This window comes from Melospiza georgiana, chromosome 2, assembly GCF_028018845.1.
Source record: "Melospiza georgiana isolate bMelGeo1 chromosome 2, bMelGeo1.pri, whole genome shotgun sequence".
NCBI classification, from domain to species: Eukaryota; Metazoa; Chordata; class Aves; order Passeriformes; family Passerellidae; genus Melospiza; species Melospiza georgiana.
In genome coordinates, this window is record NC_080431.1 from 95,719,190 (window position 1) to 95,791,278 (window position 72,089).

The window sequence follows — 72,089 nt, forward strand, 5'->3', positions numbered from 1 at the left end:
GGAACCATCCTGCGTATCGTGGATTTTCAGGGGCCAGCCGGCCACTCCCAGCCACAGGCCCCCAAACACAAACAACGGCTCTTTTCCCTGGAAAACAAAACTCGCCTGCCAACTTTTTGATGGCAGATTGCAGGAGCCACTTGGTGCTATCAAACCAGCCCAACTTGGCACTGGTGCCACCATGGGTCTTGTCACAATCCTGCCTATCGTAGCTTTTCAGGAGCCAGCCGGTCACTTCCAGCCATAGGCGCCCAGACACAAAGCTCGGCCCATTTCCATGTTAAATAAAAGTAAGCTGCCCCGCTTCTGCATGGCAGATTGCAGGAACCACTTAGTACTATCAAACCAGCCCAACTTGGAACTGGTGCCTCCATGGGTCTGGTAACCATCCTGCCTATCGTAGCTTTTCAGGAGCCAGCCGGTGAGTCCCAGCCATAGGCCCCAGACACAAAGCTCTGCCCGATTCCCTGGCAAACAAAAGTTATCTACCCCGCTTCTGGATGGCAGATTGCAGGAGCCACTTTGAACTATCAAACTATCCCGACTTGGCACTGGTGCCACCTCTGGTCTGGGAACCATCCTGCGTATCGTGGATTCTAAGGAGCCAGCTGGCCAGTCCCAGCCACAGGCCCACAAACACAAACAACGGCGCTTTTCCCTGGAAAACAAAACTGGCCTGCCAAATATTTGATGGCAGATTGCAGGAGCCACTTGGTACTATCAAACCAGCCCAACTTGGCACTGGTGCCACCATGGGTCTGGTCACCATCCTGCCTATCGGAGCTTTTCAGGAGCCAGCCGGTCACTCCCAGCCATAGGCCCCCAGAAACAAACCTCGGCCCGTTTCCCTGGCAAACAAAAGTAAGCTGCCCCGCTTCTGGATGGCAGATTGCAGGAGCCACTTTGAACCATCAAACCAGCCCGACTTGGCACTGGTGCCTCCATGGGTCTGGTAACCATGCTGCCTAACGTAGATTCTAAGGCGCCAGGCGGCCACTCCCAGCCACAGGCCGCCAAACACAAACAACGGCGCTTTTCCCTGGAAAACAAAACTCGCCTGCCAACTTTTGGATGGCAGATTGCAGGAGCCACTTGGTACTACGAAACCAGCCCAACTTGGCACTGCTGCCACCATGGGTCTGGTCAGCATCCTGCCTATCGGAGCTTTTCAGGAGTCAGCCGGTCACTCCCAGCCATAGGCCGCCAGACACAAACCTCGGCCCGTTTCCCTGGCAAACAAAAGTAAGCTGCCCCGCTTCTGGATGGCAGATTGCAGGAACCACTTGGTACTATCAAACCAGCCCGACTTGGCACTGGTGCCACCTTGGCTCTGGGAACCATGCTGCGTAACGTAGATTCTAAGGCGCCAGGCGGCCACTCCCAACCACAGGCCCCCAAACACAAACAACGGCGCTTTTCCCTGGAAAACAAAACTCGCCTGCCAACTTTTTGATGGCAGATTGCAGGAGCCACTTGGTACTATCAAACCAGCCCAAATTGGCACTGGTGCCACCATGGGTCTGGTCGCCATCCTGCCTATCGTAGCTTTTCAGGAGCCAGCCGGTCACTCCCAGCCTTTTGCCCCCAGACAAAACCTCGGCCCGTTTCCCTGGCAAACAAAAGTAAGCTGCCCCGCTTCTGGATGGCAGATTGCGGGAGCCACTTGGTACTATCAAACCAGCCCGACTTGGCGCTGGTGCCTCCATGGGTCTGGTAATCATCCTGCCTATCGTAGCTTTTCAGGAGCCAGCCGATCAGTCCCAGCCGTAGGCCCCAAACACAAATCTCTGCCCGTTTCCCCGGCAAACAAAAGTAAGCTAACCCGCTTCTGGATGGCAGATTGCAGGAGCCACTTTGAACCATCAAACCAGCCCGACTTGGCACTGGTGCCACCTCGGGTCTGGGAACCATCCTGCGTATCGTGGATTCTAAGGAGCCAGCCGGCCACTCCCAGCCACAGGCCCCCAAACACAAACAACGGCGCTTGTCCCTGGAAAACAAAACTGGCCTGCCAAATTTTTGATGGCAGATTGCAGGAGCCGCTTAGTACTATCAAACCAGCCCAACTTGGCGCTGGTGCCACCATGGGTCTTGTCACAATCCTGCCTATCGGAGCTTTTCAGGAGCCAGCCGGTCACTCCCAGCCATAGGCCCCCAGTCACAAACCTCGGCCCGTTTCCCTGGCAAACAAAAGTAAGCTGCCCCGCTTCTGGATGGCAGATTGCAGGAGCCACTTGGTACTATCAAACCAGCCCGACTTGGCACTGGTGCCACCTTGGGTCTGGGAACCATGCTGCGTAACGTAGATTCTAAGGCGAATGCGGCCACTTACAGCCACAGGCCCCCAAACACAAACAACGGTGCTTTTCCCTGGAAAACAAAATTCGCCTGCCAACATTTTGATGGCAGATTGCAGGAGCCACTTGGTACTATCAAACCAGCCCAACTTGGCACTGGTGCCACCATGGGTCTGGTCACCATCCTGCCTATCGTAGCTTTTCAGGAGCCAGCCGGTCACTCCCAGCCATAGGCCCCCAGACACAAACCTCGGCCCGTTTCCCTGGCAAACAAAAGTAAGCTGCCCCGCTTCTGGATGGCAGATTGCAGGAGCTATTTATTACTATCAAACCAGCCCGACTTGGCACTGGTGCCACCTTGGCTCTGGGAACCATCCTGCCTATCGTGGATTTTCAGGGGCCAGCCGGCCACTCTCAGCCATATGCGCCCAAACACAAACCACGGCCCTTTTCTCTGGCAAACAAAACTCAACTGCCCCTCTTCTGGAGGGCAAATTGCAGGACGCAATTGGTACTACAAAAACAGCCCAACTGGGCACTGGTGCCACCATGGGTCTGGTAACCATCCTGCCTATCGTAGCTTTTCAGGAGCCAGCCGGTCACTCCCAGCCATAGGCCCCCAGACAAAAACCTCGGCCCGTTTCCCTGGCAAACAAAAGTAAGCTACCCCGCTTCTGGATGGCAAATTGCAGGAGCCACTTTGCACCATCAAACTGGCCCGACTTGGCACTGGTGCCACCTCTGGTCTGGGAACCATCCTGCGTATCGTGGATTCAAAGGAGCCAGCTGGCCACTCCCAGCCACAGGCACCCAAACACAAACAACGGCGCTTTTCCCTGGAAAACAAAACTCGCCTGCCAACTTTTTGATGGCAGATTGCAGGAGCCACTTTGCAACATAAAACCAGCCCGACTCGGCACTGGTTCCACCTTGGATCTCCGAACCATCCTGGCAATCGTGGATTTTCAGGGGCCAGCCGGCCACTCTCAGCCATGTACCCCCAAACAAAAACCATGGCCCTTTCCTCTGGCAAACAAAACTCAACTGCCCCTCTTCTGGATGGCAGATTGCAGGAGCCACTTGCTACTACAAAACCAGCCCAACTTGGCACTGGTGCCACCTTGGCTCTGGGAACCATGCAGCGTATCGTGGATTCTAATGAGCCAGCCGGCCACTCCCAGCCACAGGCGCCAAAAAAAACCAAAGACTTTTCTCTTGCAAACAAATATCGGCTACCCCGCTTCTGGATGGCAGATTGCAGGAGACACTTTGCACCATCAAACCAGCCCGACTTGGCACTGGTGCCACCTTGGATCTGGGAACCATCCTGCCTATCGTGGATTTTCAGGGGCCAGCCGGCCACTCTCAGCCATAGGCCCCCAAAAACAAACCACGGCACTTTACTCTGGTAACCAAAACTCAACTGCCCCTCTTCTGGATGGCAAATTGCAGGACGCACTTGGTACTACAAAAGCAGCCCGACTTGGCACTGGTGCCACCTTGGGTCTGGTCACCATCCTGCGTATGGTGCATTTTAAGGAGCCAGCTGGCCACTCCCAGCCATAGGCCACCAGACACAAAATTCTGCCCGTTTCCCTGGCAAACAAAAGTAATCTACCGCGCTTCTGGATGGCAGATTGCAGGAGCCACTTTGCACCATCAAACCAGCCCAACTTGGCACTGGTGCCACCTTGGGTCTGGGAACCATCCTGCGTATCGTGGATTCTAAGGAGCCAGCCGGACACTCCCAGGCACAGGCCCCCAAACAAAAACAACGGCGCTTTTCCCTGGAAAACAAAACTCGCCTGCCAACTTTTTGATGGCAGATTGCAGGAGCTATTTAGTACTATCAAACCAGTCCGACTTGGCACTGGTGCCACCTTGGATCTGGGAACCATCCTGCCTATCGTGGATTTTCAGGTGTCAGCCGGCCCCTCTCAGCCATATGCCCTCAAACACAAACCAGGGCCCTTTTCTCTGGCAAACAAAACTCAACTGCCCCTCTTCTGGAAGGCAAATTGCAGGACGCACTTGGTACTACAAAAACAGCCCAACTTGGCACTGATGCCACCTCTGGCCTGGGAACCATCCTGCGTATCGAGCTTTTTAAGGAGCCAGCCGGCCACTCCCAGCCATATGCCCCCAAAAATGAACCACGGACTTGTTCACTGGCAAACAAAAATCAGCTGCCCCGCGTCAGGATGGCAGATTGCAGGAGCCACTTTGCACCATCAAACCAGCCCGACTTGGCTCTGGTGCCACCTTGGGTCTGGGAACCATTCTGCCTATCGTGGATTTTCAGGGGCCAGCCGGCCACTCTGAGCCATAGGCCCCCAAACACAAACCACGGCCCTTTTCTCTGGCAAACAAAACTCAGCTGCCCCGCTTCTGGATGGCAGATTGCAGGACGCACTTGGTACAATCAAACCAGCCCAACTTGGCACTGGTGCCACCTTGGGTCTGGGAACCATCCTGCATATTGTGGATTGTCAGGAGCGAGCCGACCACTCTCGGCCACAGACCCCAATCAAAAACAACGGCCCGATTCACAGGCAAAAAAATCTCAGCTGCCCCACTTGTGGATGGGAGATTGCAGGAGGCGCTTGACACTGTCAAACCAGCCCAACATGGCACTGGTGCCACCTTGGGTCTGGGAACGATGCTGCGTATCATGGAATTCAAGGAGCCAGTCGGCCACTCCCAGCCACAGGACCCAAACACATACCACAGCCCTTTTCTTTGGCAAACAAAACGCAGCTGCCCTGCTTTTGAATGGCAGATTGCAGGAGGCACTTGGTACTATCAAACCAGCCCAACTTGGCACTGGTGCCTCCATGGGTCTGGTCACCATCCTGCGTATCGTAGCTTTTCAGGAGCCAGCCGGTCATTCCCAGCCATAGGCCCCAGACACAAAGCTCTGCCCGTTTCCCTGGCAAACAAAAGTAAGCTGCCCCGCTTCTGGATGGCAGATTGCGGGAGCCACTTGGTACTATCAAACCAGCCCGACTTGGCACTGGTGCCACCTCTGGTCTGGAAACCATCCTGCGTATCGTGGATTCTTAGGAGCCAGCTGGCCACTCCCAGCCACAGGCCCCCAAACACAAACAACGGTGCTTTTCCCTGGAAAACAAAACTGGCCTGCCAACTTTTTGATGGCAGATTGCAGGAGCCACTTGGTACTATCAAACCAGCCCGACTTGGCACTGGTGCCACCTTGGCTCTGGGAACCATCCTGCGTATCGTGGATTCAAAGGAGCCAGCTGGCCACTCCCAGCCACAGGCACCCAAACACAAACAACGGCGCTTTTCCCTGGAAAACAAAACTCGCCTGCCAACTTTTTGATGGCAGATTGCAGGAGCCACTTTGCAACATAAAACCAGCCCGACTCGGCACTGGTTCCACCTTGGATCTCCGAACCATCCTGGCAATCGTGGATTTTCAGGGGCCAGCCGGCCACTCTCAGCCATGTACCCCCAAACAAAAACCATGGCCCTTTCCTCTGGCAAACAAAACTCAACTGCCCCTCTTCTGGATGGCAGATTGCAGGAGCCACTTGCTACTACAAAACCAGCCCAACTTGGCACTGGTGCCACCTTGGCTCTGGGAACCATGCTGCGTATCGTGGATTCTAATGAGCCAGCCGGCCACTCCCAGCCACAGGCGCCAAAAAAAACCAAAGACTTTTCTCTTGCAAACAAAAATCGACTACCCCGCTGCTGGATGGCAGATTGCAGGAGACACTTTGCACCATCAAACCAGCCCGACTTGGCACTGGTGCCACCTTTGGTCTGGGAACCATGCTGCCTAGCGTGGATTTTCAGGAGCCAGCCGGCCACTCTCAGCCATATGCACTCAAGCACAAACCACGGCCCTTTACTCTGGCAAACAAAACTCAACTGCCCCTCTTGTGGAGGGCAAATTGCAGTACGCACTTGGTACTACAAAACCAGCCCAACTTGGCACTGGTGCCACCTTGGCTCTGGGAACCATTCTGCCTATCGTGGATTTTCAGGGGCCAGCCAGCCACTCTGAGCCATAGGCCCCCAAACAAAAACCACGGCCCTTTTCTCTGGCAAACAAAACTCAACTGCCCCTCTTCTGGATGGCAGATTGCAGGAGTCACTTGGTACTATCAAACCAGCCCAACTTGGCACTGGTGCCTCCATGGGTCTGGTAACCATCCTGCCTATCCTAGCTTTTCAGGAGCCAGCCGGTCACTCCCAGCCATGGGGCCCAGACACAAAGCTCGGCCCGTTTCCCTGGCATACAAAAGTAAGCTACCCCGCTTCTGGATGGCAGATTGCAGGAGACACTTTGTACCATCAAACCAGCCCGACTTGGCACTGCTGCCACCATGGATCTGGTCACCATCCTGCCTATCGTAGCTTCTCAGGACCTAGCCGGTCACTCTCAGCCATAGGCCGCCAGACACAAACCTCGGCCCGTTTCCCTGGCAAACAAAAGTAAGCTGCCCCGCTTCTAGATGGCAGATTGCAGGAGCCACTTGGTACTATCAAACCAGCCCGACTTGGCAGTGATGCCACCTTGGGTCTGGGAACCAACCTGCCTATCGTGGATTTTCAGGGGCCAGCCGGCCACTCTCAGCCATATGCCCCCAAACACAAACCACGGCCCTTTTCTCTGGCAAACAAAACTCAACTGCCCGTCTTCTGGATGGCAAATTGCAGGACGCACTTGGTACTACGAAAACAGCCCGACTTGGCACTGATGCCACCTTGGCTCTGGGAACCATCCTGCGTATCGAGCTTTTTAAGGAGCCAGCCGGCCACGCCCAGCCATATACCGCCAAAAACAAACCACGGAACTTTTCTCCAGCAAACAAAAATCCGCTGCCCCGCGTCTGGATGGCAGATTGCAGGAGCCACTTTGCACCATCAAACCAGCCCGACTTGGCACTGGTGCCACCTTGGATCTGGGAACCATCCTGCCTATCGTGGATTTTCAGGGGCCAGCCGGCCACTCTCAGCCATAGGCCCCCAAAAACAAACCACGGCACTTTACTCTGGTAAACAAAACTCAACTGCCCCTCTTCTGGATGGCAAATTGCAGGACGCACTTGGTACTACAAAAGCAGCCCGACTTGGCACTGGTGCCACCTTGGGTCTGGTCACCATCCTGCGTATGGTGCATTTTAAGGAGCCAGCTGGCCACTCCCAGCCATAGGCCCCCAGACACAAAATTCTGCCCGTTTCCCTGGCAAACAAAAGTAATCTACCGCGCTTCTGGATGGCAGATTGCAGGAGCCACTTTGCAGCATCAAACCAGCCCAACTTGGCACTGGTGCCACCTTGGGTCTGGGAACCATCCTGCGTATCGTGGATTCTAAGGAGCCAGCCGGCCACTCCCAGCCACAGGCCCCCAAACAAAAACAACGGCGCTTTTCCCTGGAAAACAAAACTCGCCTGCCAACTTTTTGATGGCAGATTGCAGGAGCTATTTAGTACTATCAAACCAGTCCGAGTTGGCACTGGTGCCACCTTGGATCTGGGAACCATCCTGCCTATTGTGGATTTTCAGGTGTCAGCCAGCCCCTCTCAGCCATATGCCCTCAAACACAAACCACGGCACTTTTCTCTGGCAAACAAAACTCAACTGCCCCTCTTCTGGAAGGCAAATTGCAGGACGCACTTGGTACTACAAAAACAGCCCAACTTGGCACTGGTGCCACCTCTGGCCTGGGAACCATCCTGCGTATCGAGCTTTTTAAGGAGCCAGCCGGCCACTCCCAGCCATATGCCCCCAAAAATGAACCACGGACTTGTTCTCTGGCAAACAAAAATCAGCTGCCCCGCGTCGGGATGGCAGATTGCAGGAGCCACTTTGCACCATCAAACCAGCCCGACTTGGCTCTGGTGCCACCTTGGGTCTGGGAACCATTCTGCCTATCGTGGATTTTCAGGGGCCAGCCGGCCACTCTGAGCCACAGGCCCCCAAACACAAACCACGGCCCTTTTCTCTGGCAAACAAAACTCAGCTGCCCCGCTTCTGGATGGCAGATTGCAGGACGCACTTGGTACAATCAAACCAGCCCAACTTGGCACTGGTGCCACCTTGGGTCTGGTCACCATCCTGCGTATCGTAGCTTTTAAGGAGCCAGCCGGTCAGTCCCAGCCATAGGCCCCAGACACAAAGCTCTGCCCGTTTCCCTGGCAAACAAAAGTAAGCTGCCCCGCTTCTGGATGGCAGATTGCGGGAGCCACTTGGTACTATCAAACCAGCCCGACTTGGCACTGGTGCCACCTCTGGTCTGGAAACCATCCTGCGTATCGTGGATTCTTAGGAGCCAGCCGGCCACTCCCAGCCACAGGCCCCCAAACACAAACAACGGCACTTTTCCCTGGAAAGCAAAACTGGCCTGCCAACTTTTTGATGGCAGATTGCAGGAGCCACTTGGTACTATCAAACCAGCCCGACTAGGCACTGGTGCCACCTTGGCTCTGGGAACCATGCTGCGTAACGTAGATTCTAAGGCGAAGGCGGCCACTCACAGCCACAGGCCCCCAAACACAAACAACGGCGCTTTTCCCTGGAAAACAAAACTCGCCTGCCAACTTTTTGATGGCAGATTGCAGGAGCCACTTGGTACTATCAAACCAGCCCAACTTGGCACTGCTGCCACCATGGGTCTGGTCACCATCTTGCCTATCGTGGATTTTAAGGAGCCAGCCGGCCTCTCTCAGCCATATGCCCCCAAACACAAACCACGGCCCTTTTCTCTGGCAAACAAAACTCAACTGCCCCTCTTCTGGATGGCAGATTGCAGGAGCCACTTGGTACTATCAAACCAGCCCTACTTGGCACTGGTGCCACCTTGGGTCTGGGAAGCATGCTGCGTATCATGGATTTTCAGGAGCCAGCCCGCCACTGCAAGCTACAGGCCCCCAAACACAAACAACAGCCTTTTTCTCTGGCAAACAAAATTCAGCTGCCCCGCTTCTGGATGGCAGATTGCAGGAGCCACTTGGTAGTATCAAACCAGTCCGACTTGGCACTGGTGCCAACTTGGGTCTGGGAACCATCCTGCGTATCGTGGATTCTAAGTAGCCAGCTGGCCACTCCCAGCCACAGGCCCCCAAACACAAACAACGGTGCTTTTCCCTGGAAAACAAAACTGGCCTGCCAACTTTTTGATGGCAGATTGCAGGAGCCACTTGGTACTATCAAACCAGCCCGTCTTGGCACTGGTGCCACCATGGGTCTGGTCACCATCCTGCCTATCGTAGCTTTTCAGGAGCCAGCCGGTCACTCCCAGCCATAGGCCCCCAGCCACAAACCTCGGCCCGTTTCCCTGGCACACAAAAGTAAGCTACCCCGCTTCTGGATGGCAGATTGCAGGAGCAACTTGGCATCATCAAACCAGCCCGACTTGGCACTGGTGCCACCTCTGGTCTGGGAACCATCCTGCGTATCGTGGGTTCTAAGGAGCCAGCTGGCCACTCCCAGCCACAGGCCCCCAAACACAAACAACGGCACTTTTCCCTGGAAAACAAAACTCGCCTGCTAGCTTTTTGATTGCAGAGTGCAGGAGCCACTTGGTACTATCAAACCAGCCCAACTTGGCACTGGTGCCACTATGGGTCTGGTCACCATCCTGCTTATCATAGCATTTCAGGAGCCAGCCGGTCACTCCCAGCCGTAGGCCCCCAGACAAATATCTCGGCCCGTTTCCCTGGAAAACAAAAGTAAGCTGCCCCGCTTCTGGATGGCAGATTGCAGGAGCCACTTGGTACTATCAAACCAGCCCAACTTGGCACTGGTGCCACCATGGGTCTGGTCACCATCCTGCCTATCGTAGCTTTTCAGGGGCCAGCCAGCCAGCCCCAGGCACTGGCCCCCAGACAAGAATTTCGGCCCGTTTCCATGGCAAACAAAAGTAAGCTACCCCGCTTCTGGATGGCAGATTGTAGGAGCCACTTTGCACCATCAAACCAGCCCAACTTGACACTGGTGCCACCTCTGGCCTGGGAACCATCCTGCGTATTGTGGATTCTAAGCAGCCACCCGGCCACTCCGAGCCATAGGCCCCCAAACACAAACAACGGCGCTTTTCCCCGGAAAACAAAACTTGCCTGCCAACATTTTGATGGCAGATTGCAGGAGCCACTTGGTACTATCAAACCAGCCCAACTTGGCACTGGTGCCACCATGGGTCTGGTCACCATCCTGCCTAGCATAGCTTTTCAGGAGCCAGGAGGTCACTCCCAGCCATAGACCCCCAGACAGAAATCTCGGCCCGTTTCCATGGAAAACAAAAGTAAGCTGCCCCGCTTCTGGATGGCAGATTGCAGGAGCCACTTGGTACTATCAATTTAGCCCAACTTGGCACTGGTGCCACCATGGGTCTGGTAAACATCCTGCCTATCGTAGCTTTTCAGGAGCCAGCCAGTCACTCCCTGCCATAGGGCCCCAGACAAATACCTCTGCCCGTTTCCCTGGCAAACAAAAGTAAGCTGCCCCGCTTCTGGATGGCAGATTGCAGGAGCCACTTGGTACTATCAAACCAGCCCGACTTGGCACTGGTGCCACCTTGGATCTGGGAACCATGCTGCGTAACGTGGATTCTAAGACGACAAGCGGCCACTCCCAGCCACAGGGCCCCAAACATAAACAACGGCGCTTTTCCCTGGAAAACAAAACTCGCCTGCCAACTTTTTGATGGCAGATTGCAGGAGCCACTTGGCACTATCAAATCAGCCCAACTTGGCACTGGTGCCACCATGGGTCTGGTAATCATCCTGCCTACTGTAGCTTTTCAGGAGCCAGCCGGTCACTCCCAACCATAGGCCTCCAGAAAATAACCTCGGCCCGTTTCCCTGGCAAACAAAAGTAAGCTACCCCGCTTCTGGATGGCAGATTGCAGGAGGCACTTTGCACCATCAAACTATCCCGACTTGGCACTGGTGCCACCTCTGGTCTGGGAACCATCCTGCGTATCGTGGATTCTAATTAGCCAGCCGGCCACTCCCAGCCACAGGCCCCCAAACACAAACAACGGCGCTTTTCCCTGGAAAACAAAACTCGCCTGCCAAATTTTTGATGGCAGATTGCAGGAGCCACTTGGTAGTATCAAACCAGCCCAACTTGGCACTGGTGCCACCACTGGTCTGGGAACCATCCTGCGTATCGAGGATTTTAAGGAGCCAGCCGGCCACTCCCAGCCACAGGACCCCAGACACAAAGCTCTGCCCGTTTCCCTGACAAACAAAATTAAGCTACCCCGCTTCTGGATGGCAGATTGCAGGAGCTATTTAGTACTATCAAACCAGCCCGACTTGGCACTGGTGCCACCTTGGCTCTGGGAACCATCCTGCCTATTGTGGATTTTGTGGGGTCAGCCGGCCACTCTCAGCCATATGCCCTCAAACACAAACCACGGCCCTTTTCTCTGGCAAACAAAACTCAACTGCCCCTCTTCTGGAAGGCAAATTGCAGGACGCACTTGGTACTACAAAAACAGCCCAACTTGGCACTGGTGCCACCTCTGGTCTGGGAACCATCCTGCGTATCGTGGATTTTCAGGGGCCAGCCGGCCACTCCCAGCCACAGGCCCCCAAACACAAACAACGGCTCTTTTCCCTGGAAAACAAAACTCGCCTGCCAACTTTTTGATGGCAGATTGCAGGAGCCACTTGGTGCTATCAAACCAGCCCAACTTGGCACTGGTGCCACCATGGGTCTTGTCACAATCCTGCCTATCGTAGCTTTTCAGGAGCCAGCCGGTCACTTCCAGCCATAGGCGCCCAGACACAAAGCTCGGCCCATTTCCATGTTAAATAAAAGTAAGCTGCCCCGCTTCTGCATGGCAGATTGCAGGAACCACTTAGTACTATCAAACCAGCCCAACTTGGAACTGGTGCCTCCATGGGTCTGGTAACCATCCTGCCTATCGTAGCTTTTCAGGAGCCAGCCGGTGAGTCCCAGCCATAGGCCCCAGACACAAAGCTCTGCCCGATTCCCTGGCAAACAAAAGTTATCTACCCCGCTTCTGGATGGCAGATTGCAGGAGCCACTTTGAACTATCAAACTATCCCGACTTGGCACTGGTGCCACCTCTGGTCTGGGAACCATCCTGCGTATCGTGGATTCTAAGGAGCCAGCTGGCCAGTCCCAGCCACAGGCCCACAAACACAAACAACGGCGCTTTTCCCTGGAAAACAAAACTGGCCTGCCAAATATTTGATGGCAGATTGCAGGAGCCACTTGGTACTATCAAACCAGCCCAACTTGGCACTGGTGCCACCATGGGTCTGGTCACCATCCTGCCTATCGGAGCTTTTCAGGAGCCAGCCGGTCACTCCCAGCCATAGGCCCCCAGAAACAAACCTCGGCCCGTTTCCCTGGCAAACAAAAGTAAGCTGCCCCGCTTCTGGATGGCAGATTGCAGGAGCCACTTTGAACCATCAAACCAGCCCGACTTGGCACTGGTGCCTCCATGGGTCTGGTAACCATGCTGCCTAACGTAGATTCTAAGGCGCCAGGCGGCCACTCCCAGCCACAGGCCGCCAAACACAAACAACGGCGCTTTTCCCTGGAAAACAAAACTCGCCTGCCAACTTTTGGATGGCAGATTGCAGGAGCCACTTGGTACTACGAAACCAGCCCAACTTGGCACTGCTGCCACCATGGGTCTGGTCAGCATCCTGCCTATCGGAGCTTTTCAGGAGTCAGCCGGTCACTCCCAGCCATAGGCCGCCAGACACAAACCTCGGCCCGTTTCCCTGGCAAACAAAAGTAAGCTGCCCCGCTTCTGGATGGCAGATTGCAGGAACCACTTGGTACTATCAAACCAGCCCGACTTGGCACTGGTGCCACCTTGGGTCTGGGAACCATGCTGCGTAACGTAGATTCTAAGGCGCCAGGCGGCCACTCCCAACCACAGGCCCCCAAACACAAACAACGGCGCTTTTCCCTGGAAAACAAAACTCGCCTGCCAACTTTTTGATGGCAGATTGCAGGAGCCACTTGGTACTATCAAACCAGCCCAAATTGGCACTGGTGCCACCATGGGTCTGGTCGCCATCCTGCCTATCGTAGCTTTTCAGGAGCCAGCCGGTCACTCCCAGCCTTTTGCCCCCAGACAAAACCTCGGCCCGTTTCCCTGGCAAACAAAAGTAAGCTGCCCCGCTTCTGGATGGCAGATTGCGGGAGCCACTTGGTACTATCAAACCAGCCCGACTTGGCGCTGGTGCCTCCATGGGTCTGGTAATCATCCTGCCTATCGTAGCTTTTCAGGAGCCAGCCGATCAGTCCCAGCCGTAGGCCCCAAACACAAATCTCTGCCCGTTTCCCCGGCAAACAAAAGTAAGCTAACCCGCTTCTGGATGGCAGATTGCAGGAGCCACTTTGAACCATCAAACCAGCCCGACTTGGCACTGGTGCCACCTCGGGTCTGGGAACCATCCTGCGTATCGTGGATTCTAAGGAGCCAGCCGGCCACTCCCAGCCACAGGCCCCCAAACACAAACAACGGCGCTTGTCCCTGGAAAACAAAACTGGCCTGCCAAATTTTTGATGGCAGATTGCAGGAGCCGCTTAGTACTATCAAACCAGCCCAACTTGGCGCTGGTGCCACCATGGGTCTTGTCACAATCCTGCCTATCGGAGCTTTTCAGGAGCCAGCCGGTCACTCCCAGCCATAGGCCCCCAGTCACAAACCTCGGCCCGTTTCCCTGGCAAACAAAAGTAAGCTGCCCCGCTTCTGGATGGCAGATTGCAGGAGCCACTTGGTACTATCAAACCAGCCCGACTTGGCACTGGTGCCACCTTGGGTCTGGGAACCATGCTGCGTAACGTAGATTCTAAGGCGAATGCGGCCACTTACAGCCACAGGCCCCCAAACACAAACAACGGTGCTTTTCCCTGGAAAACAAAATTCGCCTGCCAACATTTTGATGGCAGATTGCAGGAGCCACTTGGTACTATCAAACCAGCCCAACTTGGCACTGGTGCCACCATGGGTCTGGTCACCATCCTGCCTATCGTAGCTTTTCAGGAGCCAGCCGGTCACTCCCAGCCATAGGCCCCCAGACACAAACCTCGGCCCGTTTCCCTGGCAAACAAAAGTAAGCTGCCCCGCTTCTGGATGGCAGATTGCAGGAGCTATTTATTACTATCAAACCAGCCCGACTTGGCACTGGTGCCACCTTGGCTCTGGGAACCATCCTGCCTATCGTGGATTTTCAGGGGCCAGCCGGCCACTCTCAGCCATATGCGCCCAAACACAAACCACGGCCCTTTTCTCTGGCAAACAAAACTCAACTGCCCCTCTTCTGGAGGGCAAATTGCAGGACGCAATTGGTACTACAAAAACAGCCCAACTGGGCACTGGTGCCACCATGGGTCTGGTAACCATCCTGCCTATCGTAGCTTTTCAGGAGCCAGCCGGTCACTCCCAGCCATAGGCCCCCAGACAAAAACCTCGGCCCGTTTCCCTGGCAAACAAAAGTAAGCTACCCCGCTTCTGGATGGCAAATTGCAGGAGCCACTTTGCACCATCAAACTGGCCCGACTTGGCACTGGTGCCACCTCTGGTCTGGGAACCATCCTGCGTATCGTGGATTCAAAGGAGCCAGCTGGCCACTCCCAGCCACAGGCACCCAAACACAAACAACGGCTCTTTTCCCTGGAAAACAAAACTCGCCTGCCAACTTTTTGATGGCAGATTGCAGGAGCCACTTTGCAACATAAAACCAGCCCGACTCGGCACTGGTTCCACCTTGGATCTCCGAACCATCCTGGCAATCGTGGATTTTCAGGGGCCAGCCGGCCACTCTCAGCCATGTACCCCCAAACAAAAACCATGGCCCTTTCCTCTGGCAAACAAAACTCAACTGCCCCTCTTCTGGATGGCAGATTGCAGGAGCCACTTGCTACTACAAAACCAGCCCAACTTGGCACTGGTGCCACCTTGGCTCTGGGAACCATGCAGCGTATCGTGGATTCTAATGAGCCAGCCGGCCACTCCCAGCCACAGGCGCCAAAAAAAACCAAAGACTTTTCTCTTGCAAACAAAAATCGGCTACCCCGCTTCTGGATGGCAGATTGCAGGAGACACTTTGCACCATCAAACCAGCCCGACTTGGCACTGGTGCCACCTTGGGTCTGGTCACCATCCTGCGTATGGTGCATTTTAAGGAGCCAGCTGGCCACTCCCAGCCATAGGCCCCCAGACACAAAATTCTGCCCGTTTCCCTGGCAAACAAAAGTAATCTACCGCGCTTCTGGATGGCAGATTGCAGGAGCCACTTTGCACCATCAAACCAGCCCAACTTGGCACTGGTGCCACCTCTGGTCTGGGAACCATCCTGCGTATCGTGGATTCTAAGGAGCCAGCCGGACACTCCCAGGCACAGGCCCCCAAACAAAAACAACGGCGCTTTTCCCTGGAAAACAAAACTCGCCTGCCAACTTTTTGATGGCAGATTGCAGGAGCTATTTAGTACTATCAAACCAGTCCGACTTGGCACTGGTGCCACCTTGGATCTGGGAACCATTCTGCCTATCGTGGATTTTCAGGTGTCAGCCGGCCCCTCTCAGCCATATGCCCTCAAACACAAACCAGGGCCCTTTTCTCTGGCAAACAAAACTCAACTGCCCCTCTTCTGGAAGGCAAATTGCAGGACGCACTTGGTACTACAAAAACAGCCCAACTTGGCACTGGTGCCACCTCTGGCCTGGGAACCATCCTGCGTATCGAGCTTTTTAAGGAGCCAGCCGGCCACTCCCAGCCATATGCCCCCAAAAATGAACCACGGACTTGTTCACTGGCAAACAAAAATCAGCTGCCCCGCGTCAGGATGGCAGATTGCAGGAGCCACTTTGCACCATCAAACCAGCCCGACTTGGCTCTGGTGCCACCTTGGGTCTGGGAACCATTCTGCCTATCGTGGATTTTCAGGGGCCAGCCGGCCACTCTGAGCCATAGGCCCCCAAACACAAACCACGGCCCTTTTCTCTGGCAAACAAAACTCAGCTGCCCCGCTTCTGGATGGCAGATTGCAGGACGCACTTGGTACAATCAAACCAGCCCAACTTGGCACTGGTGCCACCTTGGGTCTGGGAACCATCCTGCGTATTGTGGATTGTCAGGAGCGAGCCGACCACTCTCGGCCACAGACCCCAATCAAAAACAACGGCCCGATTCACAGGCAAAAAAATCTCAGCTGCCCCACTTGTGGATGGGAGATTGCAGGAGGCGCTTGACACTGTCAAACCAGCCCAACATGGCACTGGTGCCACCTTGGGTCTGGGAACGATGCTGCGTATCATGGAATTCAAGGAGCCAGTCGGCCACTCCCAGCCACAGGACCCAAACACATACCACAGCCCTTTCCTTTGGCAAACAAAACGCAGCTGCCCTGCTTTTGAATGGCAGATTGCAGGAGGCACTTGGTACTATCAAACCAGCCCAACTTGGCACTGGTGCCTCCATGGGTCTGGTCACCATCCTGCGTATCGTAGCTTTTCAGGAGCCAGCCGGTCATTCCCAGCCATAGGCCCCAGACACAAAGCACTGCCCGTTTCCCTGGCAAACAAAAGTAAGCTGCCCCGCTTCTGGATGGCAGATTGCGGGAGCCACTTGGTACTATCAAACCAGCCCGACTTGGCACTGGTGCCACCTCTGGTCTGGAAACCATCCTGCGTATCCTGGATTCTTAGGAGCCAGCTGGCCACTCCCAGCCACAGGCCCCCAAACACAAACAACGGCGCTTTTCCCTGGAAAACAAAACTGGCCTGCCAACTTTTTGATGGCAGATTGCAGGAGCCACTTGGTACTATCAAACCAGCCCGACTTGGCAGTGATGCCACCTTGGCTCTGGGAACCATCCTGCCTATCGTGGATTTTCAGGGGCCAGCCGGCCACTCTCAGCCATATGCCCCCAAACACAAACCACGGCCCTTTTCTCTGGCAAACAAAACTCAACTGCCCGTCTTCTGGATGGCAAATTGCAGGACGCACTTGGTACTACGAAAACAGCCCGACTTGGCACTGATGCCACCTTGGCTCTGGGAACCATCCTGCGTATCGAGCTTTTTAAGGAGCCAGCCGGCCACGCCCAGCCATATACCGCCAAAAACAAACCACGGAACTTTTCTCCAGCAAACAAAAATCCGCTGCCCCGCGTCTGGATGGCAGATTGCAGGAGCCACTTTGCACCATCAAACCAGCCCGACTTGGCACTGGTGCCACCTTGGATCTGGGAACCATCCTGCCTATCGTGGATTTTCAGGGGCCAGCCGGCCACTCTCAGCCATAGGCCCCCAAAAACAAACCACGGCACTTTACTCTGGTAAACAAAACTCAACTGCCCCTCTTCTGGATGGCAAATTGCAGGACGCACTTGGTACTACAAAAGCAGCCCGACTTGGCACTGGTGCCACCTTGGGTCTGGTCACCATCCTGCGTATGGTGCATTTTAAGGAGCCAGCTGGCCACTCCCAGCCATAGGCCCCCAGACAAAAAATTCTGCCCGTTTCCCTGGCAAACAAAAGTAATCTTCCGCGCTTCAGGATGGCAGATTGCAGGAGCCACTTTGCAGCATCAAACCAGCCCAACTTGGCACTGGTGCCACCTTGGGTCTGGGAACCATCCTGCGTATCGTGGATTCTAAGGAGCCAGCCGGACACTCCCAGGCACAGGCCCCCAAACAAAAACAACGGCGCTTTTCCCTGGAAAACAAAACTCGCCTGCCAACTTTTTGATGGCAGATTGCAGGAGCTATTTAGTACTATCAAACCAGTCCGACTTGGCACTGGTGCCACCTTGGATCTGGGAACCATCCTGCCTATTGTGGATGTTCAGGTGTCAGCCGGCCCCTCTCAGCCATATGCCCTCAAACACAAACCACGGCCCTTTTCTCTGGCAAACAAAACTCAACTGCCCCTCTTCTGGAAGGCAAATTGCAGGACGCACTTGGTACTACAAAAACAGCCCAACTTGGCACTGGTGCCACCTCTGGCCTGGGAACCATCCTGCGTATCGAGCTTTTTAAGGAGCCAGCCGGCCACTCCCAGCCATATGCCCCCAAAAATGAACCACGGACTTGTTCTCTGGCAAACAAAAATCAGCTGCCCCGCGTCGGGATGGCAGATTGCAGGAGCCACTTTGCACCATCAAACCAGCCCGACTTGGCTCTGGTGCCACCTTGGGTCTGGGAACCATTCTGCCTATCGTGGATTTTCAGGGGCCAGCCGGCCACTCTGAGCCACAGGCCCCCAAACACAAACCACGGCCCTTTTCTCTGGCAAACAAAACTCAGCTGCCCCGCTTCTGGATGGCAGATTGCAGGACGCACTTGGTACAATCAAACCAGCCCAACTTGGCACTGGTGCCACCTTGGGTCTGGTCACCATCCTGCGTATCGTAGCTTTTCAGGAGCCAGCCGGTCAGTCCCAGCCATAGGCCCCAGACACAAAGCTCTGCCCGTTTCCCTGGCAAACAAAAGCAAGCTGCCCCGCTTCTGGATGGCAGATTGCGGGAGCCACTTGGTACTATCAAACCAGCCCGACTTGGCACTGGTGGCACCTCTGGTCTGGGAACCATGCTGCGTATCGTGGATTCTTAGGAGCCAGCTGGCCACTCCCAGCCACAGGCCCCCAAACACAAACAACGGCGCTTTTCCCTGGAAAACAAAACTGGCCTGCCAACTTTTTGATGGCAGATTGCAGGAGCCACTTGGTACTATCAAACCAGCCCGACTAGGCACTGGTGCCACCTTGGCTCTGGGAACCATGCTGCGTAACGTAGATTCTAAGGCGAAGGCGGCCACTACCAGCCACAGGCCCCCAAACACAAACAACGGCGCTTTTCCCTGGAAAACAAAACTCGCCTGCCAACTTTTTGATGGCAGATTGCAGGAGCCACTTGGTACTATCAAACCAGCCCAACTTGGCACTGCTGCCACCATGGGTCTGGTCACCATCCTGCCTATCGGAGCTTTTCAGGAGCCAGCCGGTCACTCCCAGCCATAGGCCCCCAGACAAAAACCTCGGACCGTTTCCCTGGCAAACAAAAGTAAGCTGCCCCGCTTCTGGATGGCAGATTGCAGGAGTTATTTAGTACTATCAAACCAGCCAGACGTGGCACTGGTGCCACCTTGGATCTGGGAACCATCTTGCCTATCGTGGATTTTAAGGAGCCAGCCGGCCTCTCACAGCCATATGCCCCCAAACACAAACCACGGCCCTTTTCTCTGGCAAACAAAACTCAACTGCCCCTCTTCTGGATGGCAGATTGCAGGAGCCACTTGGTACTATCAAACCAGCCCTACTTGGCACTGGTGCCACCTTGGGTCTGGGAAGCATGCTGCGTATCATGGATTTTCAGGAGCCAGCCCGCCACTGCAAGCTACAGGCCCCCAAACAAAAACAACAGCCTTTTTCTCTGGCAAACAAAATTCAGCTGCCCCGCTACTGGATGGCAGATTGCAGGAGCCACTTGGTAGTATCAAACCAGCCCGACTTGGCACTGGTGCCAACTTGGGTCTGGGAACCATCCTGCGTATCGTGGATTCTAAGTAGCCAGCTGGCCACTCCCAGCCACAGGCCCCCAAACACAAACAACGGTGCTTTTCCCTGGAAAACAAAACTGGCCTGCCAACATTTGATGGCAGATTGCAGGAGCCACTTGGTACTATCAAACCAGCCCAACTTGGCACTGGTGCCACCATGGGTCTGGTCACAATCCTGCCTATCGTAGCTTTCCAGGAGCCAGCCGGTCACTCCCAGCCATGGGCCCCCAGCCATAAACCTCGGCCCGTTTCCCTGGCACACAAAAGTAAGCTACCCCGCTTCTGGATGGCAGATTGCAGGAGCAACTTGGCATCATCAAACCAGCCCGACTTGGCACTGGTGCCACCTCTGGTCTGGGAACCATCCTGCGTATCGTGGGTTCTAAGGAGCCAGGCGGCCACTCCCAGCCACAGGCCCCCAATCACAAACAACGGCGCTTTTCCCTGGAAAACAAAACTCACCTGCTAGCTTTTTTAATGGCAGATTGCAGGAGCCACTTAGTACAATCAAACCAGCCCAACTTGGCACTGGTGCCTCTATGGGTCTGGTCACCATCCTGCCTATCGTAGCATTTCAGGAGACAGCCGGTCACTCCCAGCCGTAGGCCTCCAGACACAAACATCGGCCCGTTTCCATGGCAAACAAAATTAAGCTACCCCGCTTCTGGATGGCAGATTGCAGGAGCCACTTGGTAATATCAAACCAGCCCAACTTGGCACTGGTGCCACCACTGGTCTGGGAACCATCCTGCGTATCGTGGATTCTAAGCAGCCACCCGGCCACTCCGAGCCACAGGACCCCAACCACAAACAACGGCGCTTTTCCTTGGAAAACAAAACTCGCCTGCCAACATTTTGATGGCAGATTGCAGGAGCCACTTGGTACTATCAAACCAGCCCAACTTGGCACTGGTGCCACCATGGGTCTGGTCACCATCCTGCCTATCGGAGCTTTTCAGGGGCCAGGAGGTCACTCCCAGCCATAGACCCTCAGACAGAAACCTCGGCCCGTTTCCATGGAAAACAAATGTAAGCTGCCCCGCTTCTGGATGGCAGATTGCAGGAGCCACGTGGTACTATCAAACCAGCCCAACTTGGCACTGGTGCCACCATGGGTCTGGTCACAATCCTGCCTATCGTAGCTTTTCAGGAGCCAGCCGGTCACTCCCAGCCATAGGCCCCCAGCCACAAACCTCGGCCCGTTTCCCTGGCAAACAAAAGTAAGCTGCCCAGCTTCTGGATGGCAGATTGCAGGAGCTATTTATTACTATCAAACAAGCCCGACTTGGCACTGGTGCCACCATGGGTCTGGGAACCATCCTGCCTATCCTGGATTTTCAGGGGCCAGCCGGCCACTCTCAGCCATATGCCCCCAAACAGAAACCACGGCCCTTTTCTCTGGCAAAAAAAACTCAACTGCCCCTCTTCTGGATGGCAAATTGCAGGACGCACTTGGTACTACGAAAACAGCCCAACTTGGCACTGATGCCACCTTGGCTCTGGGAACCATCCTGCGTTTCGAGCTTTTTAAGGAGCCAGCCGGCCACGCCCAGCCATATACCGCCAAAAACAAACCACGGAACTTTTCTCCAGCAAACAAAAATCCGCTGCCCCGCGTCTGGATGGCAGATTGCAGGAGCCACTTTGCACCATCAACCCAGCCCGACTTGGCACTGGTGCCACCTTGGATCTGGGAACCATTCTGCCTATCGTGGATTTTCAGGGGCCAGCCGGCCACTCTCAGCCATAGGCCCCCAAACACAAACCACGGACCTTTACTCTGGTAAACAAAACTCAACTGCCCCTCTTCGGGATGGCAAATTGCAGGACGCACTTGGTACTAAAAAACCAGCCCGACTTGGCACTGGTGCCACCTTGGGTCTGGTCACCATCCTGCGTATCGGGCATTTTAAGGAGCCAGCTGGCCACTCCCAGCCATATGACACCAAACACAACCCACGGCCCTTTCCTCTGGGAAACAAAACTCAGCTGCCCAGCGTCTGGATGGCACATTGCAGGAGCCACTTCGTACTATCAAACCAGCCCGACTTGGCACTGGTGCCACCTTGGCTCTGGGAACCATCCTGCATATCGTGGATTCTAAGGAGCCAGCCGGCCACTCCCAGCCGCAGGCCCCCAAACACAAACAACGGCGTTTTCCCTGGAAAACAAAACTCGCCTGCCAAAATTTTGATGGCAGATTGCAGGAGCCACTTGGTACTATCAAACCAGCCCGACTTGGCACTGCTGCCGCCTTGGGTCTGGGAACCATGCTGCGTAACGTAGATTCTAAGGAGCCAGCCGGCCACTCCCAGCCGCAGGCCCCCAAACACAAACAACGGCGCTTTTCCCTGGAAAACAAAACTCGCCTGCCAACTTTTTGATGGCAGATTGCAGGAGACACTTGGTACTATCAAACCAGCCCAACTTGGCACTGGTGCCACCATGGGTCTGGTAACCATCCTGCCTATCGTAGCTTTTCAGGAGCCAGCCGGTCACTCCCAGCCATAGGCCCCCAGACACAAACCTCGGCCTGTTTCCCTGGCAAACAAAAGTAAGCTACCGCGCTTCTGGATGGCAGATTGCAGGAGCCACTTTGCACCATCAAACCAGCCCGACTTGGCACTGGTTCCAGTTCTGGTCTGGGAACCATCCTGCTTATCGTGGATTCTAAGGAGACAGCGGGCCACTCCCAGCCACAGGCCCCCAAACACAAACAACGGCACTTTTCCCTGGAAAACAAAACTGGCCTGCCAAATTTTTGATGGCAGATTGCAGGAGCCACTTGGTACTATCAAACCAGCCCAACTTGGCACTGGTGCCACCATGGGTCTGGTCACCATCCTGCCTATGGGAGCTTTTCAGGAGCCAGCCGGTCACTCCCAGCCATAGGCCCCCAGACACAAACCTCGGCCCGTTTCCCTTGCAAACAAAAGTAAGCTGCGCCGATTCTGGATGGCAGATTGCAGGAGCTATTTATTACTATCAAACCAGCCCGACTTGGCACTGGTACCACCTTGGCTCTGGGAACCATCCTGCCTATCGTGGATTTTCAGGGGCCAGCCGGCCACTCTCAGCCATATGCCCCCAAACACAAACCACGGCCCTTTTCTCTGGCAAACAAAACTCAACTGCCCCTCTTCTGGATGGCAAATTGCAGGACGCACTTGGTACTACGAAAACAGCCCGACTTGGCACTGATGCCACCTTGGGTCAGGGAACCATCCTGCCTATCGAGCTTTTAAAGGAGCCAGCCTTCCACGCCCAGCCATATACCGCCAAAAACAAACCACGGAACTTTTCTCCAGCAAACAAAAATCCGCTGCCCCGCGTCTGGATGGCAGATTGCAGGAGCCACTTTGCACCATCAAACCAGCCCGACTTGGCACTGGTGCCACCTTGGATCTGGGAACCATCCTGCCTATTGTGGATTTTCAGGTGTCAGCCGGCCCCTCTCAGCCATATGCCCTCAAACACAAACCACGGCCCTTTTCTCTGGCAAACAAAACTCAACTGCCCCTCTTCTGGAAGGCAAATTGCAGGACGCACTTGGTACTACAAAAACAGCCCAACTTGGCACTGGTGCCACCTCTGGCCTGGGAACCATCCTGCGTATCGAGCTTTTTAAGGAGCCAGCCGGCCACTCCCAGCCATATGCCCCCAAAAATGAACCAAGGACTTGTTCTCTGGCAAACAAAAATCAGCTGCCCCGCGTCGGGATGGCAGATTGCAGGAGCCACTTTGCATCATCAAACCAGCCCGACTTGGCTCTGGTGCCACCTTGGGTCTGGGAACCATTCTGCCTATCGTGGATTTTCAGGGGCCAGCCGGCCACTCTGAGCCGTAGGCCCCCAAAAAAAAACCACGGCCCTTTTCTCTGGCAAACAGAACTCAGCTGCCCCGCTTCTGGATGGCAGATTGCAGGACGCACTTGGTACAATCAAACCAGCCCAACTTGGCACTGGTGCCACCTTGGGTCTGGGAACCATCCTGCGTATTGTGGATTGTCAGGAGCCAGCCGACCACTCTCGGCCACAGACCCCAATCAAAAACAACGGCCCGATTCACAGGCAAAAAAATCTCAGCTGCCCCACTTGTGGATGGGAGATTGCAGGAGGCGCTTGACACTGTCAAACCAGCCCAACTTGGCACTGGTGTCACCTTGGGTCTGGGAACGATGCTGCGTATCATGGAATTTAAGGAGCCAGTCGGCCACTCCCAGCCACAGGACCCAAACACATACCACAGCCCTTTTCTTTGGCAAACAAAACTCAGCTGCCCTGCTTTTGGATGGCAGATTGCAGGAGCCACTTGGTACTATCAAACCAGCCCAACTTGGCACTGGTGCCTCCATGGGTCGGGTCACCATCCTGCGTATCGTAGCTTTTCAGGAGCCAGCCGGTCAGTCCCAGCCATAGGCCCCAGACACAAAGCTCTGCCCGTTTCCCTGGCAAACAAAAGTAAGCTACCCCGCTTCTGGATGGCAGATTGCAGGAGACACTTTGCACCATCAAACCAGCCCGACTTGGCACTGGTGCCACCTCTGGTCTGGAAACCGTCCTGCGTATCGTGGATTCTTAGGAGCCAGCTGGCCACTCTCAGCCATAGGCCCCCAAACACAAACCACGGCCCGTTTCCCTGGCAAACAAAAGTAAGCTGCCCCGCTTCTGGATGGCAGATTGCAGGAGCTACTTAGTACTATCAAATCAGCCCGACTTGGCACTGGTGCCACCTTGGATCTGGGAACCATCCTGTGTATCGTGGATTTTCAGGGGCCAGCCGGCCACTCTGAGCCATATGCCCTCAAAACCAAACCACGGACCTTTTCTCTGGCAAACAAAAATCAGCTGCCCCACTTGTGGATGGCAGATTGCAGGAGCCACTTGGGACTATCACACCAGCACAACATGGCACTGCTGCCACCTTGGATCTGGGAACCATCCTGCGTATCGTACATATTCAGGAACCAGCCGAACACTCCCAGCCAGAGGCCCCCAAACACAAACAACGGCCCATTTCCCTGGCAAACAAAACTCAGCTGCCCCGCTTCTGGATGGCCGTTTGCAGGAGCCACTTGATGCTATCAAACCAGCCCGACTTGGTATTGGTACCACCTTGGATCTGGGAACCATCCTGCGTATCGTGGATTTTCAGGGGCCAGCCGGTCACTCCCAGCCATAGGCCCCCAAACACAAACCTCGGCCCTTTTCTCTGGCAAACAAAACTCAACTGCCCCTCTTCTGGATGGCAAATTGCAGGACGCACTTGGTACTACAAAAAGAGTCCCACTTGGCACTGGTGCCACCTTGGGTCTGGGAACCATCCTGCGTATCGAGCATTTTAAGGAGCCAGCCGGCAATTCCCAGCCCTATGCCCCAAAAACAAACCACGGAACTTTTCTCTGGTAAAAAAAACTCAGCAGTCCCGCTTCTGGATGGTAGATTGCAGGAGTCACTTTGAATCATACAACCAGCCTTACTTGGCACTGGTGCCACCTTGGTATCTGGGAACCATCCTGCCTATCGTTGATTTTCAGGGGCCAGCCGGCCACTCTCAGCCATAGGCCCCCAGACACAAACCACAGCCCTTTTCTCCAGCAAACAAAATTTAGCTGCCCCGCTTCTGGATGGCAAATTGCAGGAGCTACTTGGTACTACAAAAACAGCCCGACTTGGCACTGGTGCCACCTTGCGTCTGGTTACCATGAGGCATATCGTGCATTTTAAGGAGCCAGGTGGCCACTCCCAGCCATATGCCCCCAAACACAACCCACGGCCCTTTTCTCTGGCAAACAAAACTCAGCTGCCCCGCTTCTGGATGACAGATTGCAGGAGCCACTTGGTACTATCAAACCAGCCCGGCTTGGCACTGGTGCCACCTTGGCTCTGGGAACCATCCTGCCTATTGTGGATTTTAAGGAGCCAGCCGGCTACTCCCAGCCAGAGGCCCCCAAACAAAAACCACGGCCCTTTTTTCTGGCAAACAAAACTTAGCTGCCTCACTTCTGGATGGCAGATTGCAGGAGCCACTTGGTGTTATCAAACCAGCCCGTCTTGGCTCTGGTGCCACCTTGGGTCTGGGAACCATGCTGCGTATCGTGGATTCTAAGGAGCCAGCCGGCCACTCCCAGCCACAGGCCCCCAAACAAAATCAACGGCGCTGTTCCCTGGAAAACAAAACACGCCTGCCAACATTTTGATGGAGTTTGCAGGAGCCACTTGGTACTATCAAACCAGCCCGACTTGGCACTGGTGCCACCTTGGGTGTGGGAAACATCCTGCGTATCGTGGATTCTTAGGAGCCAGCCGGCCACTCCTAGCCACAGGACCCCAAACAAAAACCTAGGCCCATTTCTCTGGCAAACAAAAGTAAGCTGCCCCGCTTCTGGATGGCAGATTGCAGGAGACACTTGGGACTATCAAACCAGCCCAACTTGGCACTGGTGCCACCTCTGATCTGGGAACCATCCTGCCTATCGTGGATTTTCAGGGGCCAGCAGGCCACTCTCAGCCATATGCCCCCAAACAGAAACCTCGGCCCGTTTCTCTGGCAAACAAAACTCAACTGCCTCTCTTCTGGAGGGCAAATTGCAGGATGAACTTGATACTAAAACCGCAGGCCGACTTGGCACTGGTGCCACCTTGGGTCTGGGAACCATCCTGCGTATCTTGGGTTCAAAGGAGCCAGCCGGCCACTCCCAGCCACAGGGCCCCAAACACAAACAACGGCACTTTTCCCTGGAAAACAAAACTCGCCTGCCAACTTTTTGATGGCAGATTGCAGGAGCCACTTGGTACTATCAAACCAGCCCAACTTGGCACTGCTGCCACCATGGGTCTGGTAACCATCCTGCCTATTGTAGCTTTCCAGGTGCCAGCCGGTCACTCCCAGCCATAGGCCCCCAGTCACAAACCTCGGCCCGTTTCCCTGGCAAACAAAAGTAAGCTGCCCCGCTTCAGGATGGCAGATTGCAGGAGCCACTTGGTACTATCAAACCAGTCCGACTTGGCACTGGTGCCACCTTGGGTCTGGGAAAGATCCTCCGTATTTTGGATTGTCAGGAGCCTGCCGACCACTCTCGGCCACAGACCCCAATCAAAAACAACGGCCCGGTTCACAGGCAAAGAAAACTCAGCTGCCCCGCTTCTGGATGGGAGATTGCATGAGGCACTTGACACTGTCAAACCAGCCCGACTTGGCACTGGTGCCACCTTGGGTCTGGGAACCATGCTGCGTATCATGGATTTTCAGGAGCCAGCCGGCCACTGCAAGCCACAGGCCCCCAAACAAAAACCACAGTCTTTTTCTCTGGCAAACAAAATTCAGATGCCCCACTTCTGGATGGCAGATTGCAGGAGCCATTTGGGACTATCACACCTGCACAACATGGCACTGCTGCCACCTTGGATCTGGGAAACATCCTACCTATCGTGGATTTTCAGGGGCCAGCCGGCCACTCTCAGCCATAGGCCCCAAACACAAACCACGGCCCTTTTCTCTGGCAAACAAAACTCAACTGCCCCTCTTCTGGATGGCAGATTGCAGGAGTCACTTGGTAGTATCAAACCAGCCCAACTTGGCACTGGTGCCAACTTGGGTCTGGGAACCATCATGCGTATCGTGGATTCTAAGTAGCCAGCTGGCCACTCCCAGCCACAGGCCCCCAAACACAAACAACGGTGCTTTTCCCGGGAAAACAAAACTGGCCTGCCAACTTTTTGATGGCAGATTGCAGGAGCCACTTGGTACTATCAAACCAGCCCGTCTTGGCACTGGTGCCACCATGGGTCTGGTCACCATCCTGCCTATCGTAGCTTTTCAGGAGCCAGCCGGTCACTCCCAGCCATAGGCCCCCAGCCACAAACCTCGGCCCGTTTCCCTGGCACACAAAAGTAAGCTACCCCGCTTCTGGATGGCAGATTGCAGGAGCAACTTGGCATCATCAAACCAGCCCGACTTGGCACTGGTGCCACCTCTGGTCTGGGAACCATCCTGCGTATCGTGGGTTCTAAGGAGCCAGCCGGCCACTCCTAGCCACAGGTCCCCAAACACAAACAACGGCACTTTTCCCTGGAAAACAAAACTCGCCTGCTAGATGTTTGATGGCAGAGTGCAGGAGCCACTTGGTACTATCAAACCAGCCCAACTTGGCACTGGTGCCACCATGGGTCTGGTCACCATCCTGCTTATCGTAGCATTTCAGGAGCCAGCCGGGCACTCCAAGCCGTAGGCCCCCAGACAAATACCTTCGGCCCGTTTCCCTGGCAAACAAAATTAATCTGCCCCGCTTCTGGATTGCAGATTGCAGGAGCCACTTGGTACTATCAAACCAGCCCAACTTGGCACTGGTGCCACCATGGGTCTGGTCACCATCCTGCCTACCGTAGCTTTTCAGGGGCCAGCCAGCCAGCCCCAGGCACTGGCCCCCAGACAAGAATTTCGGCCCGTTTCCATGGCAAACAAAAGTAAGCTACCCCGCTTCTGGATGGCAGATTGCAGGAGACACTTTGAACCATCAAACCAGCCCGACTTGGCACTGGTGCCACCTTGGATCTGGGAACCATGCTGCGTAACGTGGATTCTAAGACGACAGGCGGCCACTCCCAGCCACAGGACCCAATCACATACCACAGCCCTTTTCTTTGGCAAACAAAACGCAGCTGCCCTGCTTTTGAATGGCAGATTGCAGGAGCCACTTGGTACTATCAAACCAGCCCAACTTGGCACTGGTGCCTCCATGGGTGTGGTCACCATCCTGCGTATCGTAGCTTTTCAGGAGCCAGCCGGTCATTCCCAGCCATAGGCCCCAGACACAAAGCTCTGCCCGTTTCCCTGGCAAACAAAAGCAAGCTGCCCCGCTTCTGGATGGCAGATTGCGGGAGCCACTTGGTACTATCAAACCAGCCCGACTTGGCACTGGTGCCACCTCTGGTCTGGAAACCATCCTGCGTATCGTGGATTCTTAGGAGCCAGCTGGCCACTCCCAGCCACAGGCCCCCAAACACAAACAACGGCGCTTTTCCCTGGAAAACAAAACTGGCCTGCCAACATTTTCATGGCAGATTGCAGGAGCCACTTGGTACTATCAAACCAGCCCGACTTGGCACTGGTGCCACCTTGGCTCTGGGAACCATCCTGCGTATCGTGGATTCAAAGGAGCCAGCTGGCCACTCCCAGCCACAGGCACCCAAACACAAACAACGGCGCTTTTCCCTGGAAAACAAAACTCGCCTGCCAACTTTTTGATGGCAGATTGCAGGAGCCACTTTGCAACATAAAACCAGCCCGACTCGGCACTTGTTCCACCTTGGATCTCCGAACCATCCTGCCTATCGTGGATTTTCAGGGGCCAGCCGGCCACTCTCAGCCATGTACCCCCAAACAAAAACCATGGCCCTTTCCTCTGGCAAACAAAACTCAACTGCCCCTCTTCTGGATGGCAGATTGCAGGAGCCAGTTGCTACTACAAAACCAGCCCAACTTGGCACTGGTGCCACCTTGGCTCTGGGAACCATGCTGCGTATCGTGGATTCTAATCAGCCAGCCGGCCACTCCCAGCCACAGGCGCCAAAAAAAAACCAAAGACTTTTCTCTTGCAAACAAAAATCGACTACCCCGTTTCTGGATGGCAGATTGCAGGAGACACTTTGCACCATCAAACCAGCCCGACTTGGCACTGGTGCCACCTTTGGTCTGGGAACCATGCTGCCTAGCGTGGATTTTCAGGAGCCAGCCGGCCACTCTCAGCCATATGCACTCAAGCACAAACCACGGCCCTTTTCTCTGGCAAACAAAACTCAACTGCCCCTCTTCTGGAGGGCAAATTGCAGTACGCACTTGGTACTACAAAAACAGCCCAACTTGGCACTGGTGCCACCTTGGGTCTGGGAACCATCCTGCGTATGGAGCATTTTAAGGAGCCAGCCGGCCCCTCCCAGCCATATGCCCCCAAAAACGAACCACGGATTTGTTCTCTGGCAAACAAAAATCAGCTGCCCCGCGTCTGGATGGCAGATTTCAGGAGCCACTTTGCACCATCAAACCAGCCCGACTTGGCACTGGTGCCACCTTGGGTCTGGGAACCATTCTGCCTATCGTGGATTTTCAGGGGCCAGCCGGCCACTCTGAGCCATAGGCCCCCAAACAAAAACCACGGCCTTTTTCTCTGGCAAACAAAACTCAACTGCCCCTCTTCTGGATGGCAGATTGCAGGAGTCACTTGGTACTATCAAACCAGCCCAACTTGGCACTGGTGCCCCCATGGGTCTGGTAACCATCCTGCCTATCCTAGCTTTTCAGGAGCCAGCCGGTCACTCCCAGCCATGGGGCCCAGACACAAAGCTCGGCCCGTTTCCCTGGCATACAAAAGTAAGCTACCCCGCTTCTGGATGGCAGATTGCAGGAGACACTTTGCACCATCAAACCAGCCCGACTTGGCACTGCTGCCACCATGGGTCTGGTCACCATCCTGCCTATCGTAGCTTTTCAGGACCTAGCCGGTCACTCTCAGCCATAGGCCGCCAGACAAACACCTTGGCCCGTTTCCCTGGCAAACAAAAGTAAGCTGCCCCGCTTCTAGATGGCAGATTGCAGGAGCCACTTGGTACTATCAAACCAGCCCGACTTGGCAGTGATGCCACCTTGGCTCTGGGAACCATCCTGCCTATCGTGGATTTTCAGGGGCCAGCCGGCCACTCTCAGCCATATGCCCCCAAACACAAACCACGGCCCTTTTCTCTGGCAAACAAAACTCAACTGCCCGTCTTCTGGATGGCAAATTGCAGGACGCACTTGGTACTACGAAAACAGCCCGACTTGGCACTGATGCCACCTTGGCTCTGGGAACCATCCTGCGTATCGAGCTTTTTAAGGAGCCAGCCGGCCACGCCCAGCCATATACCGCCAAAAACAAACCACGGAACTTTTCTCCAGCAAACAAAAATCCGCTGCCCCGCGTCTGGATGGCAGATTGCAGGAGCCACTTTGCACCATCAAACCAGCCCGACTTGGCACTGGTGCCACCTTGGATCTGGGAACCATCCTGCCTATCGTGGATTTTCAGGGGCCAGCCGGCCACTCTCAGCCATAGGCCCCCAAAAACAAACCACGGCACTTTACTCTGGTAAACAAAACTCAACTGCCCCTCTTCTGGATGGCAAATTGCAGGACGCACTTGGTACTACAAAAGCAGCCCGACTTGGCACTGGTGCCACCTTGGGTCTGGTCACCATCCTGCGTATGGTGCATTTTAAGGAGCCAGCTGGCCACTCCCAGCCATAGGCCCCCAGACAAAAAATTCTGCCCGTTTCCCTGGCAAACAAATGTAATCTTCCGCGCTTCTGGATGGCAGATTGCAGGAGCCACTTTGCAGCATCAAACCAGCCCAACTTGGCACTGGTGCCACCTTGGGTCTGGGAACCATCCTGCGTATCGTGGATTCTAAGGAGCCAGCCGGACACTCCCAGGCACAGGCCCCCAAACAAAAACAACGGCGCTTTTCCCTGGAAAACAAAACTCGCCTGCCAACTTTTTGATGGCAGATTGCAGGAGCTATTTAGTACTATCAAACCAGTCCGACTTGGCACTGGTGCCACCTTGGATCTGGGAACCATCCTGCCTATTGTGGATTTTCAGGTGTCAGCCGGCCCCTCTCAGCCATATGCCCTCAAACACAAACCACGGCCCTTTTCTCTGGCAAACAAAACTCAACTGCCCCTCTTCTGGATGGCAAATTGCAGGACGCACTTGGTACTACAAAAACAGCCCAACTTGGCACTGGTGCCACCTCTGGCCTGGGAACCATCCTGCGTATCGAGCTTTTTAAGGAGCCAGCCGGCCACTCCCAGCCATATGCCCCCAAAAATGAACAACGGACTTGTTCTCTGGCAAACAAAAATCAGCTGCCCCGCGTCGGGATGGCAGATTGCAGGAGCCACTTTGCACCATCAAACCAGCCCGACTTGGCTCTGGTGCCACCTTGGGTCTGGGAACCATTCTGCCTATCGTGGATTTTCAGGGGCCAGCCGGCCACTCTGAGCCGTAGGCCCCCAAAAAAAAACCACGGCCCTTTTCTCTGGCAAACAGAACTCAGCTGCCCCGCTTCTGGATGGCAGATTGCAGGACGCACTTGGTACAATCAAACCAGCCCAACTTGGCACTGGTGCCACCTTGGGTCTGGGAACCATCCTGCGTATTGTGGATTGTCAGGAGCCAGCCGACCACTCTCGGCCACAGACCCCAATCAAAAACAACGGCCCGATTCACAGACAAAAAAATCTCAGCTGCCCCACTTGTGGATGGGAGATTGCAGGAGGCGCTTGACACTGTCAAACCAGCCCAACTTGGCACTGGTGTCACCTTGGGTCTGGGAACGATGCTGCGTATCATGGAATTTAAGGAGCCAGTCGGCCACTCCCAGCCACAGGACCGAAACACATACCACAGCCCTTTTCTTTGGCAAACAAAACTCAGCTGCCCTGCTTTTGGATGGCAGATTGCAGGAGCCACTTGGTACTATCAAACCAGCCCAACTTGGCACTGGTGCCTCCATGGGTGTGGTCACCATCCTGCGTATCGTAGCTTTTCAGGAGCCAGCCGGTCAGTCCCAGCCATAGGCCCCAGACACAAAGCTCTGCCCGTTTCCCTGGCAAACAAAAGTAAGCTGCCCCGCTTCTGGATGGCAGATTGCAGGAGCCACTTTGCACCATCAAACCAGCCCGACTTGGCACTGGTGCCACCTCTGGTCTGGAAACCATCCTGCGTATCGTGGATTCTTAGGAGCCAGCTGGCCACTCTCAGCCATAGGCCCCCAAACACAAACCACGGCCTGTTTCCCTGGCAAACAAAAGTAAGCTGCCCCGCTTCTGGATGGCAGATTGCAGGAGCTACTTAGTACTATCAAATCAGCCCCACTTGGCACAGGTGCCACCTTGGATCTGGGAACCATCCTGTGTATCGTGGATTTTCAGGGGCCAGCCGGCCACTCTGAGCCATATGCCCTCAAAACCAAACCACGGACCTTTTCTCTGGCAAACAAAAATCAGCTGCCCCACTTGTGGATGGCAGATTGCAGGAGCCACTTGGGACTATCACACCAGCACAACATGGCACTGCTGCCACCTTGGATCTGGGAACCATCCTGCAAATCGTACATATTCAGGAACCAGCCGAACACTCCCAGCCAGAGGCCCCCAAACACAAACAACGGCCCATTTCCCTGGCAAACAAAACTCAGCTGCCCCGCTTCTGGATGGCCGTTTGCAGGAGCCACTTGATGCTATCAAACCAGCCCGACTTGGTATTGGTACCACCTTGGATCTGGGAACCATCCTGCGTATCGTGGATTTTCAGGGGCCAGCCGGTCACTCCCAGCCATAGGCCCCCAAACACAAACCTCGGCCCTTTTCTCTGGCAAACAAAACTCAACTGCCCCTCTTCTGGATGGCAAATTGCAGGACGCACTTGGTACTACAAAAAGAGTCCCACTTGGCACTGGTGCCACCTTGGGTCTGGGAACCATCCTGCGTATCGAGCATTTTAAGGAGCCAGCCGGCAATTCCCAGCCCTATGCCCCAAAAACAAACCACGGAACTTTTCTCTGGTAAAAAGAACTCAGCAGTCCCGCTTCTGGATGGTAGATTGCAGGAGTCACTTTGAATCATACAACCAGCCTTACTTGGCACTGGTGCCACCTTGGTATCTGGGAACCATCCTGCCTATCGTTGATTTTCAGGGGCCAGCCGGCCACTCTCAGCCATAGGCCCCCAGACACAAACCACAGCCCTTTTCTCCAGCAAACAAAATTTAGCTGCCCCGCTTCTGGATGGCAAATTGCAGGAGCTACTTGGTACTACAAAAACAGCCCGACTTGGCACTGGTGCCACCTTGCGTCTGGTTACCATGAGGCATATCGTGCATTTTAAGGAGCCAGGTGGCCACTCCCAGCCATATGCCCCCAAACACAACCCACGGCCCTTTTCTCTGGCAAACAAAACTCAGCTGCCCCGCTTCTGGATGACAGATTGCAGGAGCCACTTGGTACTATCAAACCAGCCCGGATTGGCACTGGTGCCACCTTGGCTCTGGGAACCATCCTGCCTATTGTGGATTTTAAGGAGCCAGCCGGCTACTCCCAGCCAGAGGCCCCCAAACAAAAACCACGGCCCTTTTTTCTGGCAAACAAAACTTAGCTGCCTCACTTCTGGATGGCAGATTGCAGGAGCCACTTGGTGTTATCAAACCAGCCCGTCTTGGCTCTGGTGCCACCTTGGGTCTGGGAACCATGCTGCGTATCGTGGATTCTAAGGAGCCAGCCGGCCACTCCCAGCCACAGGCCCCCAAACAAAATCAACGGCGCTGTTCCCTGGAAAACAAAACACGCCTGCCAACATTTTGATGGAGTTTGCAGGAGCCACTTGGTACTATCAAACCAGCCCGACTTGGCACTGGTGCCACCTTGGGTGTGGGAAACATCCTGCGTATCGTGGATTCTTAGGAGCCAGCCGGCCACTCCTAGCCACAGGACCCCAAACAAAAACCTAGGCCCATTTCTCTGGCAAACAAAAGTAAGCTGCCCCGCTTCTGGATGGCAGATTGCAGGAGACACTTGGGACTATCAAACCAGCCCAACTTGGCACTGGTGCCACCTCTGATCTGGGAACCATCCTGCCTATCGTGGATTTTCAGGGGCCAGCCGGCCACTCTCAGCCATATGCCCCCAAACAGAAACCTCGGCCCGTTTCTCTGGCAAACAAAACTCAACTGCCCCTCTTCTGGAGGGCAAATTGCAGGATGAACTTGATACTAAAACCGCAGGCCGACTTGGCACTGGTGCCACCTTGGGTCTGGGAACCATCCTGCGTATCTTGGGTTCAAAGGAGCCAGCCGGCCACTCCCAGCCACAGGGCCCCAAACACAAACAACGGCACTTTTCCCTGGAAAACAAAACTCGCCTGCCAACTTTTTGATGGCAGATTGCAGGAGCCACTTGGTACTATCAAACCAGCCCAACTTGGCACTGCTGCCACCATGGGTCTGGTAACCATCCTGCCTATTGTAGCTTTCCAGGTGCCAGCCGGTCACTCCCAGCCATAGGCCCCCAGTCACAAACCTCGGCCCGTTTCCCTGGCAAACAAAAGTAAGCTGCCCCGCTTCAGGATGGCAGATTGCAGGAGCCACTTGGTACTATCAAACCAGCCCGACTTGGCACTGGTGCCACCTTGGGTCTGGGAACCATCCTCCGTATTTTGGATTGTCAGGAGCCTGCCGACCACTCTCGGCCACAGACCCCAATCAAAAACAACGGCCCGGTTCACAGGCAAAGAAAACTCAGCTGCCCCGCTTCTGGATGGGAGATTGCATGAGGCACTTGACACTGTCAAACCAGCCCGACTTGGCACTGGTGCCACCTTGGGTCTGGGAACCATGCTGCGTATCATGGATTTTCAGGAGCCAGCCGGCCACTGCAAGCCACAGGCCCCCAAACAAAAACCACAGTCTTTTTCTCTGGCAAACAAAATTCAGATGCCCCACTTCTGGATGGCAGATTGCAGGAGCCATTTGGGACTATCACACCTGCACAACATGGCACTGCTGCCACCTTGGATCTGGGAAACATCCTACCTATCGTGGATTTTCAGGGGCCAGCCGGCCACTCTCAGCCATAGGCCCCAAACAAAAACCACGGCCCTTTTCTCTGGCAAACAAAACTCAACTGCCCCTCTTCAGGATGGCAGATTGCAGGAGCCACTTGGTACAATCAAACCAGCCCAACTTGGCACTGGTGCCACCTTGGGTCTGGGAAGCATGCTGCGTATCATGGATTTTCAGGAGCCAGCCCGCCACTGCAAGCTACAGGCCCCCAAACACAAACAACAGCCTTTTTCTCTGGCAAACAAAATTCAGCTGCCCCGCTTCTGGATGGCAGATTGCAGGAGCCACTTGGTAGTATCAAACCAGTCCGACTTGGCACTGGTGCCAACTTGGGTCTGGGAACCATCCTGCGTATCGTGGATTCTAAGTAGCCAGCTGGCCACTCCCAGCCACAGGCCCCCAAACACAAACAACGGTGCTTTTCCCTGGAAAACAAAACTGGCCTGCCAACTTTTTGATGGCAGATTGCAGGAGCCACTTGGTACTATCAAACCAGCCCGTCTTGGCACTGGTGCCACCATGGGTCTGGTCACCATCCTGCCTATCGTAGCTTTTCAGGAGCCAGCCGGTCACTCCCAGCCATAGGACCCCAGCCACAATCCTCGGCCCGTTTCCCTGGCAAACAAAAGTAAGCTACCCCGCTTCTGGATGGCAGATTGCAGGAGCCACTTGGCATCATCAAACCAGCCCGACTTGGCACTGGTGCCACCTCTGGTCTGGGAACCATCCTGCGTATCGTGGGTTCTAAGGAGCCAGCCGGCCACTCCTAGCCACAGGTCCCCAAACACAAACAACGGCACTTTTCCCTGGAAAACAAAACTCGCCTGCTAGATGTTTGATGGCAGAGTGCAGGAGCCACTTGGTACTGTCAAACCAGCCCAACTTGGCACTGGTGCCACCATGGGTCTGGTCACCATCCTGCTTATCGTAGCATTTCTGGAGCCAGCAGGTCACTCCCAGCCGTAGGCCCCCAGACAAATACCTCGGCCCGTTTCCCTGGCAAACAAAATTAATCTGCCCCGCTTCTGGATGGCAGATTGCAGGAGCCACTTGGTACTATCAAACCAGCCCAACTTGGCACTGGCGCCACCATGGGTCTGGTCACCATCCTGCCTACCGTAGCTTTTCAGGGGCCAGCCAGCCAGCCCCAGGCACTGGCCCCCAGACAAGAATTTCGGCCCGTTTCCATGGAAAACAAAAGTAAGCTGCCCCGCTTCTGGATGGCAGATTGCAGGAGCCACTTGGTACTATCAAACCAGCCCAACTTGGCACTGCTGCCACCATGGGTCTGGTAACCATCCTGCCTATTGTAGCTTTCCAGGTGCCAGCCGGTCACTCCCAGCCATAGGCCCCCAGTCACAAACCTCGGCCCGTTTCCCTGGCAAACAAAAGTAAGCTGCCCCGCTTCAGGATGGCAGATTGCAGGAGCCACTTGGTACTATCAAACCAGCCCGACTTGGCACTGGTGCCACCTTGGAACTGGGAACCATGCTGCGTAACGTGGATTCTAAGACGACAGGCGGCCACTCCCAGCCACAGGACCCCAAACACAAACAACAGCGCTTTTCTCTGGCAAACAAAACTCAGTTGCCCTGCTTTTGAATGGCAGATTGCAGGAGCGACTTGGTACTATCAAACCAGCCCGTCTTGGCACTGCTGCTACCATGGGTCTGGTAATCATCCTGCCTACTGTAGCTTTTCAGGAGCCAGCCGGTCACTCCCAGCCATAGGCCCCCAGAAAAAAACCTCGGCCCGTTTCCCTGGCAAGCAAAAGTAATCTACCCCGCTTCTGGATGGCAGATTGCAGGAGCCACTTTGCACCATCAAACTATCCCGACTTGGCACTGGTGCCACCTCTGGTCTGGGAAACATCCTGCGTATCGTGGATTCTAATTAGCCAGCCGGCCACTCCCAGCCACAGGCCCCCAAACACAAACAACAGCGCTTTTCCCTGGAAAACAAAACTCGCCTGCCAACTTTTTGATGGCAGATTGCAGGAGCCACTTGGTACTATCAAACCAGCCCAACTTGGCACTGGTGCCACCACTGGTCTGGGAACCATCCTGCGTATCGTGGATTCTAAAAAGCCAGCCGGCCACTCCCAGCAAAAGGACCCCAGATACAAACCTCGGCCCGTTTCCCTGGCAAACAAAAGTAAGCTGCCCCGCTTCTGGATGGCAGATTGCAGGAGCCACTTGGTACTATCAAATCAGCCCGACTTGGCACTGGTGCCTCCTCTGGTCTGGGAACCATCCTGCGTATCGTGGATTCTAAGGAGCCAGCCGGCCACTCCCAGCCACAGGCCCCCAAACACAAACAACGGCGCTTTTCCCTGGAAAACAAAACTCGCCTGCCAACTTTTTGATGGCAGATTGCAGGAGCCACTTGTTGCTATCAAACCAGCCAACTTGGCACTGGTGCCACCATGGGTCTGGTCACAATCCTGCCTATCGTAGCTTTTCAGGAGCCAGCCGGTCACTCCCAGCCATAGGCGCCCAGACACAAAGCTCGGCCCATTTCCATGGTAAATAAAATTAAGCTGCCCGCTTCTGCATGGAAGATTGCAGGAACCACTTGGTACTATCAAACCAGCCTGACTTGGCACTGGTGCCACCTTGGGTCTGGGAACCATCCTGCGTATCGTGGATTCTAAGGAGCCAGCCGGCAACTCCCAGCCACAGGACCCCAAACACAAACAACAGCGGTTTTCTCTGGCAAACAAAACTCAGTTGCCCTGCTTTTGGATGGCAGATTGCAGGAGCGACTTGGTACCATCAAACCAGCCCAACTTGGCACTGCTGCTACCATGGGTCTGGTAATCATCCTGCCTACTGTAGCTTTTCAGGAGCCAGCCGGTCACTCCCAGCCATAGGCCCCCAGAAAAAAACCTCGGCCCGTTTCCCTGGCAAACAAAAGTAAGCTACCCCGCTTCTGGATGGCAGATTGCAGGAGCCACTTTGCACCATCAAACTATCCCGACTTGGCACTGGTGCCACCTCTGGTCTGGGAACCATCCTGCGTATCGTGGATTCTAATTAGCCAGCCGGCCACTCCCAGCCACAGGCCCCCAAACACAAACAACGGCGCTTTTCCCTGGAAAACAAAACTGGCCTGCCAACTTTTTGATGGCAGATTGCAGGAGCCACTTGGTACTATCAAACCAGCCCAACTTGGCACTGGTGCCACCACTGGTCTGGGAACCATCCTGCCTATCGTGGATTCTAAGGAGCCAGCCGGCCACTCCCAGCCACAGGACCCCAGACACAAAGCTCTGCCCGTTTCCCTGACAAACAAAATTAAGCTACCCCGCTTCTGGATGGCAGATTGCAGGAGCTATTTGGTACTATCAAACCAGCCCGACTTGGCACTGGTGCCACCTTGGCTCTGGGAACCATCCTGCCTATAGTGGATTTTGTGGGGTCAGCCGGCCACTCTGAGCCATATGCCCTCAAAAACAAACCACGGCCCTTTTCTCTGGCAAAGAAAACTCAACCGCCCCTCTTCTGGAAGGCAAATTGAAGGACGCACTTGGTACTACAAAAACAGCCCAACTTGGCACTGGTGCCACCTTGGGTCTGGGAACCATTCTGCCTATCGTGGATTTTCAGGGGCCAGCCGGCCACTCTGAGCCATAGGCCCCTCAACAAAAACCACGGCCCTTTTCTCTGGCAAACAAAACTCAGCTGCCCCACTTCTGGAAGGCAGATTGCAGGAGCCACTTTGTACTATCAAATCAGCCCGACTTGGCACTGGTGCCTCCTCTGGTCTGGGAACCATCCTGCGTATCATGGATTCTAAGGAGCCAGCCGGCCACTCCCAGCCACAGGCCCCCAAACACAAACAACGGCGCTTTTCCCTGGAAAACAAAACTCGCCTGCCAACTTTTTGATGGCAGATTGCAGGAGCCACTTGGTACTATCAAACCAGCCAACTTGGCACTGGTGCCACCATGGGTCTGGTCACAATCCTGCCTATCGTAGCTTTTAAGGAGCCAGCCGGTCACTCCCAGCCATAGGCGCCCAGACACAAAGCTCGGCCCATTTCCATGGTAAACAAAAGTAAGCTGCCCCGCTTCTGGATGGCAGATTGCAGGAACCACTTTGTACTATCAAACCAGCCCGACTTGACACTGGTGCCACCTTGGGTCTGGGAACCATCCTGCGTATCGTGGGTTCTAAGGAGCCAGCCGGCCACTCCCAGCCACAGGACCCCAAACACAAACAACAGCGATTTCTCTGGCAAACAAAACTCAGTTGCCCTGCTTTTGGATGGCAGATTGCAAGAGCGACTTGGTACTATCAAACCAGCCCAACTTGGCACTGCTGCTACCATGGGTCTGGTAACCATCCTGCCTATCGTAGCTTTTCAGGGGCCAGCCGGTCAGTCCCAGCCATAGGCCCCAGACACAAATCTCTGCCCGTTTCCCTGGCAAAAAAAAGTAAGCTACCCCGCTTCTGGATGGCAGATTGCAGGAGCCACTTTGAATCATCAAACCAGCCCGACTTGGCACTGGTGCCACCTCTGGTCTGGGAACCATCCTGCGTATCGTGGATTCTAAGGAGCCAGCTGGCCACTCCCAGCCACAGGCCCCCAAACACAAACAACGGCGCTTTCCCCTGGAAAACAAAACTCGCCTGCCAACTTTTTGATGGCAGATTGCAGGAGCCACTTAGTACTATCAAACCAGCCCAACTTGGCACTGGTGCCACCATGGGTCTGGTCACCATCCTGCCTATCGTAGCTTTTCAGGAGCCAGCCGGTCACTCCCAGCGATAAGCCCCCAGACAAAAACCTCGGCCCGTTTCCCTGGCAAACAAAAGTAAGCTGCCCCGTTTCTGGATGGCAGATTGCAGGAGTTATTTAGTACTATCAAACCAGCCAGACGTGGCACTGGTGCCACCTTGGATCTGGGAACCATCTTGCCTATCGTGGATTTTAAGGAGCCAGCCGGCATCTCCCAGCCATATGCCCCCAAACACAAACCACGGCCCTTTTCTCTGGCAAACAAAACTCAACTGCCCCTCTTCTGGATGGCAGATTGCAGGAGCCACTTGGTACTATCAAACCAGCCCAACTTGGCACTGGTGCCACCTTGGGTCTGGGAAGCATGCTGCGTATCATGGATTTTCAGGAGCCAGCCCGCCACTGCAAGCTACAGGCCCCCAAACACAAACAACAGCCTTTTTCTCTGGCAAACAAAATTCAGCTGCCCCGCTTCTGGATGGCAGATTGCAGGAGCCACTTGGTAGTATCAAACCAGCCCGACTTGGCACTGGTGCCAACTTGGGTCTGGGAACCATCCTGCGTATCGTGGATTCTAAGTAGCCAGCTGGCCACTCCCAGCCACAGGCCCCCAAACACAAACAACGGTGCTTTTCCCGGGAAAACAAAACTGACCAGCCAACTTTTTGATGGCAGATTGCAGGAGCCACTTGGTACTATCAAACCAGCCCAACTTGGCACTGGTGCCACCATGGGTCTGGTCACCATCCTGCCTATCGTAGCTTTTCAGGAGCCAGCCGGTCACTCCCAGCCATAGACCCCCAGACAGGAACCTCGGCCCGTTTCCCTGGCACACAAAAGTAAGCTACCCCGCTTCTGGATGGCAGATTGCAGGAGCAACTTGGCATCATCAAACCAGCCTGACTTGGCACTGGTGCCACCTCTGGTCTGGGAACCATCCTGCGTATCGTGGGTTCTAAGGAGCCAGCCGGCCACTCCCAGCCACAGGCCCCCAATCACAAACAACGGCGCTTTTCCCTGGAAAACAAAACTCGCCTGCTAGCTTTTTGATGGCAGAGTGCAGGAGCCACTTGGTACTATCAAACCAGCCCAACTTGGCACTGGTGCCACCATGGGTCTGGTCACCATCCTGCCTATCGTAGCATTTCAGGAGCCAGTCCGTCACTCCCAGCCGTAGGCCCCCAGACACAAACCTCGGCCCGTTTCCCTGGCAAACAAAAGTAAGCTGCCCCGCTTCTGGATGGCAGATTGCAGGACGCACTTGGTACTATCAAACCAGCCCAACTTGGCACTGGTGCCACCATGGGTCTGGTCACCATCCTGCCTATCGTAGCTTTTCAGGGGCCAGCCAGCCAGCCCCAGGCACTGGCCCCCAGACAAGAATTTCGGCCCGTTTCCCTGGCAAACAAAAGTAAGCTACCGCGCTTCTGGATGGCAGATTGCAGGAGCCACTTTGCACCATCAAACCAGCCCAACTTGACACTGGTGCCACCTCTGGCCTGGGAACCATCCTGCGTATCGTGGATTCTAAGCAGTCACCCGGCCACTCCGAGCCACAGGCCCCCAAACAAAAACAACGGCGCTTTTCCCCGGAAAACAAAACTGGCCTGCCAACATTTTGATGGCAGATTGCAGGAGCCACTTGGTACTATCAAACCAGCCCAACTTGGCACTGGTGCCACCATGAGTCTGGTCACCATCCTGCCTAGCATAGCTTTTCAGGAGCCAGGAGGTCACTCCCAGCCATAGACCCCCAGACAGAAACCTCGGCCCGTTTCCATGGAAAACAAAAGTAAGCTACCGCGCTTCTGGATGGCAGATTGCAGGAGCCACTTGGTACTATCAAATTAGCCCAACTTGGCACTGGTGCCACCATGGGTCTGGTCACCATCCTGCCTATCGTAGCTTTTCAGGAGCTAGCCAGTCACTCCCTGCCATAGGGCCCCAGACAAATACCTCTGCCCGTTTCCCTGGCACACAAAAGTAAGCTGCCCCGCTTCTGGATGGCAGATTGCAGGATCCACTTGGTACTATCAAACCAGCCCGACTTGGCACTGGTGCCACCATGGATCTGGGAACCATGCTGCGTAACGTGGATTCTAAGACGACAGGCGGCCACTCCCAGCCACAGGGCCCCAAACACAAACAACGGCGCTTTTCCCTGGAAAACAAAACTCGCCCTCCAAATTTTTGATGGCAGATTGCAGGAGCCACTTGGTACTATCAAATCAGCCCAACTTGGCACTGCTGCCACCATGGGTCTGGTCAGCATCCTGCCTATCGGAGCTTTTCAGGAGCCAGCCGGTCACTCCCAGCCATAGGCCGCCAGACACAAACCTCGGCCCGTTTCCCTGGCAAACAAAAGTAAGCTGCCTCGCTTCTGGATGGCAGATTGCAGGAACCACTTGGTACTATCAAACCAGCCCGACTTGGCACTGGTGCCACCTTGGCTCTGGGAACCATGCTGCGTAACGTAGATTCTAAGGCGCCAGGCGGCCACTCCCAACCACAGGCCCCCAAACACAAACAACGGCGCTTTTCCCTGGAAAACAAAACTCGCCTGCCAACTTTTTGATGGCAGATTGCAGGAGCCACTTGGTACTATCAAACCAGCCCAAATTGGCACTGGTGCCACCATGGGTCTGGGAACCATCCTGCCTATCGTAGCTTTTCAGGAGCCAGCCGGTCACTCCCAGCCTTTTGCCCCCAGACAAAAACCTCGGCCCGTTTCCCTGGCAAACAAAAGTAAGCTGCCCCGCTTCTGGATGGCAGATTGCGGGAACCACTTGGTACTATCAAACCAGCCCGACTTGGCACTGGTGCCACCTCTGGTCTGGGAACCATGCTGCGTAACGTAGATTCTAAGGCGCCAGCCGGCCACTCCCATCCACAGGCCCCCAAACACAAACAACGGCGCTTTTCCCTGGAAAACAAAACTCGCCTGCCAACTTTTTGATGGCAGATTGCAGGAGCCACTTGGTACTATGAAACCAGCCCAACTTGGCACTGCTGCCACCATGGGTCTGGTCACCATCCTGCCTACTGTAGCTTTTCAGGAGCCAGCCGATCAGTCCCAGCCATAGGCCCCAAACAGAAATCTCTGCCCGTTTCCCCGGCAAACAAAAGTAAGCTACCCCGCTTCTGGATGGCAGATTGCAGGAGCCACTTTGAACCATCAAACCTGCCCGACTTGCCACTGGTGCCACCTCGGGTCTGGGAACCATCCTGCGTATCGTGGATTCTAAGGAGCCAGCCGGCCACTCCCAGCCACAGGCCCCCAAACACAAACAACGGCGCTTGTCCCTGGCAAACAAAACTCGCCTGCCAACTTTTTGATGGCAGATTGCAGGAGCCGCTTAGTACTATCAAACCAGCCAACTTGGCGCTGGTGCCACCATGGGTCTTGTCACAATCCTGCCTATCGGAGCTTTTCAGGAGCCAGCAGGTCAGTCCCAGCCATAGGCCCCCAGTCACAAACATCGGCCCGTTTCCCTGGCAAACAAAAGTAAGCTGCCCCGCTTCTGGATGGCAGATTGCAGGAGCCACTTGGTACTATCAAACCAGCCCGACTTGGCACTGGTGCCACCTTGGGTCTGGGAACCATGCTGCGTAACGTAGATTCTAAGGCGAAGCCGGCCACTCCCAGCCAGAGGCCCCCAAACACAAACAACGGCGCTTTTCCCTGGAAAACAAAATTCGCCTGCCAACTTTTTGATGGCAGATTGCAGGAGCCACTTGGTACTATCAAACCAGCCCGACTTGGCACTGGTGCCACCTTGGGTCTGGGAACCATCCTGCGTAACGTAGATTCTAAGGCGCCAGCTGGCCACTCCCAGCCGCAGGCCCCCAAACAGAAACAACGGCGCTTTTCCCTGGAAAACAAAACTCGCCTGCCAACTTTTTGATGGCAGATTGCAGGAGCCACTTGGTACTATCAAACCAGCCCAACTTGGCACTGGTGCCACCATGGGTCTGGTCACCATCCTGCCTATCGTAGCTTTTCAGGAGCCAGCAGGTCACTCCCAGCCATAGGCCCCCAGACACAAACCTCGGCCCGTTTCCCTGGCAAGCAAAATAAGCTGCCCCGCTTTTGGATGGCATATTGCAGGAGCTATTTATTACTATCAAACCAGCCCGACTTGGCACTGGTGCCACCTCTGGTCTGGGAACCATCCTGCCTATCGCGGATTCTAAGGAGACAGCGGGCCACTCCCAGCCACAGGCCCCCAAACACAAACAACGGCACTTTTCCCTGGAAAACAAAACTGGCCTGCCAAATTTTTGATGGCAGATTGCAGGAGCCACTTGGTACTATCAAACCAGCCCAACTTGGCACTGGTGCGACCTCTGGTCTGGGAACCATCCTGCCTATCGTGGATTTTCAGGGGCCAGCCGGCCACTCTCAGCCATATGCCCCCAAACACAAACCACGGCCCTTTTCTCTGGCAAACAAAACTCAACTGCCCCTCTTCTGGATGGCAAATTGCAGGACGCACTTGGTACTACGAAAACAGCCCGACTTGGCACTGATGCCACCTTGGGTCAGGGAACCATCCTGCGTATCGAGCTTTTTAAGGAGCCAGCCGGCCACGCCCAGCCATATACCGCCAAAAACAAACCACGGAACTTTTCTCCAGCAAACAAAAATCCGCTACCCCGCGTCTGGATGGCAGATTGCAGGAGCCACTTTGCACCATCAAACCAGCCCGACTTGGCACTGGTGCCAGTTCTGGTCTGGGAACCATCCTGCTTATCGTGGATTCTAAGGAGACAGCGGGCCACTCCCAGCCACAGGCCCCCAAACACAAACAACGGCACTTTTCCCTGGAAAACAAAACTGGTCTGCCAAATTTTTGATGGCAGATTGCAGGAGCCACTTGGTACTATCAAACCAGCCCAACTTGGCACTGGTGCCACCTCTGGTCTGGGAACCATCCTGCCTATCGTGGATTTTCAGGGGCCAGCCGGCCACTCTCAGCCATATGCCCCCAAACACAAACCACGGCCCTTTTCTCTGGCAAACAAAACTCAACTGCCCCTCTTCTGGATGGCAAATTGCAGGACGCACTTGGTACTACGAAAACAGCCCGACTTGGCACAGGTGCCACCTTGGGTCTGGTCGCCATCCTGCGCATCGTGCATTTTAAGGAGCCAGCTGGCCACTTCCAGCCATATGACACCAAACACAACCCACGGCCCTTTTCTCTGGGAAACAAAACTCAGCTGCCCAGCGTCTGGATGGCACATTGCAGGAGCCACTTCGTACTATCAAACCAGCCCGACTTGGCACTGGTGCCACCTTGGCTCTGGGAACCATCATGCGTATCGTGGATTCTAAGGAGCCAGCCGGCCACTCCCGGCCGCAGGCCCCCAAACACAAACAACGGCGCTTTTCCCTGGAAAACAAAACTCGCCTGCCAAAATTTTGATGGCAGATTGCAGGAGCCACTTGGTACTCTCAAACCATCCCGACTTGGCACTGCTGCCGCCTTGGGTCTGGGAACCATGCTGCGTAACGTAGATTCTAAGGCGCCAGGCGGCAACTCCCAGCCACAGGCCCCCAAAGAAAAACAACGGCGCTTTTCCCTGGAAAACAAAACTCGCCTACCAACTTTTTGATGGCAGATTGCAGGAGCCACTTGGTACTATCAAACCAGCCCAACTTGGCACTGCTGCCACCATGGGTCTGGTAACCATCCTGCCTATTGTAGCTTTCCAGGTGCCAGCCGGTCACTCCCAGCCATAGGCCCCCAGACACAAAGCTCTGCCCGTTTCCCTGGCAAACAAAAGTAAGCTGCCCCGCTTCTGGATGGCAGATTAGAGGAGCCACTTTGCACCTTCAAACCAGCCCAACTTGGCACTGCTGCCACCTAGGGTCTGGGAACCATCCTGCTTATCGTAGCATTTCTGGAGCCAGCAGGTCACTCCCAGCCGTAGGCCCCCAGACAAATACCTCGGCCCGTTTCCCTGGCAAACAAAATTAATCTGCCCCGCTTCTGGATGGCAGATTGCAGGAGCCACTTGGTACTATCAAACCAGCCCAACTTGGCACTGGCGCCACCATGGGTCTGGTCACCATCCTGCCTACCGTAGCTTTTCAGGGGCCAGCCAGCCAGCCCCAGGCACTGGCCCCCAGACAAGAATTTCGGCCCGTTTCCAAGGAAAACAAAAGTAAGCTGCCCCGCTTCTGGATGGCAGATTGCAGGAGCCACTTGGTACTATCAAACCAGCCCAACTTGGCACTGCTGCCACCATGGGTCTGGTAACCATCCTGCCTATTGTAGCTTTCCAGGTGCCAGCCGGTCACTCCCAGCCATAGGCCCCCAGTCACAAACCTCGGCCCGTTTCCCTGGCAAACAAAAGTAAGCTGCCCCGCTTCAGGATGGCAGATTGCAGGAGCCACTTGGTACTATCAAACCAGCCCGACTTGGCACTGGTGCCACCTTGGAACTGGGAACCATGCTGCGTAACGTGGATTCTAAGACGACAGGCGGCCACTCCCAGCCACAGGACCCCAAACACAAACAACAGCGCTTTTCTCTGGCAAACAAAACTCAGTTGCCCTGCTTTTGGATGGCAGATTGCAGGAGCGACTTGGTACTATCAAACCAGCCCGTCTTGGCACTGCTGCTACCATGGGTCTGGTAATCATCCTGCCTACTGTAGCTTTTCAGGAGCCAGCCGGTCACTCCCAGCCATAGGCCCCCAGAAAAAAACCTCGGCCCGTTTCCCTGGCAAGCAAAAGTAATCTACCCCACTTCTGGATGGCAGATTGCAGGAGCCACTTTGCACCATCAAACTATCCCGACTTGGCACTGGTGCCACCTCTGGTCTGGGAAACATCCTGCGTATCGTGGATTCTAATTAGCCAGCCGGCCACTCCCAGCCACAGGCCCCCAAACACAAACAACAGCGCTTTTCCCTGGAAAACAAAACTCGCCTGCCAACTTTTTGATGGCAGATTGCAGGAGCCACTTGGTACTATCAAACCAGCCCAACTTGGCACTGGTGCCACCACTGGTCTGGGAACCATCCTGCGTATCGTGGATTCTAAAAAGCCAGCCGGCCACTCCCAGCAAAAGGACCCCAGACACAAACCTCGGCCCGTTTCCCTGGCAAACAAAAGTAAGCTGCCCCGCTTCTGGATGGCAGATTGCAGGAGCCACTTGGTACTATCAAATCAGCCCGACTTGGCACTGGTGCCTCCTCTGGTCTGGGAACCATCCTGCGTATCGTGGATTCTAAGGAGCCAGCCGGCCACTCCCAGCCACAGGCCCCCAAACACAAACAACGGCGCTTTTCCCTGGAAAACAAAACTCGCCTGCCAACTTTTTGATGGCAGATTGCAGGAGCCACTTGTTGCTATCAAACCAGCCAACTTGGCACTGGTGCCACCATGGGTCTGGTCACAATCCTGCCTATCGTAGCTTTTCAGGAGCCAGCCGGTCACTCCCAGCCATAGGCGCCCAGACAAAAAGCTCGGCCCATTTCCATGGTAAATAAAATTAAGCTGCCCGCTTCTGCATGGAAGATTGCAGGAACCACTTGGTACTATCAAACCAGCCTGACTTGGCACTGGTGCCACCTTGGGTCTGGGAACCATCCTGCGTATCGTGGATTCTAAGGAGCCAGCCGGCAACTCCCAGCCACAGGACCCCAAACACAAACAACAGCGCTTTTCTCTGGCAAACAAAACTCAGTTGCCCTGCTTTTGGATGGCAGATTGCAGGAGCGACTTGGTACCATCAAACCAGCCCAACTTGGCACTGCTGCTACCATGGGTCTGGTAATCATCCTGCCTACTGTAGCTTTTCAGGAGCCAGCCGGTCACTCCCAGCCATAGGCCCCCAGAAAAAAACCTCGGCCCGTTTCCCTGGCAAACAAAAGTAAGCTACCCCGCTTCTGGATGGCAGATTGCAGGAGACACTTTGCACCATCAAACTATCCCGACTTGGCACTGGTGCCACCTCTGGTCTGGGAACCATCCTGCGTATCGTGGATTCTAATTAGCCAGCCGGCCACTCCCAGCCACAGGCCCCCAAACACAAACAACGGCGCTTTTCCCTGGAAAACAAAACTGGCCTGCCAACTTTTTGATGGCAGATTGCAGGAGCCACTTGGTACTATCAAACCAGCCCAACTTGGCACTGGTGCCACCACTGGTCTGGGAACCATCCTGCGTATCGTGGATTCTAAGGAGCCAGCCGGCCACTCCCAGCCACAGGACCCCAGACACAAAGCTCTGCCCGTTTCCCTGACAAACAAAATTAAGCTACCCCGCTTCTGGATGGCAGATTGCAGGAGCTATTTGGTACTATCAAACCAGCCCGACTTGGCACTGGTGCCACCTTGGCTCTGGGAACCATCCTGCCTATAGTGGATTTTGTGGGGTCAGCCGGCCACTCTGAGCCATATGCCCTCAAAAACAAACCACGGCCCTTTTCTCTGGCAAAGAAAACTCAACCGCCCCTCTTCTGGAAGGCAAATTGAAGGACGCACTTGGTACTACAAAAACAGCCCAACTTGGCACTGGTGCCACCTTGGGTCTGGGAACCATTCTGCCTATCGTGGATTTTCAGGGGCCAGCCGGCCACTCTGAGCCATAGGCCCCTCAACAAAAACCACGGCCCTTTTCTCTGGCAAACAAAACTCAGCTGCCCCACTTCTGGAAGGCAGATTGCAGGAGCCACTTTGTACTATCAAATCAGCCCGACTTGGCACTGGTGCCTCCTCTGGTCTGGGAACCATCCTGCGTATCATGGATTCTAAGGAGCCAGCCGGCCACTCCCAGCCACAGGCCCCCAAACACAAACAACGGCGCTTTTCCCTGGAAAACAAAACTCGCCTGCCAACTTTTTGATGGCAGATTGCAGGAGCCACTTGGTACTATCAAACCAGCCAACTTGGCACTGGTGCCACCATGGGTCTGGTCACAATCCTGCCTATCGTAGCTTTTAAGGAGCCAGCCGGTCACTCCCAGCCATAGGCGCCCAGACACAAAGCTCGGCCCATTTCCATGGTAAACAAAAGTAAGCTGCCCCGCTTCTGGATGGCAGATTGCAGGAACCACTTTGTACTATCAAACCAGCCCGACTTGACACTGGTGCCACCTTGGGTCTGGGAACCATCCTGCGTATCGTGGGTTCTAAGGAGCCAGCCGGCCACTCCCAGCCACAGGACCCCAAACACAAACAACAGCGATTTCTCTGGCAAACAAAACTCAGTTGCCCTGCTTTTGGATGGCAGATTGCAAGAGCGACTTGGTACTATCAAACCAGCCCAACTTGGCACTGCTGCTACCATGGGTCTGGTAACCATCCTGCCTATCGTAGCTTTTCAGGGGCCAGCCGGTCAGTCCCAGCCATAGGCCCCAGACACAAATCTCTGCCCGTTTCCCTGGCAAAAAAAAGTAAGCTACCCCGCTTCTGGATGGCAGATTGCAGGAGCCACTTTGAACCATCAAACCAGCCCGACTTGGCACTGGTGCCACCTCTGGTCTGGGAACCATCCTGCGTATCGTGGATTCTAAGGAGCCAGCTGGCCACTCCCAGCCACAGGCCCCCAAACACAAACAACGGCGCTTTCCCCTGGAAAACAAAACTCGCCTGCCAACTTTTTGATGGCAGATTGCAGGAGCCACTTAGTACTATCAAACCAGCCCAACTTGGCACTGGTGCCACCATGGGTCTGGTCACCATCCTGCCTATCGTAGCTTTTCAGGAGCCAGACGGTCACTCCCAGCGATAAGCCCCCAGACAAAAACCTCGGCCCGTTTCCCTGGCAAACAAAAGTAAGCTGCCCCGTTTCTGGATGGCAGATTGCAGGAGTTATTTAGTACTATCAAACCAGCCAGACGTGGCACTGGTGCCACCTTGGATCTGGGAACCATCTTGCCTATCGTGGATTTTAAGGAGCCAGCCGGCATCTCCCAGCCATATGCCCCCAAACACAAACCACGGCCCTTTTCTCTGGCAAACAAAACTCAACTGCCCCTCTTCTGGATGGCAGATTGCAGGAGCCACTTGGTACTATCAAACCAGCCCAACTTGGCACTGGTGCCACCTTGGGTCTGGGAAGCATGCTGCGTATCATGGATTTTCAGGAGCCAGCCCGCCACTGCAAGCTACAGGCCCCCAAACACAAACAACAGCCTTTTTCTCTGGCAAACAAAATTCAGCTGCCCCGCTTCTGGATGGCAGATTGCAGGAGCCACTTGGTAGTATCAAACCAGCCCGACTTGGCACTGGTGCCAACTTGGGTCTGGGAACCATCCTGCGTATCGTGGATTCTAAGTAGCCAGCTGGCCACTCCCAGCCACAGGCCCCCAAACACAAACAACGGTGCTTTTCCCGGGAAAACAAAACTGGCCAGCCAACTTTTTGATGGCAGATTGCAGGAGCCACTTGGTACTATCAAACCAGCCCAACTTGGCACTGGTGCCACCATGGGTCTGGTCACCATCCTGCCTATCGTAGCTTTTCAGGAGCCAGCCGGTCACTCCCAGCCATAGACCCCCAGACAGGAACCTCGGCCCGTTTCCCTGGCACACAAAAGTAAGCTACCCCGCTTCTGGATGGCAGATTGCAGGAGCAACTTGGCATCATCAAACCAGCCTGACTTGGCACTGGTGCCACCTCTGGTCTGGGAACCATCCTGCGTATCGTGGGTTCTAAGGAGCCAGCCGGCCACTCCCAGCCACAGGCCCCCAATCACAAACAACGGCGCTTTTCCCTGGAAAACAAAACTCGCCTGCTAGCTTTTTGATGGCAGAGTGCAGGAGCCACTTGGTACTATCAAACCAGCCCAACTTGGCACTGGTGCCACCATGGGTCTGGTCACCATCCTGCCTATCGTAGCATTTCAGGAGCCAGTCCGTCACTCCCAGCCGTAGGCCCCCAGACACAAACCTCGGCCCGTTTCCCTGGCAAACAAAAGTAAGCTGCCCCGCTTCTGGATGGCAGATTGCAGGACGCACTTGGTACTATCAAACCAGCCCAACTTGGCACTGGTGCCACCATGGGTCTGGTCACCATCCTGCCTATCGTAGCTTTTCAGGGGCCAGCCAGCCAGCCCCAGGCACTGGCCCCCAGACAAGAATTTCGGCCCGTTTCCCTGGCAAACAAAAGTAAGCTACCCCGCTTCTGGATGGCAGATTGCAGGAGCCACTTTGCACCATCAAACCAGCCCAACTTGACACTGGTGCCACCTCTGGCCTGGGAACCATCCTGCGTATCGTGGATTCTAAGCAGTCACCCGGCCACTCCGAGCCACAGGCCCCCAAACAAAAACAACGGCGCTTTTCCCCGGAAAACAAAACTGGCCTGCCAACATTTTGATGGCAGATTGCAGGAGCCACTTGGTACTATCAAACCAGCCCAACTTGGCACTGGTGCCACCATGAGTCTGGTCACCATCCTGCCTAGCATAGCTTTTCAGGAGCCAGGAGGTCACTCCCAGCCATAGACCCCCAGACAGAAACCTCGGCCCGTTTCCATGGAAAACAAAAGTAAGCTACCGCGCTTCTGGATGGCAGATTGCAGGAGCCACTTGGTACTATCAAATTAGCCCAACTTGGCACTGGTGCCACCATGGGTCTGGTCACCATCCTGCCTATCGTAGCTTTTCAGGAGCTAGCCAGTCACTCCCTGCCATAGGGCCCCAGACAAATACCTCGGCCCGTTTCCCTGGCAAACAAAAGTAAGCTGCCCCGCTTCTGGATGGCAGATTGCAGGATCCACTTGGTACTATCAAACCAGCCCGACTTGGCACTGGTGCCACCATGGATCTGGGAACCATGCTGCGTAACGTGGATTCTAAGACGACAGGCGGCCACTCCCAGCCACAGGGCCCCAAACACAAACAACGGCGCTTTTCCCTGGAAAACAAAACTCGCCTGCCAACTTTTTGATTGCAGATTGCAGGAGCCACTTGGTACTATCAAATCAGCCCAACTTGGCACTGCTGCCACCATGGGTCTGGTCAGCATCCTGCCTATCGGAGCTTTTCAGGAGCCAGCCGGTCACTCCCAGCCATAGGCCGCCAGACACAAACCTCGGCCCGTTTCCCTGGCAAACAAAAGTAAGCTGCCTCGCTTCTGGATGGCAGATTGCAGGAACCACTTGGTACTATCAAACCAGCCCGACTTGGCACTGGTGCCACCTTGGCTCTGGGAACCATGCTGCGTAACGTTGATTCTAAGGCGCCAGGCGGCCACTCCCAACCACAGGCCCCCAAACAAAAACAACGGCGCTTTTCCCTGGAAAACAAAACTCGCCTGCCAACTTTTTGATGGCAGATTGCAGGAGCCACTTGGTACTATCAAACCAGCCCAAATTGGCACTGGTGCCACCATGGGTCTGGGAACCATCCTGCCTATCGTAGCTTTTCAGGAGCCAGCCGGTCACTCCCAGCCTTTTGCCCCCAGACAAAAACCTCGGCCCGTTTCCCTGGCAAACAAAAGTAAGCTGCCCCGCTTCTGGATGGCAGATTGCGGGAACCACTTGGTACTATCAAACCAGCCCGACTTGGCACTGGTGCCACCTCTGGTCTGGGAACCATGCTGCGTAACGTAGATTCTAAGGCGCCAGCCGGCCACTCCCATCCACAGGCCCCCAAACACAAACAACGGCGCTTTTCCCTGGAAAACAAAACTCGCCTGCCAACTTTTTGATGGCAGATTGCAGGAGCCACTTGGTACTATGAAACCAGCCCAACTTGGCACTGCTGCCACCATGGGTCTGGTCACCATCCTGCCTACTGTAGCTTTTCAGGAGCCAGCCGATCAGTCCCAGCCATAGGCCCCAAACAGAAATCTCTGCCCGTTTCCCCGGCAAACAAAAGTAAGATACCCCGCTTCTGGATGGCAGATTGCAGGAGCCACTTTGAACCATCAAACCTGCCCGACTTGGCACTGGTGCCACCTCGGGTCTGGGAACCATCCTGCGTATCGTGGATTCTAAGGAGCCAGCCGGCCACTCCCAGCCACAGGCCCCCAAACACAAACAACGGCGCTTGTCCCTGGCAAACAAAACTCGCCTGCCAACTTTTTGATGGCAGATTGCAGGAGCCGCTTAGTACTATCAAACCAGCCAACTCGGCGCTGGTGCCACCATGGGTCTTGTCACAATCCTGCCTATCGGAGCTTTTCAGGAGCCAGCCGGTCAGTCCCAGCCATAGGCCCCCAGTCACAAACATCGGCCCGTTTCCCTGGCAAACAAAAGTAAGCTGCCCCGCTTCTGGATGGCAGATTGCAGGAGCCACTTGGTACTATCAAACCAGCCCGACTTGGCACTGGTGCCACCTTGGGTCTGGGAACCATGCTGCGTAACGTAGATTCTAAGGCGAAGCCGGCCACTCCCAGCCAGAGGCCCCCAAACACAAACAATGTCGCTTTTCCCTGGAAAACAAAATTCGCCTGCCAACTTTTTGATGGCAGATTGCAGGAGCCACTTGGTACTATCAAACCAGCCCGACTTGGCACTGGTGCCACCTTGGGTCTGGGAACCATCCTGCGTAACGTAGATTCTAAGGCGCCAGCTGGCCACTCCCAGCCGCAGGCCCCCAAACAGAAACAACGGCGCTTTTCCCTGGAAAACAAAACTCGCCTGCCAACTTTTTGATGGCAGATTGCAGGAGCCACTTGGTACTATCAAACCAGCCCAACTTGGCACTGGTGCCACCATGGGTCTGGTCACCATCCTGCCTATCGTAGCTTTTCAGGAGCCAGCAGGTCACTCCCAGCCATAGGCCCCCAGACACAAACCTCGGCCCGTTTCCCTGGCAAGCAAAATAAGCTGCCCCGCTTTTGGATGGCATATTGCAGGAGCTATTTATTACTATCAAACCAGCCCGACTTGGCACTGGTGCCACCTCTGGTCTGGGAACCATCCTGCCTATCGCGGATTCTAAGGAGACAGCGGGCCACTCCCAGCAACAGGCCCCCAAACAAAAACAACGGCACTTTTCCCTGGAAAACAAAACTGGCCTGCCAAATTTTTGATGGCAGATTGCAGGAGCCACTTGGTACTATCAAACCAGCCCAACTTGGCACTGGTGCCACCTCTGGTCTGGGAACCATCCTGCCTATCGTGGATTTTCAGGGGCCAGCCGGCCACTCTCAGCCATATGCCCCCAAACACAAACCACGGCCCTTTTCTCTGGCAAACAAAACTCAACTGCCCCTCTTCTGGATGGCAAATTGCAGGACGCACTTGGTACTACGAAAACAGCCCGACTTGGCACTGATGCCACCTTGGGTCAGGGAACCATCCTGCGTATCGAGCTTTTTAAGGAGCCAGCCGGCCACGCCCAGCCATATACCGCCAAAAACAAACCACGGAACTTTTCTCCAGCAAACAAAAATCCGCTACCCCGCGTCTGGATGGCAGATTGCAGGAGCCACTTTGCACCATCAAACCAGCCCGACTTGGCACTGGTGCCAGTTCTGTTCTGGGAACCATCCTGCTTATCGTGGATTCTAAGGAGACAGCGGGCCACTCCCAGGCACAGGCCCCCAAACACAAACAACGGCACTTTTCCCTGGAAAACAAAACTGGCCTGCCAAATTTTTGATGGCAGATTGCAGGAGCCACTTGGTACTATCAAACCAGCCCAACTTGGCACTGGTGCCACCTCTGGTCTGGGAACCATCCTGCCTATCGTGGATTTTCAGGGGCCAGCCGGCCACTCTCAGCCATATGCCCCCAAACACAAACCACGGCCCTTTTCTCTGGCAAACAAAACTCAACTGCCCCTCTTCTGGATGGCAAATTGCAGGACGCACTTGGTACTACGAAAACAGCCCGACTTGGCACAGGTGCCACCTTGGGTCTGGTCGCCATCCTGCGCATCGTGCATTTTAAGGAGCCAGCTGGCCACTTCCAGCCATATGACACCAAACACAACCCACGGCCCTTTTCTCTGGGAAACAAAACTCAGCTGCCCAGCGTCTGGATGGCACATTGCAGGAGCCACTTCGTACTATCAAACCAGCCCGACTTGGCACTGGTGCCACCTTGGCTCTGGGAACCATCATGCGTATCGTGGATTCTAAGGAGCCAGCCGGCCACTCCCGGCCGCAGGCCCCCAAACACAAACAACGGCGCTTTTCCCTGGAAAACAAAACTCGCCTGCCAAAATTTTGATGGCAGATTGCAGGAGCCACTTGGTATTCTCAAACCATCCCGACTTGGCACTGCTGCCGCCTTGGGTCTGGGAACCATGCTGCGTAACGTAGATTCTAAGGCGCCAGGCGGCAACTCCCAGCCACAGGCCCCCAAAGAAAAACAACGGCGCTTTTCCCTGGAAAACAAAACTCGCCTACCAACTTTTTGATGGCAGATTGCAGGAGCCACTTGGTACTATCAAACCAGCCCAACTTGGCACTGCTGCCACCATGGGTCTGGTAACCATCCTGCCTATTGTAGCTTTCCAGGTGCCAGCCGGTCACTCCCAGCCATAGGCCCCCAGACACAAAGCTCTGCCCGTTTCCCTGGCAAACAAAAGTAAGCTGCCCCGCTTCTGGATGGCAGATTAGAGGAGCCACTTTGCACCTTCAAACCAGCCCAACTTGGCACTGCTGCCACCTTGGGTCTGGGAACCATCCTGCGTATCGTGGATTCTAAGGAGCCAGCCGGCCACTCCCAGCCACAGTTCCCCAAACACAAACAACGGCGCTTTTCCCTGGAAAACAAAACTGGCCTGCCAACTTTTTGATGGCAGATTGCAGGAGCCACTTTGTAACATAAAACCAGCCCGACTTGGCACTGGTCCCACCTTGGATCTCGGAACCATCCTGCCTATCGTGGATTTTCAGGGGCCAGCCGGCCACTCTCAGCCATGTACCCCCAAACAAAAACCACGGCCCTTTCCTCTGGCCAACAAAACTCAACTGCCCCTCTTCTGGATGGCAAATTGCAGGAGCCACTTGCTACTACAAAACCAGCCCAACTTGGCACTGGTGCCACCTTGGCTCTGGGAACCATGCTGCGTATCGTGGATTCTAATGAGCCAGCCGGCCACTCCCAGCCATAGGCGCCCAAAAAAAACCAAAGATCTTTTCTCTTGCAAACAAAAATCGGCTACCCCGCTTCTGGATGGCAGATTGCAGGAGACACTTTGCACCATCAAACCAGCCCGACTTGGCACTGGTGCCACCTTGGGTCTGGGAACCATGCTGCGTAACGTGGATTTTCAGGGGCCAGCCGGCCACTCTCAGCCATAGGCCCTCAAGCACAAACCACGGCCCTTTTCTCTGGCAAACAAAACTCAACTGCCCCTCTTCTGGAGGGCAAATTGCAGGACACACTTGGTACTACAAAAACAGCCCAACTTGGCACTGGTGCCACCATGGGTCTGGTAACCATCCTGCCTATCGTAGCTTTTCAGGAGCCAGCCGGTCACTCTCAGCCATAGGCCGCCAGACACAAACCTCGGCCCGTTTCCCTGGCAAACAAAAGTAAGCTACCCCGCTTCTGGATGGCAAATGGCAGGAGCCACTTTGCACCATCAAACTGGCCCGACTTGCCACTGGTGCCACCTCTGGTCTGGGAAACATCCTGCGTATCGTGGATTCTAATTAGCCAGCTGGCCACTCCCAGCCGCAGGCCCCCAAACACAAACAACGGCGCTTTTCCCTGGAAAGCAAAACTCGCCTGCCAACTTTTTGATGGCAGATTGCAGGAGCCACATTGCAACATAAAACCAGCCCGACTCGGCACTGGTTCCTCCTTGGATCTCCGAACCATCCTGCCTATCGTGGATTTTCAGGGGCCAGCCGGCCACTCTCAGCCATGTACCCACAAACAAAATCCACGGCCCTTTCCTCTGGCCAACAAAACTCAACTGCCCCTCTTCTGGATGGCAAATTGCAGGAGCCACTTGCTACTACAAAACCAGCCCAACTTGGCACTGGTGCCACCTTGGCTCTGGGAACCATGCTGCGTATCGTGGATTCTAATGAGCCAGCCGGCCACTCCCAGCCACAGGCGCCCAAAAAAAACCAAAGACTTTTCTCTTGCAAACAAAAATCGGCTACCCCGCTTCTGGATGGCAGATTGCAGGAGACACTTTGCACCATCAAACCAGCCCGACTTGGCACTGGTGCCACCTTGGGTCTGGGAACCATGCTGCGTAACGTGGATTTTCAGGAGCCAGCCGGCCACTCTCAGCCATATGCCCTCAAGCACAAACCACGGCCCTTTTCTCTGGCAAAAAAACTCAACTGCCCCTCTTCTGGATGGCAAATTGCAGGACGCACTTGGTACTACAAAAACAGCCCAACTTGGCACTGGTGCCACCTTGGGTCTGGGAACCATCCTGCGTATCGAGCATTTTAAGGAGCCAGCCGGCCCCTCCCAGCCATATGCCCCCAAATAAGAACCACGGACTTGTTCTCTGGCAAACAAAAATCAGCTGCCCCGCGTTGGGATGGCAGATTGCAGGAGCCACTTTGCACCATCAAACCAGCCCGACTTGGCACTGGTGCCACCTTGGATCTGGGAACCATTCTGCCTATCGTGGATTTTCAGGAGTCAGCCGGCCACTCTGAGCCATAGGCCCCCAAACAAAAACCACGGCCCTTTTCTCTGGCAAACAAAACTCAACTGCCCCTCTTCTGGATGGCAGATTGCAGGAGCCACTTGGTACTATCAAACCAGCCCAAATTGGCACTGGTGCCTCCATGGGTCTGGTCACCATCCTGCCTATCGTAGCTTTTCAGGAGCCAGCCGGTCACTCTCAGCCATAGGCCGCCAGACACAAACCTCGGCCTGTTTCCCTGGCAAACAAAAGTAAGCTGCCCCGCTTCTAGATGGCAGATTGCAGGAGCCACTTGGTACTATCAAACCAGCCCGACTTGGCAGTGATGCCACCTTGGCTCTGGGAACCATCCTGCCTATCGTGCATTTTCAGGGGCCAGCCGGCCACTCTCAGCCATATGCCCCCAAACACAAACCACGGCCCTTTTCTCTGGCAAACAAAACTCAACTGCCCCTCTTCTGGATGGCAAATTGCAGGACGCACTTGGTACTACGAAAACAGCCCGACTTGGCACTGATGCCACCTTGGGTCAGGGAACCATCCTGCGTATCGAGCTTTTTAAGGAGCCAGCCGGCCACGCCCAGCCATATACCGCCAAAAACAAACCACGGAACTTTTCTCCAGCAAACAAAAATCCGCTGCCCCGCGTCTGGATGGCAGATTGCAGGAGCCACTTTGCAACATCAAACAAGCCCGACTTGGCTCTGGTGCCACCTTGGATCTGGGAACCATCCTGCCTATCGTGGATTTTCAGGGGCCAGCCGGCCACTCTCAGCCATAGGCCCCCAAAAACAAACCATGGCGCTTTACTCTGGTAAACAAAACTCAACTGCCCCTCTTCTGGATGGCAAATTGCAGGACGCACTTGGTACTACAAAAGCAGCCCGACTTGGCACTGGTACCACCTTAGGACTGGTCACCATCCTGCGTATCGTGCATTTTAAGGAGCCAGCTGGCCACTCCCAGCCATAGGCCCCCAGACACAAAATTATGCCCGTTTCCCTGGCAAACAAAAGTAAGCTACCCCGCTTCTGGATGGCAGATTGCAGGAGCCACTTTGCACCATCAAACCAGCCCAACTTGGCACTGGTGCCAGTTCTGGTCTGGGAACCATCCTGCGTATCGTGGATTCTAAGGAGCCAGCCGGCCACTCCCAGCCACAGGCCCCCAAACAAAAACAACGGCGCTTTTCCCTGGAAAACAAAACTCGCCTGCCAACTTTTTGATGGCAGATTGCAGGAGCTATTTCGTACTATCAAACCAGCCCGACTTGGCACTGGTGCCACCTTGGGTCTGGGAACGATGCTGCGTATCATGGAATTTAAGGAGCCAGCCGGCCACTCTCAGCCATATGCCCTCAAACACAAACCACGGCCCTTTTCTCTGGCAAACAAAACTCAACTGCCCCTCTTCTGGAAGGCAAATTGCAGGACGCACTTGGTACTACAAAAACAGCCCAACTTGGCACTGGTGCCACCTCTGGCCTGGGAACCATCCTGCGTATCGAGCTTTTTAAGGAGCCAGCCGGCCACTCCCAGCCATATGCCCCCAAAAATGAACCACGGACTTGTTCTCTGGCAAACAAAAATCAGCCGCCCCGCGTCGGGATGGCAGATTGCAGGAGCCACTTTGCACCATCAAACCAGCCCGACTTGGCTCTGGTGCCACCTTGGGTCTGGGAACCATTCTGCCTATCGTGGATTTTCAGGGGCCAGCCGGCCACTCTGAGCCATAGGCCCCCAAACAAAAACCACGGCCCTTTTCTCTGGCAAACAAAACTCAGCTGCCCCTCTTCTGGATGGCAGATTGCAGGACTCACTTGGTAAAATCAAACCAGCCCAACTTGGCACTGGTGCCACCTTGGGTCAGGGAACCATCCTGCATATTGTGGATTGTCAGGAGCCAGCCGACCACTCTCGGCCAGAGACCCCAATCAAAAACAACGGCCCGATTCACAGGCAAAAAATCTCAGCTGCCCCACTTGTGGATGGGAGATTGCAGGAGGCGCTTGACACTGTCAAACCAGCCCAACTTGGCACTGGTGCCACCTTGGGTCTGGGAACGATGCTGCGTATCATGGAATTTAAGGAGCCAGCCGGCCACTCCCAGCCACAGGACCCAAACACATACCACAGCCCTTTTCTTTGGCAAACAAAACTCAGCTGCCCTGCGTTTGGATGGCAGATTGCAGGAGCCACTTGGTACTATCAAACCAGCCCAACTTGGCACTGGTGCCTCCATGGGTCTGGTAACCATCCTGCCTATCGTAGCTTTTCAGGAGCCAGCCGGTCAGTCCCAGCCATAGGCCCCAGACACAAAGCTCTGCCCGTTTCCCTGGCAAACAAAAGTAAGCTACCCCGCTTCTGGATGGCAGATTGCAGGAGAGACTTTGCACCATCAAACCAGCCCGACTTGGCACTGGTGCCACCTCTGGTCTGGAAACCATCCTGCATATCGTGGATTCTTAGGAGCCAGCTGGCCACTCCCAGCCACAGGCCCCCAAACACAAACAACGGCGCTTTTCCCTGGAAAACCAAACTGGCCTGCCAACTTTTTGATGGCAGATTGCAGGAGCCACTTGGTACTATCAAACCAGCCCAACTTGGCACTGGTGCCACCTTGGCTCTGGGAACCATGCTGCGTAACGTAGATTCTAAGGCGCCAGCCGGCCACTCCCAGCCACAGGCCCCCAAACAAAAACAACGGCGCTTTTCCCTGGAAAACAAAACTCGCCTGCCAACTTTTTGATGGCAGATTGCAGGAGCCACTTGGTACTATCAAACCAGCCCAACTTGGCTCTGGTGCTACCATGAATCTGGTCACCATCCTGCCTATCGTAGCTTTTCAGGAGCCAGTCGGTCACTCCCAGCCATAGGCCCCCAGACAAAAACCTCGGCCCGTTTCCCTGGCAAACAAAAGTAAGCTGCCCCGCTTCTGGATGGCAGATTGCAGGAGTTATTTAGTACTATCAAACCAGCCAGACGTGGCACTGGTGCCACCTTGGATCTGGGAACCATCTTGCCTATCGTGGATTTTAAGGAGCCAGCCGGCCTCTCTCAGCCATATGCCCCCAAACACAAACCACGGCCCTTTTCTCTGGCAAAAAAAACTCAACTGCCCCGCTTCTGGATGGCAGATTGCAGGAGCCACTTGGTACTATCAAACCAGCCAGACTTGGCACTGGTGCCACCTTGGGTCTGGTCACCATCATGCCTATCGTAGCTTTTCAGCGGCCAGCCATCCAGCCCCAGGCACTGGCCCCCAGACAAGAATTTCGGCCCATTTCCCTGGCAAACAAAAGTAAGCTACCCCGCTTCTGGATGGCAGATTGCAGGAGCCACTTTGCACCATCAAACCAGCCCAACTTGACACTGGGGCCACCTCTGGCCTGGGAACCATCCTGCGTATTGTGGATTCTAAGCAGCCACCCGGCCACTCCGAGCCACAGGCCCCCAAACACAAACAACGGCGCTTTTCCCCGGAAAACAAAACTCGACTGCCAACATTTTGATGGCAGATTGCAGGAGCCACTTGGTACTATCAAACCAGCCCAACTTGGCACTGGTGCCACCATGGGTCTGGTCACCATCCTGCCTAGCATAGCTTTTCAGGAGCCAGGAGGTCACTCCCAGCCATAGACCCCCAGACAGAAACCTCGGCACGTTTCCAAGGAAAACAAAAGTAAGCTGCCCCGCTTCTGGATGGCAGATTGCAGGAGCCACTTGGTACTATCAAACCAGCCCGACTTGGCACTGGTGCCACCTTGGATCTGGGAACCATCCTGCGTAACGTGGATTCTAAGACGACAGACGGCCACTCCCAACCACAGGGCCCCAAACACAAACAACGGCGCTTTTCCCTGGAAAACAAAACTCGCCTGCCAACTTTTTGATGGCAGATTGCAGGAGCCACTTGGTACTATCAAACCAGCCCAACTTGGCACTGGTGCCTCCATGGGTCTGGTAACCATCCTGCCTTTCGTAGCTTTTCAGGAGCCAGCCGGTCACTCCCAGCCATAGGCCCCAGACAAAAAGCTCTGCCCGTTTCCCTGGCAAACAAAAGTAAGCTACCCCGCTTCTGGATGGCAGATTGCAGGAGCCACTTTGAACCATCAAACCAGCCCGACTTGGCACTGGTGCCACCTCGGGTCTGGGAACCATCCTGCGTATCGTGGATTCTAAGGAGCCAGCTGGCCACTCCCAGCCAAAGGCCCACAAACACAAACAACGGCGCTTTTCCCTGGAAAACAAAACTGGCCTGCCAAATTTTTGATGGCAGATTGCAGGAGCCACTTGGTACTATCAAACCAGCCCAACTTGGCAATGGTGCCACCATGGGTCTGGTCACCATCCTGCCTATCGTAGCTTTTCAGGAGCCAGCAGGTCACTCCCAGCCATAGGCCCCCAGACACAAACCTCAGCCCGTTTCCCTGGCAAACAAAAGTAAGCTGCCCCGCTTCTGGATGGCAGATTGCAGGAGCCACTTGGTACTATCAAACCAGCCCAACTTGGCACTGGTGCCACCTTGGGTCTGGGAACCATGCTGCATAACGTAGATTCTAAGGCGCCAGGCGGCCACTCCTAGCCACAGGCCGCCAAACACAAACAACGGCGCTTTTCCCTGGAAAACAAAACTCGCCTGCCAACTTTTTGATGGCAGATTGCAGGAGCCACTTGGTACTATCAAACCAGCCCAACTTGGCACTGGTGCCACCATGGGTCTGGTCACAATCCTGCCTATCGTAGCTTTTCAGGAGCCAGCCGGTCACTCCCAGCCATAGGCCCCGAGACAAAATCCTCGGCCCGTTTCCCTGGCAAACAAAAGTAAGCTGCCCCGCTTCTGGATGGCAGATTGCAGGAGCCACTTGGTACTATCAAACCAGCCCAACTTGGCACTGGTGCCTCCATGGGTCTGGTAACCATCCTGCCTATCGTAGCTTTTCAGGAGCCAGCCGGTCACTCCCAGCCATAGGCCCCAAACACAAAGCTCTGCCCGTTTCCCTGGCAAACAAAAGTAAGCTACCTCGCTTCTGGATGGCAGATTGCAGGAGCCACTTGGTACTATCAAACCAGCCCAACTTGGCACTGGTGCCACCTCGGGTCTGGGAACCATCCTGCGTATCGTGGATTCTAATTAGCCAGCCGGCCACTCCCAGCCACAGGCCCCCAAACACAAACAACGGTGCTTTTCCCTGGAAAACAAAACTCGCCTGGCAACTTTTTGATGGCAGATTGCAGGAGCCACTTGGTACTATCAAACCAGCCCTACTTGGCACTGGTGCCACCACTGGTCTGGGAACCATCCTGCGTATCGTGGATTCTAAGGAGCCAGCCGGCCACTCCCAGCCACAGGACCCCAGACACAAAGCTCTGCCCGTTTCCCTGAGAAACAAAATTAAGCTACCCCGCTTCTGGATGGCAGATTGCAGGAGCTATTTAGTACTATCAAACCAGCCCGACTTGGCACTGGTGCCACATTGGCTCTGGGAACCATCCTGCCTATTGTGGATTTTGTGGGGTCAGCCGGCCACTCTCAGCCATATGCCCTCAAACACAAACCACGGCCCTTTTCTCTGGCAAACAAAACTCAACTGCCCCACTTCTGGAAGGCAAATTGCAGTACGCACTTGGTACTACAAAAACAGCCCAACTTGGCACTGGTGCCACCTTGGGTCTGGGAACCATTCTGCCTATCGTGGATTTTCAGGGGCCAGCCGGCCACTCCCAGCCACAGGGCCCCAAACACAAACAACGGCGCTTTTCCCTGGAAAACAAAACTCGACTGCCAACTTTTTGATGGCAGATTGCAGGAGCCACTTGGTGCTATCAAACCAGCCAACTTGGCACTGGTGCCACCATGGGTCTGGTCACAATCCTGCCTATCGTAGCTTTTCAGGAGCCAGCCGGTCACTCCCAGCCATAGGCGCCCAGACACAAAGCTCGGCCCATTTCCATGGTAAACAAAAGTAAGCTGCCCCGCTTCTGGATGGCAGATTGCAGGAGCCACTTGGTACTATCAAACCAGCCCGACTTGGCACTGGTGCCACCTTGGGTCTGGGAACCATCCTGCGTATCGTGGATTCTAAGGAGCCAGCCGGCCACTCCCAGCCACAGGACCCCAAACACAAACAACAGCGCTTTTCTCTGGCAAACAAAACTCAGTTGCCCTGCTTTTGGATGGCAGATTGCAGGAGCGACTTGGTACTATCAAACCAGCCCAACTTGGCACTGGTGCCTCCATGGGTCTGGTAACCATCCTGCCTATCGTAGCTTTTCAGTAGCCAGCCGGTCACTCCCAGCCATAGGCCCCCAGACAAAAACCTCGGCCCGTTTCCCTGGCACACAAAAGTAAGCTACCCCGCTTCTGGATGGCAGATTGCAGGAGACACATTGCACCATCAAACCAGCCCGACTTGGCACTGGTGCCACCTCTGGTCTGGAAACCATCCTGCGTATCGTGGATTCTTAGGAGCCAGCTGGCCACTCCCAGCCACAGGCCCCCAAACACAAACAACGGCGCTTTTCCCTGGAAAACCAAACTGGCCTGCCAACTTTTTGATGGCAGATTGCAGGAGCCACTTGGTACTATCAAACCAGCCCAACTTGGCACTGGTGCCACCTTGGCTCTGGGAACCATGCTGCGTAACGTAGATTCTAAGGCGCCAGCCGGCCACTCCCAGCCACAGGCCCCCAAACAAAAACAACGGCGCTTTTCCCTGGAAAACAAAACTCGCCTGCCAACTTTTTGATGGCAGATTGCAGGAGCCACTTGGTACTATCAAACCAGCCCGACTTGGCACTGGTGCCACCTTGGCTCTGGGAACCATCCTGCGTATCGTGGATTCAAAGGAGCCAGCTGGCCACTCCCAGCCACAGGCACCCAAACACAAACAACGGCGCTTTTCCCTGGAAAACAAAACTCGCCTGCCAACTTTTTGATGGCAGATTGCAGGAGCCACTTTGCAACATAAAACCAGCCCGACTCGGCACTGGTTCCACCTTGGATCTCCGAACCATCCTGCCTATCGTGGATTTTCAGGGGCCAGCCGGCCACTCTCAGCCATGTACCCCCAAACAAAAACCATGGCCCTTTCCTCTGGCAAACAAAACTCAACTGCCCCTCTTCTGGATGGCAGATTGCAGGAGCCAGTTGCTACTACAAAACCAGCCCAATTTGGCACTGGTGCCACCTTGGCTCTGGGAACCATGCTGCGTATCGTGGATTCTAATGAGCCAGCCGGCCACTCCCAGCCACAGGCGCCAAAAAAAAACCAAAGACTTTTCTCTTGCAAACAAAAATCGACTACCCCGTTTCTGCATGGCAGATTGCAGGAGACACTTTGCACCATCAAACCAGCCCGACTTGGCACTGGTGCCACCTTTGGTCTGGGAACCATGCTGCCTGGCGTGGATTTTCAGGAGCCAGCCGGCCACTCTCAGCCATATGCACTCAAGCACAAACCACGGCCCTTTTCTCTGGCAAACAAAACTCAACTGCCCCTCTTCTGGAGGGCAAATTGCAGTACGCACTTGGTACTACAAAAACTGCCCAACTTGGCACTGGTGCCACCTTGGGTCTGGGAACCATCCTGCGTATGGAGCATTTTAAGGAGCCAGCCGGCCCCTCCCAGCCATATGCCCCCAAAAACGAACCACGGATTTGTTCTCCGGCAAACAAAAATCAGCTGCCCCGCGTCTGGATGGCAGATTTCAGGAGCCACTTTGCACCATCAAACCAGCCCGACTTGGCACTGGTGCCACCTTGGGTCTGGGAACCATTCTGCCTATCGTGGATTTTCAGGGGCCAGCCGGCCACTCTGAGCCATAGGCCCCCAAACAAAAACCACGGCCCTTTTCTCTGGCAAACAAAACTCAACTGCCCCTCTTCTGGATGGCAGATTGCAGGAGTCACTTGGTACTATCAAACCAGCCCAACTTGGCACTGGTGCCCCCATGGGTCTGGTAACCATCCTGCCTATCGTAGCTTTTCAGGAGCCAGCCGGTCACTCCCAGCCATGGGGCCCAGACACAAAGCTCGGCCCGTTTCCCTGGCATACAAAAGTAAGCTACCCCGCTTCTGGATGGCAGATTGCAGGAGACACTTTGCACCATCAAACCAGCCCGACTTGGCACTGCTGCCACCATGGGTCTGGTCACCATCCTGCCTATCGTAGCTTTTCAGGACCTAGCCGGTCACTCTCAGCCATAGGCCGCCAGACAAAAACCTCGGCCCGTTTCCCTGGCAAACAAAAGTAAGCTGCCCCGCTTCTAGATGGCAGATTGCAGGAGCCACTTGGTACTATCAAACCAGCCCGACTTGGCAGTGATGCCACCTTGGCTCTGGGAACAGTCCTGCCTATCGTGGATTTTCAGGGGCCAGCCGGCCACTCTCAGCCATATGCCCCCAAACACAAACCACGGCCCTTTTCTCTGGCAAGCAAAACTCAACTGCCCCTCTTCTGGATGGCAAATTGCAGGACGCACTTGGTACTACGAAAACAGCCCGACTTGGCACTGATGCCACCTTGGCTCTGGGAACCATCCTGCGTATCGAGCTTTTTAAGGAGCCAGCCGGCCACGCCCAGCCATATACCGCCAAAAACAAACCACGGAACTTTTCTCCAGCAAACAAAAATCCGCTGCCCCGCGTCTGGATGGCAGATTGCAGGAGCCACTTTGCACCATCAAACCAGCCCGACTTGGCACTGGTGCCACCTTGGATCTGGGAACCATCCTGCCTATCGTGGATTTTCAGGGGCCAGCCGGCCACTCTCACCCATAGGCCCCCAAAAACAAACCACGGCACTTTACTCTGGTAAACAAAACTCAACTGCCCCTCTTCTGGATGGCAAATTGCAGGACGCACTTGGTACTACAAAAGCAGCCCGACTTGGCACTGGTGCCACCTTGGGTCTGGTCACCATCCTGCGTATGGTGCATTTTAAGGAGCCAGCTGGCCACTCCCAGCCATAGGCCCCCAGACAAAAAATTCTGCCCGTTTCCCTGGCAAACAAAAGTAATCTTCCGCGCTTCTGGATGGCAGATTGCAGGAGCCACTTTGCAGCATCAAACCAGCCCAACTTGGCACTGGTGCCACCTTGGGTCTGGGAACCATCCTGCGTATCGTGGATTCTAAGGAGCCAGCCGGACACTCCCAGGCACAGGCCCCCAAACAAAAACAACGGCGCTTTTCCCTGGAAAACAAAACTCGCCTGCCAACTTTTTGATGGCAGATTGCAGGAGCTATTTAGTACTATCAAACCAGTCCGACTTGGCACTGGTGCCACCTTGGATCTGGGAACCATCCTGCCTATTGTGGATTTTCAGGTGTCAGCCGGCCCCTCTCAGCCATATGCCCTCAAACACAAACCACGGCCCTTTTCTCTGGCAAACAAAACTCAACTGCCCCTCTTCTGGAAGGCAAATTGCAGGACGCACTTGGTACTACAAAAACAGCCCGACTTGGCACTGGTGCCACCTCTGGCCTGGGAACCATCCTGCGTATCGAGCTTTTTAAGGAGCCAGCCGGCCACTCCCAGCCATATGCCCCCAAAAATGAACAACGGACTTGTTCTCTGGCAAACAAAAATCAGCTGCCCCGCGTCGGGATGGCAGATTGCAGGAGACACTTTGCACCATCAAACCAGCCCGACTTGGCTCTGGTGCCACCTTGGGTCTGGGAACCATTCTGCCTATCGTGGATTTTCAGGGGCCAGCCGGCCACTCTGAGCCGTAGGCCCCCAAAAAAAAACCACGGCCCTTTTCTCTGGCAAACAGAACTCAGCTGCCCCGCTTCTGGATGGCAGATTGCAGGACGCACTTGGTACAATCAAACCAGCCCAACTTGGCACTGGTGCCACCTTGGGTCTGGGAACCATCCTGCGTATTGTGGATTGTCAGGAGCCAGCCGACCACTCTCGGCCACAGACCCCAATCAAAAACAACGGCCCGATTCACAGACAAAAAAATCTCAGCTGCCCCACTTGTGGATGGGAGATTGCAGGAGGCGCTTGACACTGTCAAACCAGCCCAACTTGGCACTGGTGTCACCTTGGGTCTGGGAACGATGCTGCGTATCATGGAATTTAAGGAGCCAGTCGGCCACTCCCAGCCACAGGACCCAAACACATACCACAGCCCTTTTCTTTGGCAAACAAAACTCAGCTGCCCTGCTTTTGGATGGCAGATTGCAGGAGCCACTTGGTACTATCAAACCAGCCCAACTTGGCACTGGTGCCTCCATGGGTCGGGTCACCATCCTGCGTATCGTAGCTTTTCAGGAGCCAGCCGGTCAGTCCCAGCCATAGGCCCCAGACACAAAGCTCTGCCCGTTTCCCTGGCAATCAAAAGTAAGCTGCCCCGCTTCTGGATGGCAGATTGCAGGAGCCACTTTGCACCATCAAACCAGCCCGACTTGGCACTGGTGCCACCTCTGGTCTGGAAACCATCCTGCGTATCGTGGATTCTTAGGAGCCAGCTGGCCACTCTCAGCCATAGGCCCCCAAACACAAACCACGGCCTGTTTCCCTGGCAAACAAAAGTAAGCTGCCCCGCTTCTGGATGGCAGATTGCAGAAGCTACTTAGTACTATCAAATCAGCCCCACTTGGCACAGGTGCCACCTTGGATCTGGGAACCATCCTGTGTATCGTGGATTTTCAGGGGCCAGCCGGCCACTCTGAGCCATATGCCCTCAAAACCAAACCACGGACCTTTTCTCTGGCAAACAAAAATCAGCTGCCCCACTTGTGGATGGCAGATTGCAGGAGCCACTTGGGACTATCACACCAGCACAACATGGCACTGCTGCCACCTTGGATCTGGGAACCATCCTGCAAATCGTACATATTCAGGAACCAGCCGAACACTCCCAGCCAGAGGCCCCCAAACACAAACAACGGCCCATTTCCCTGGCAAACAAAACTCAGCTGCCCCGCTTCTGGATGGCCGTTTGCAGGAGCCACTTGATGCTATCAAACCAGCCCGACTTGGTATTGGTACCACCTTGGATCTGGGAACCATCCTGCGTATCGTGGATTTTCAGGGGCCAGCCGGTCACTCCCAGCCATAGGCCCCCAAACACAAACCTCGGCCCTTTTCTCTGGCAAACAAAACTCAACTGCCCCTCTTCTGGATGGCAAATTGCAGGACGCACTTGGTACTACAAAAAGAGTCCCACTTGGCACTGGTGCCACCTTGGGTCTGGGAACCATCCTGCGTATCGAGCATTTTAAGGAGCCAGCCGGCAATTCCCAGCCGTATGCCCCAAAAACAAACCACGGAACTTTTCTCTGGTAAAAAAAACTCAGCAGTCCCGCTTCTGGATGGTAGATTGCAGGAGTCACTTTGAATCATACAACCAGCCTTACTTGGCACTGGTGCCACCTTGGTATCTGGGAACCATCCTGCCTATCGTTGATTTTCAGGGGCCAGCCGGCCACTCTCAGCCATAGGCCCCCAGACACAAACCACAGCCCTTTTCTCCAGCAAACAAAATTTAGCTGCCCCGCTTCTGGATGGCAAATTGCAGGAGCTACTTGGTACTACAAAAACAGCCCGACTTGGCACTGGTGCCACCTTGCGTCTGGTTACCATGAGGCATATCGTGCATTTTAAGGAGCCAGGTGGCCACTCCCAGCCATATGCCCCCAAACACAACCCACGGCCCTTTTCTCTGGCAAACAAAACTCAGCTGCCCCGCTTCTGGATGACAGATTGCAGGAGCCACTTGGTACTATCAAACCAGCCCGGCTTGGCACTGGTGCCACCTTGGCTCTGGGAACCATCCTGCCTATTGTGGATTTTAAGGAGCCAGCCGGCTACTCCCAGCCAGAGGCCCCCAAACAAAAACCACGGCCCTTTTTTCTGGCAAACAAAACTTAGCTGCCTCACTTCTGGATGGCAGATTGCAGGAGCCACTTGGTGTTATCAAACCAGCCCGTCTTGGCTCTGGTGCCACATTGGGTCTGGGAACCATGCTGCGTATCGTGGATTCTAAGGAGCCAGCCGGCCACTCCCAGCCACAGGCCCCCAAACAAAATCAACGGCGCTGTTCCCTGGAAAACAAAACACGCCTGCCAACATTTTGATGGAGTTTGCAGGAGCCACTTGGTACTATCAAAGCAGCCCGACTTGGCACTGGTGCCACCTTGGGTGTGGGAAACATCCTGCGTATCGTGGATTCTTAGGAGCCAGCCGGCCACTCCTAGCCACAGGACCCCAAACAAAAACCTAGGCCCATTTCTCTGGCAAACAAAAGTAAGCTGCCCCGCTTCTGGATGGCAGATTGCAGGAGACACTTGGGACTATCAAACCAGCCCAACTTGGCACTGGTGCCACCTCTGATCTGGGAACCATCCTGCCTATCGTGGATTTTCAGGGGCCAGCCGGCCACTCTCAGCCATATGCCCCCAGACAAATACCTCGGCCCGTTTCCCTGGCAAACAAAACTCAACTGCCCCTCTTCTGGAGGGCAAATTGCAGGATGAACTTGATACTAAAACCGCAGGCCGACTTGGCACTGGTGCCACCTTGGGTCTGGGAACCATCCTGCGTATCTTGGGTTCAAAGGAGCCAGCCGGCCACTCCCAGCCACAGGGCCCCAAACACAAACAACGGCACTTTTCCCTGGAAAACAAAACTCGCCTGCCAACTTTTTGATGGCAGATTGCAGGAGCCACTTGGTACTATCAAACCAGCCCAACTTGGCACTGCTGCCACCATGGGTCTGGTAACCATCCTGCCTATTGTAGCTTTCCAGGTGCCAGCCGGTCACTCCCAGCCATAGGCCCCCAGTCACAAACCTCGGCCCGTTTCCCTGGCAAACAAAAGTAAGCTGCCCCGCTTCAGGATGGCAGATTGCAGGAGCCACTTGGTACTATCAAACCAGCCCGACTTGGCACTGGTGCCACCTTGGGTCTGGGAACCATCCTCCGTATTTTGGATTGTCAGGAGCCTGCCGACCACTCTCGGCCACAGACCCCAATCAAAAACAACGGCCCGGTTCACAGGCAAAGAAAACTCAGCTGCCCCGCTTCTGGATGGGAGATTGCATGAGGCACTTGACACTGTCAAACCAGCCCGACTTGGCACTGGTGCCACCTTGGGTCTGGGAACCATGCTGCGTATCATGGATTTTCAGGAGCCAGCCGGCCACTGCAAGCCACAGGCCCCCAAACAAAAACCACAGTCTTTTTCTCTGGAAAACAAAATTCAGATGCCCCACTTCTGGATGGCAGATTGCAGGAGCCATTTGGGACTATCACACCTGCACAACATGGCACTGCTGCCACCTTGGATCTGGGAAACATCCTACCTATCGTGGATTTTCAGGGGCCAGCCGGCCACTCTCAGCCATAGGCCCCAAACAAAAACCACGGCCCTTTTCTCTGGCAAACAAAACTCAACTGCCCCTCTTCAGGATGGCAGATTGCAGGAGCCACTTGGTACAATCAAACCAGCCCAACTTGGCACTGGTGCCACCTTGGGTCTGGGAAGCATGCTGCGTATCATGGATTTTCAGGAGCCAGCCCGCCACGGCAAGCTACAGGCCCCCAAACACAAACAACAGCCTTTTTCTCTGGCAAACAAAATTCAGCTGCCCCGCTTCTGGATGGCAGATTGCAGGAGCCACTTGGTAGTATCAAACCAGTCCGACTTGGCACTGGTGCCAACTTGGGTCTGGGAACCATCCTGCGTATCGTGGATTCTAAGTAGCCAGCTGGCCACTCCCAGCCACAGGCCCCCAAACACAAACAACGGTGCTTTTCCCTGGAAAACAAAACTGGCCAGCCAACTTTTTGATGGCAGATTGCAGGAGCCACTTGGTACTATCAAACCAGCCCGTCTTGGCACTGGTGCCACCATGGGTCTGGTCACCATCCTGCCTATCGTAGCTTTTCAGGAGCCAGCCGGTCACTCCCAGCCATAGGACCCCAGCCACAATCCTCGGCCCGTTTCCCTGGCAAACAAAAGTAAGCTACCCCGCTTCTGGATGGCAGATTGCAGGAGCCACTTGGCATCATCAAACCAGCCCGACTTGTCACTGGTTCCACCTCTGGTCTGGGAACCATCCTGCGTATCGTGGGTTCTAAGGAGCCAGCCGGCCACTCCCAGCCACAGGTCCCCAAACACAAACAACGGCACTTTTCCCTGGAAAACAAAACTCGCCTGCTAGATGTTTGATGGCAGAGTGCAGGAGCCACTTGGTACTGTCAAACCAGCCCAACTTGGCACTGGTGCCACCATGGGTCTGGTCACCATCCTGCTTATCGTAGCATTTCTGGAGCCAGCAGGTCACTCCCAGCCATAGGCCCCCAGACAAATACCTC